The 72,089-nt window shown below is 37.1% G+C and overlaps 3 protein-coding genes across 5 annotated transcripts in view; 1 reads left to right on the top strand and 2 right to left on the bottom strand.

Annotated features, from left to right (window-relative positions):
* Positions 1-16,524: 16,524 nt before the first annotated feature.
* LOC577789 lies at positions 16,525-42,004 on the bottom strand. 3 transcript variants are annotated; one of them, XM_777998.5, is made up of 2 exons: positions 41,770-42,004; positions 16,525-23,601 (listed from the first exon to the last, which is right to left on the bottom strand). In XM_777998.5, the coding sequence occupies exons 1-2, from the start codon at positions 41,778-41,780 to the stop codon at positions 22,572-22,574; spliced, it is 1,041 nt and encodes a 346-aa protein (XP_783091.2). In that variant the 5' UTR covers positions 41,781-42,004; the 3' UTR covers positions 16,525-22,571. The 3 variants fall into 3 exon arrangements, with proteins under 3 accessions (XP_783091.2, XP_030855525.1, XP_011669684.1); XM_030999665.1 differs by lacking the exon at positions 41,770-42,004 and adding an exon at positions 27,557-28,288; XM_011671382.2 differs by lacking the exon at positions 41,770-42,004 and adding an exon at positions 25,305-25,765.
* A 5,173-nt stretch (positions 42,005-47,177) lies between these two features.
* On the bottom strand, positions 47,178-65,952 carry LOC762998 (KICSTOR complex protein kaptin). The gene is made up of 12 exons (XM_030999541.1): positions 65,636-65,952; positions 57,014-57,233; positions 56,466-56,551; positions 55,976-56,063; positions 55,237-55,291; positions 54,600-54,675; positions 54,041-54,111; positions 52,294-52,400; positions 51,229-51,448; positions 49,826-49,961; positions 48,552-48,839; positions 47,178-47,704 (listed from the first exon to the last, which is right to left on the bottom strand). Exons 2-12 carry the CDS (start codon positions 57,228-57,230, stop codon positions 47,633-47,635), a joined length of 1,416 nt encoding a protein of 471 aa, XP_030855401.1. The 5' UTR covers positions 57,231-57,233; positions 65,636-65,952; the 3' UTR covers positions 47,178-47,632.
* A 12-nt stretch (positions 65,953-65,964) lies between these two features.
* LOC593624 (RNA-binding protein pno1) overlaps positions 65,965-72,089 on the top strand; it is a 6,447-nt gene continuing 322 nt past the window's right edge. Inside the window, exons 1-5 of the mRNA XM_793095.5 lie at positions 65,965-66,195; positions 68,314-68,463; positions 69,453-69,536; positions 70,222-70,471; positions 71,120-72,089. The exon at positions 71,120-72,089 is cut by the window's right edge and continues 322 nt beyond it. Coding sequence (XP_798188.5) covers positions 65,992-66,195; positions 68,314-68,463; positions 69,453-69,536; positions 70,222-70,471; positions 71,120-71,187 — 756 coding nt within the window. The 5' untranslated portion in view covers positions 65,965-65,991 and the 3' untranslated portion in view covers positions 71,188-72,089. The remainder of the gene's footprint in view (positions 66,196-68,313; positions 68,464-69,452; positions 69,537-70,221; positions 70,472-71,119) is intronic.

The following is a 72,089-nucleotide window of genomic DNA, read 5'->3' as shown; positions in this document are numbered from 1 at the left end:
GTTTTGGGCAAGGGGAAATTCCAAAATCTGTTTCAAGTGTTATTTCCTTCAGTGACATTCCGGTGAAGGCTTCGAATAAATGAGTCATGTTTAGTAGTAGTAGGCTTGAGGGGAAACTGATATGCCATATTCCATGCTTTCATATACTGGAGGATGTGCTTCTAATAGTCTGGCAAGGGCAGATCTGTGACACCCTATAGTATAGATGAAGCTCCGTGGCCTGCACTTTTCTTTTTGCACCCCTGCTCCCCCCCCCCCCCCCAATAAAAAGAAAGATTTGTGGAGTAAAGCTTTTCATTTTATTGTATCTCTAATAGTGTACAGCACTATATTGAATGTAAACAGCTAGTCTATCCAGTTCCCAAGATTATTGGTAACGTTCAAATTCTCCCCATATAATTATATATCACTTTTCTTAAAGTAAATTTATAAGGACATACTGGTACTTGTACTTGTGTCATGAGGGTGTGGTATTATGCATAAGTAATTAAAAGATTGTCTCCTATAGTGGCATAAATGTCTCAAATCAATTTGGGAAATGACAAGAATAATAAAATATGTTGAGTTAAATTGTAACTAGAGTGTAGCTTCTGACTGCCGTGCTCATACCAAAGGAAAGTGTTATTGTGTAATTGCCTCTTTCACCTAGATACTTCCGACTTCAGTTGTGAAATATTGATTCCGAGCCAATGCTTTTGTTGATAGAGTACATTGGGGGTGGGGTGGGGGAGCAGGAGGGGGGTATTAAAGGGGTGTGTTTCCCTGGATCTGCCGGCAGACTAATACAGACAAGGACACTTTCATTCATGGATCAATCAAAACCCAGTGCTCTTCTATGTTATTATTTCTACTTCGGAATAGGGCAGAATTTCCAGTCAAAAGGATTAATAGGAAATAAGGATCATGTTACTATGGCAAAATACTACAATATTTGGTAAATTTCCACTTTGTGGTTTCAGATTGGAAAGAAAAATGATTTCTGTTTGTGAATGTTTACTTGCGGTTAATATGTGTCATGTGACTATACAATGCCGGTTCCATTTGCTTTACAATACATTTTCAATCTGTATTTACTTCATTACACTGTAATCATGATACATATTAATAGAAATTCATTTGTGTTTAGTTGCATTTTACATATAGTTCTATAAAGCATTCTTTTATTTCATTTTCTTCTGCATATTATTTTTTGTTGATATTGGTTTTTATATTACTGTAAATGCTAGTCCCAACCATTCATTGCTTGTGGCTTGTCGTAACAGTAGCTTCTTTCATTCTTTTCCAAAATCACCAAAGTATAGATAATATTCATATTCAGCTGTATTGTTTTGTTTATGATTCTTTTGTTCTGTACTCACAAGTGTAAGTGTCATGATATATTTTTGTTATTGTCATGAACACCATGCTATTCCTTGAAAAAAAAATCATTTATTATATCCCATGCATACCAAGTGCAAACAAAATATGTAAAAAGAAATTTATGTTGAGCAGATGATAAAGAATATTATATGTACATACATGGTTATTTATGATTTAGACATAAGATATAATCTAGAGATATGCTTGATATACATGATTCATTCTGGTTCAAATTGACTCATTGTAAATGACATGTGACTAGAATAAAGCTGAAGATATCTAGTATCATGCATAGTGTCATGTGTGTTTGTGTACAGTCGAATGTCCTGTGTGATATTGGCCTTTTCTTGAATGTTTCAAAGGTTTAAGCGCTTCCTTTTTAAGCAGAAAGGTTTGCTGCATATGTTTTAATCAGGTAACCAACATGTCGGGCCTACACGGCGAATGACGACCAACTAATCAAAATATACCTGTTTGCATCGAATTTGATTTGTGTTCCTGCAAATTAAACTTTGAATGTAATCAGTTTTATACTTCGAAAATATGTTCAAAATGAATCATGTTCACAACTTATCCACACGAAAAATCACAAGAAACAACAACAACAAAGTTGCGAAAGTGACGATGAGCATCTAATCCGAGATATTTAGGAATTACTGTATTTTGATGAAATATTGAGGGAGGGCGTGGGTGCATGTAAAAGAACGCGTAGGCGTTTGGTTTGAAATAATGATAGAAATAATAACAAGGAACAGTAAAATGGCACTCGACAAAATGAGATACCACGCATGCCGTTATTATGTATGAATAAAATAAAAAGAAGAGAGAGAAGGAAAGAAAGAGAATATTGAGCAAAAGACAATTTAACCAAAAGAAGAGAGAAAGAGGAGGTGGGTGAACAGAACTCAATTAATAAAGAGAGAGAGAGAGAAATGAAAAATAGGTGGAGGATTGGAAGGATCAGTATTATGTGGGAGGACAGATAGACGTGTTGTGTAACTCACGCAAATGTAACAAATTTCCGCTCACCCTTTAGTTGTTTGCGTGGGTATAAACCGGTCTACGATTTAAAAATACTCGTATACCCATTATTCTCCTGAATCATAATACATATTGAACAGATCATTCTGCGTGGTGCGTTATCAAGAAATGGGGATTCCCCGTTTTAATGCCTACATTGTGGGAGCAAACGTCAGTTATTACAGGTTGTTCTAATTTGATTTCAGAAATAACGTGTTATACAGACAAATAGACATCGTCACTTTCTAAAAATAATAGCCTAAGTGACATATTGAACTTTATTTTTGCCTAAGTCATCTCTTTATGAGGCTATCCACTACATAGTCATGCTGCTTATACCCAGTTAGTATAATGGCTTAAGTCAAGTGTGTGAAGAAAATATTATATTATTTAGTAAACCCAAAGTAAATCAGTTATCTAACCCTCTTATTTCTTGTGTTTCAATTAAAAAATAATGAGCAAAAATATCATTTATTCTATGTTTGGTTGGGTTTTCTTTGTTTTTCTTAAATGTTGAAAATATTACTTCGGTCATTATGTTAAGAAGGTAGCAATAATTATGATCCTTCCTTCCTCTTCAATCCTTGGATTAATTCCGTAACAAACGATGTTCTGATTCCTTCGAATTTTAAACTTAAATGGCAAGATATCGATTATTCTAAGCTGATCGGAATTTTCTTTTCTTCCTAAACGAATTTATAGCTATTAAAAATTAAATTTAGATCCTTGTTCTTGATATAAACTATTGCTTTATCTTATTCTTTGTGCAACTGCATAGGATTTAGGATCTTTATCTTCAGTCCCGCTTTTATATGAGATGGAAGAGAGGACACCCCCATTCCATCCATCCTATAACTGAGAAAGTATACCGTTCGTGGTCACAGTCATTCTAAATAAAGGAATTGTGGAATCTCTTTAACACACCTAGCCTGGGATTAAAATATCCCCTATTATCTTGCAGCTATACTCTAAAATATATACGTATTAACATGTTTTTAAGAAAATTGCATGATTTGAAAAAAATTATGATGATAATGGCGATGATAGTCAGTGATGATACTTCTTGGTAGTAATGTAGGCAAGATTTGGGTCGCATGAATAAGACAAAAATGAAAACAATGCTACACAAAACAGTTAACATAATGACCATGAAACAACCGTGCTCAACCTAATTGCTCTCCTGTGGAATCTCACTTTGTCTCTATTTATTGTCTTTATTAATCAATGCTATTTGATTTGAACCGTTTATCTTTAGGAATGTTTCGTTATGCTTTATTTTCACCTGTATATTTTTTTCTGATGACAGACGCTTTATTCTGATTTTGATGATCCTGTAGCGTGTCAGCATTATATTATTTGATCAATCAATTCGATTTGATTTGATTCGATTTGACTTGATTTGATTTGATATGATTTGATTTGATTTGATTTGGATTGATTTTATATTATTTTATATAAATTTATTTGATTTTATTTGATTTTGATAACTTGTCTCGAATTGAGTTGACTTGATTTGATTTGATTAATATCATCAAATAGATTATCGAGGGGATCTGTGAATAAATTGTCTACCGTTAGGACATTGAGAATTTTAGTCGAAATGGCTTTTATCGCTGCATTAGCATGGATTCGATTGATTTGGGCCCTTTTCATGTCATGACAGACGATACGAGTAAAATAATCATGTCGGAAGTGAATTAAAATATCAAATAAATATCGAACCGTATCTGTATCAATACATGATGCATTGAATTGTCTTCCTGAAAAATAACCTTGAAACGTGTTGTTAGATTTACATTCTCCTTTTCTCTGTGTGAAACCTACCATGGAATAAGTCAATATGAAGACCATTTTAGTTTCTCCGAGACAAACATGTTTACCGTTTTTATATGACTTTGAGGAAGGAATTCGATTTGTATAAACCGTTAAGGAAAGTTCATGAAATTAATTAGGCTATTTAAATTGTTTTATGCATCAGTTATTTAATACAGAATTAATTGATTGGAATGACGGTGGAATCAGTGAATAATGACAAAAGAAACGGAATCAAAGTTTGAAAACGAGCAGCTTCCATTTAGTGGTTGTTGTTAATTTCATTTTAAATACGAATGATGGATGAGCCGTGTCTACTTCCGAGTTCCGGTTACTAAACATACAATGTATTTACATCAGTTATATCCATGCTAATGATATGTAAAAAGTATAAGTATGAAGGAAGAGGATTTTGTCTAAAATAATGTTTATTTCTATTTTTAACACAATGTTTTTAGACATATTGCAAGGTAAATATTATAACCGCATGGTAAAAAAAAAGTTCCCATCAAAACATGCATAGTTGAGACTGTTGAGTAGAATATCGTTAACACAAGTCAATTGTAGTGCAGTATAATGCGGCTTCTCTCTTCATTTTTTCTCCATATCCAGGCAAACGGGTTGAAGGGCGGGCTATTTTTTTACGGTTGAGACAAAAATATGTTCTTTCTTTAATTGTCAAATATCGTTCCCCTTTCAGTTGTCAACTTTGTTATAGCTTAGTGTTTAATTATTTTCCACTGGCTAAGAACGGGTCCAAACATTGAGCGGAGGGGCCAGGAAGGGGGGGGGGGGGGCGTGGTCCGCGTGCCGTTCCATTTCGTCCTCTCGCCCCTTCTCTCTCTCTCTCTCTCTCTCTCTCTCTCTCTCTCTCTCTCTCTTCTCTCTTTCCCTCTCTCTCTCACCCTCTTTTTCTATATTCTTTTTCTCCCCCTCTTTCAATTTTTAATGAGGTTCGATGGGAGGGTTACCCCCCCCCCCCCCTTAGTACCAGTGCCTTCTATGCAAGTAACTTTGATCATTGGTTTACTTGCATATCCGCGTAATTACTGTCAGGTATATAGAGGACATTCATTATTTTCTAAGACATAACCAAATCATTATCTCCTTCATCTTTCTGACCATATTTTTCTCAAGACTTAAGCCGCGCCTTATACCTTATTCTTCCCTCTCTTTCGACTTTCGTCACATTCTCCACCCCTCCTTCACCCCTCCCTTCACCAAAGGAAATACATTCATCACCATGTAACCATTCCCATGATCTTGGTGAGATTGTTTCATGCATAATAACAGTGTTAATAATGTAGGTGAATTGTCATATGCTCATGACTTTTTCGAGAGCTAAAAATAGGAGTCAAGCAAGCGGAAAAGCCCGTCACAGTTTCCTGTCTGTACTCAGTGTACGTGTTGAGGTGAAGTTAATCTGCTTTCAAGGCTTACTTCATTTATTGTCATATCTACATCAAAGTGAGTTTGAAATATACAGACTACACCATTTTATTACGGACCAGGCAGGTGGTAGTGAGGTAGAGTAGTCAAAACGAACCAGCTTGTATTATTTTTTTAACAAAATTAATTGGAGAAGAAAAGAAGTCGTTTAGTCTGGGAACGAGGTCAGATAATATAGCATGAAACCTTTTCCAAAGTAACATGTGATAATTATCATGCAGAGGTGTATTATTTCAAATTAAGAAATGTTGCATTAATTTCATCATGGGGCTTTTGTCTTGCATTGAAAGCTTCTCCGTTTTATCTTCCAGGAAAGTTACACCTAAGTTAATGAGGAGGTTAATGTTCGAATGTCATCTGTATCATCGGAGTTTGATAGAATCCCTGCAACGCCCTTTATTAAACCTAAACCTCCACATCATGCGGACCTGCGTTCCTTTCCACCAACGGACAACGTAAATGACGTGTTTTACGTGATCGTTCAGAATTAGAATACTGATGACCGTACCGAGAAGTCCCTGATTTTACTCACGAACAAAAGTAAAAGAAAATGATGATGATGATGATGATGATGATGATGATGATGATGATGATGATGATGATGATGATAATTATTATTATTTTTAGTTTTTTTTTTGTTATTATTATTTATTATTTATTATTATTATTACCATTAGAAGTAGTAATATTAATTGTAGTATTATTAGTATTATTATTATTTGTATTGCTATTATTATTATTGTTGTTGTTAATATACTTATCGTTATTATTATTGTTATTATAATTACCATTATTGTTATCATTATTATTATCATCATTATCCTCCACTTACTTCTTGTTCTTTTTGTTCTTGTTCTTGTTGTTCTTCTTCTTCTGCTTCTTTTTTCTTCTTCTCCTCTTTCTCCTTCTCTCCTCCACTCCTTCGTCATATCTGCTGAGATTCAGAAGGGCGTTATCTCTGTCAAAATGTATTATGTTAATGGCCTTCTCACTCTAAGCAGACGATAATTATCTCCTATAGATGTATCATGATTGCGCATAACAGACCATACGTCGAGCAGTCAGTAGTTATCATGTCTCATTAGAATATCACAAAGGGGTGGATGAGAAGGAGTAACAAGATCTGGTTCCATTCTTTAAAGATGTCGTGTTCATATTCATGACGTCACTTTACAAAAAAGAGGCGTGGATCCATCTTCAAGGCTGAAGGGGAGGGGACTGGCTGCACGTCATATTTTTAACCCATTTTCGGGGTTTAAGGGGGAGGGGACTGGGGGCATCCATGGGCATGGATCCATCTTGTGGAGTGAAGGGGGCCGAGGGCACTTTAATCGAAACAATATTTTGATTCATGAAACAAGTATTTGTTTTAAAAAATTGGGGGTAGTAACTGTCTCCCGCCTTCTAGTAACTATGATAACGCACACCCCTCCCAATCTCGATGTTCATACTACGAACACTGTAACTGTCATTTGTAAAAGAGTTCCACGCATAGCAAACGAAGATACATTTAATAAGGTAGAGCAAACTCGCATTCGATTAGACGTCAATACACTGTCACCAGGCCTGACTGTCACATCGCCAAAGTACCTGCAAATATTCTCGCTTCTCCACTTTGACATAAAAAATAAAACAAATTATGTGCGACGTCCATAAATATGATTGTATGTGGTGTTGGAAGAGAAGGTTGGTGTCTCTTGTATATATCATGATTATACGTGTAATAAAACTACTTTGACGATTACAATGAGAAAAATCGTGTTTTCCCCTTTTTTTCCCGGTTGTTCATGAAATTTCTGTGCATTTGTAGAAAACGAAGAACAATGAAAAGAATGCAGTGATTATAATATTTCATCCACTAGTTTTACAAATTAATTACAAATTCATGACTCTTACAGTGATTCTTAACCTATAGCTCGAGAATAATGACTGCTATTATTGCCTTGAGAAATAGGTTTACCTATGACAATAACGATTATTTTAATGGATCCCAAGATTTACAATCATAATTTTATAGGCCTCTTTCATAATGGAATTACAGTTACACGTTTGATTCAATGCCAAACCATTTTTTAATCACAATTTTTCCCAGTCAGCCTAGTTTGGTTTCAAATTGCACCATAAAAACGGTATAGCTTCCGTGTAATGGTAAATCTCTCTCTTATAGTGCGGGTTATACGACAGGGAGCCGGGTTAGAAGAATATTACCAGCATGATCAGAGTGTGTAGATTATTATAGCAAAGATTTGGAAAAAGTCATCAATGAAGGAATAGGTATACTTAATGTCCAATTATTAGCGCTTCTAGTTCATGGTGCTAGCTTTTTGCAAAAGTGATCGAAAAATGTGTGAATTATGTGTATTGTTCATAAACATCACGGGCTTAGCTTTTCACAATGCTGATTAATAAATTATTGATGGAATAACTCAATGCATAATCGTCGCTGTAAACTTATAGAAAATTAGATGTAACCTGTGAGAATCATACTGCGCAGATACTCCGGACCGAGGTTTCAGATTCATTCTTCTTATTGTTATTGTTATTTCATTTTCATTTTTCACTTCTCTTTTTCAAAATAGGCTAGTGACAAGAGTCTCTATCCCATGCAATGAGAGGAAATCGGTTCTTTGGAAGCAGTCCAACTCCCAGGCCTCAAACAAGATCTTAGATTCCCTGATCAAGAAAATACGAAGTATGGTAAAAGATGGGGGTGATGGGTTATCAACCCCCTTTCCAACGCCCATTGACAGAAAGGGGTAGATGTGGGGGGGGGGGTACCCACTATTTCTAGGTCAACTCATATTTACAAGCATGCACGTATTGGCACGCCGGGTTTGTGCGCTCTTTACAGAAATGCAAATCCACCACTGCCACAATTTGCCCCCCCCCCCATATCTGTTCTTATTACTTCCCATACTTATGGCATATTACACTATCTGAAGAAGGGTTCTACTATTCTTTGTTGAACTCGAAAGAACAAAATAGAGATAAGCAATAAGACTGTAAAAATGGCTAGAAGAAGAACAACAACAACAACACGACAACAACACGACAACAATACGACAAGAAGAACAACAAGACGAACGAGAACATGAGGAGGAGGAGGAGGAGAGGAAGGAGAGGATGAATAAGATGAAAGAGTGGGAGGAGATTTAAGAGGGCGAGGGAGGGAAGTAGGAGAGAAGGAGAAGCAGCATAAGAATAATAGTCTTGAAAGTAGCTCCAACTATAACAATAAAGAGTAGATATTATTCTTTGATATTTGAGTCTTGGAACAAACATGTAACCACGAATAAATGCTTTAGTTCCTGTTCAAGTGCGATTACGTCAATTTTCCTCCTACGTAAACGTCATTGACGTAATGGCAAATCAGAGAGAGAGAGAGAGAGTGCGCGCGTGTGTGTGTGTGGATCAATAGTATAAGACAAAGAGCAAGTTCAAAGACAGAAATATCATGTAAATGTTCGAAACCTTCATGAATACTATCTATGTAAGGAGAAAACTGAGAAAGATGACCTCTGTGAAATAGAGATACATGCATTCACAATTCTCAATTTTCACGTCATCGGTCATTTTCTTGGTTGAATAGGGAATCGCCATGCTGGTGCGAGTTTTTCACGTCAAACTGTCTCTCTTATTAATATGATAATTATTATATACCGTACATGATGCTCATGATCGCATATCGCAGCCTGCAATCATAGTCTCAGTATTCAGTCCTGTTGTCATCAACGTGTTATCCCTATAGTCTTGTGCTATCTAGAATCAGAGGCGTCGATCCACAATGTGGGTGAAGTGAAGGATACATGACTTTCTTACAGGGTTGGGGCACACGTCCCAAGTCCCAGCTATCTGTGACTTTTGTATTTATTTTTCTAATACAAAGGCATCACATTTCCCAAGCGCCGTTTGGTTATTTTTATTTTATTTATGTATTTGCCTGTGCCTAATCCGGATGGATCCGCTATTGGAGTGTGAAAGGAAGGATACACGTGTATTCCAAGCGTCTTATCCGGCAACCATCGAGTTTAACGGCCCCCAAAATGCACCACAAGATCAACACCCAAAGATCAAACGTGATAAATTCTAAATAATGTGAGAATGTGTATTTCTACAACATTTTTACTGGTCGACTAAACACATTTTTTTTTTTTTTAATTAAAAAATAAATAAATTTGACAGTACTATATCCAAACGCAGACCTGCGCAGACACTACATAAAATTGTTGAGTATCAATCCGGTATACATTTGTAATATCTGATAATATAATTTGGTAAATTCAATTTCAATGTTTGGAGGAAAGATATGGGTATTCCTATCCTATACCTGATGTTGATATTCATGTACTGTGTACACCGCCCTTTGACTAGAGACTGAGTGAGAGAGTTTACCCCGATGTGCATTGCGCAAGTTCGTATAATTCGAAAAGGAAATAAAAGGTTCCTACAAATTATGTGAAAAGGTCATAAATGTTTTGTAGCACAACCTGAAAAGATAGCATAAATGAAAATGCTCGTAAAGAAATGAATCTGAATAAAAAAAACAAAAGCTAACTGTGTACTCGTCATGTAAACGTAATATATATAAACGAGCGAGGCGAGGAGGGGGGGGGGGGTGAGCGTTAGGCAAACTCTGAAATTAATGATACAATAATTCGGCAACTGACACCTCATACTCGGAAAACCTTCACCCCATATATACAGGCACTAAATGTCCTTTGGCAAGACATTGATCTACATTTGCCACACTCAACCCAGGTGATGTAAATGGGTACCTGGCAAGAATTAATTCTTTGAAATGCTAGAGCGCCGCAATGGCAGCACAGCTAAAGCAGGGGTAATAATCTCCAAGTTTGGAAGCGCTTAGTGATTCTAATAAGCGCTATATAAAAACTAAGTATTAGTATTATTGTTATCATTATTAGTCTAATAATATACCTCGTTTATTACATTTTGTTAAAAAGAAGGATCATTCAAAATATTCGCTCATTCGCTTCACTCGCTCAAAAAAAAAAAGCCTTGAGATTAAGATTTGGACACATTATGCACGTAACATATCCTCTTATATTGCATGCCAATTGAACGCAAGTAGTTGGCATAGTTTTCAAAATACCCAACCTCCACCCCCCCCCCCCCAAAAAAAAAACCTCTCTCTCTCTCTCCCCCTCTCTCCCACTCTCTCTCTCTCTCTCTCTCTCTCTCTCTTTTCTCTTTCACTTCCATTCCCTTCTTTTCTCGCTTCGATTAAAGTCATTGTGATATGATCCATGCCTTATAGACAGAACTGATTAACGGGGGGGGGGGGTAGGCGGAACTATCCTCAGACGGGTTAGCTTATATGGATAGTCCCGCGTACTGTAGACTGATTAAAAATTGTGTTTATGTCTTTCCTATCCCTTCAAGACATCTTGTCAGTTCCATGTATTCATTTTGTTAGAATACTGTATTTAATTGACATTGATAATGTTGATAGAAAACTACCCCCCCCCCCCCCCCGGAACAGCCGCCCCCGCTGAACCACCCTCTATAGGAAAGAAATAATTACGCCCAGAGTGATTCTCCCCTCGTTAAAACTACCACCACCTAGGGTAAAGTTTTCCGGAATATAGTTGTCCAACGTACAGTCATAGAAGTCAATATTCGCAGCTCTTTTCTTCGGTAAACTTACGGAACCATAAACATGACAGTTGAACACATCAGATAACAAAACAATTAGCAGAGAAGTATCATGTTTTTTAATATTTAATGAATATCAAGGTTGATAATCTCAAAATCACGGTTGGGTTCATAAAAGACTGAAAACGTGCAAGTTTATAGCGGAAGCTAATCACGTTGCTTTCATAGAACTGGGATTATGTTACGAACAGGAAATCAACTCAACGTCGATTCGCTGTGTTGACATTGATAAAGCGTTAATTAATCACTTACTCATTCTAAATATAGTTCTTTTATCTCATGGTTGAAACTATTTTGAGAACAGACAAGGACAAGATTAATCTTACCATGTTTGGAATCGCTGCTGTGACATCTTGTCGAACTAAAATGACACCTGCAAGGCAGGGAAACCTCAAACAATCACAATGACTTGCGGGTGTAAAAATCACTCTCCTAGCCTCCAAGCAACTAAGAATGAGGGAGAGAGATAGAGAGATAGAGAGAGGGTGAGGCAAAGAGGGAGACAGGGAGAGGGAGTGAGAGAGAGAGGGAGAGTGAGGGAGAGAGAGAGAGGGTGAGAGAGAGCTAAACAGAGAGAAAGCTCAAGAGAGAGAGAGAGATAAAGAGAGAGAGATAAAGAGAGAGAGAGAGAGAGAGAGAGAGAGAGAGAGAGAGAGAGATGAAGAGATTTGCATTTATTTCTTTTTATATGCTCCTCCAATCTCCTTTTTTTTTGCCTTTGCTCACATGCCGTCAGCCCCCTACTTCCCCTAAAAGTTACAGTCTCAAAACCTAAATCAACACATTTTTGACTAATTTCCAATCTACTTTCTCACTGTCAAAATGTATTTATTGCAGAAACGAAAGATGACCATGAAATTAATTAGAAAAATATATACAATGCACAACATGAGTGTAGAAATATTTTTTGTATCCGGTTATAACTGACGCACAAAGTTGTTATTTTGAAACCTTTCCGGTAACCTTTCTCTTCCGTAAACATGTTGAACGTGGAATACAGGGGAAAGTCCCGGTGTCATAGATAAAAGGAATATAGAAAAGATACTCTTTTGCAAATCAGGATGCCAATCCCTTGAAGTGTGTACAAAATATTATATTACATAGACCTATACTTAGATTCTGTTTTGCGCCTTGTTTGATTTGCGTTGAAAGACAATATTTGAATCATATCAATGTTCTCCATTAATGCAATATTACTAGTCTAATACAGATTAGTATTTTTTCTATATTGCTACAGTGAATTTTTTTTTATATTGCTACAGTGAATTAATATACATGGGGAATAAAGTTAGCTGAAAGGTATTTTTTTAAGAATCCCCTGCAGGCGTAACATTCTGGTTAGGCTACTGTATATATCCCTAGGTTTAAAGGTAAAGACCAGTTATGGTCATGCGATTGCATTGTGAAAGAAACGTTGTGGAATCGATCAGAAAAGGTTGATTATCTAGCATCTAGCATCTGCAAGGTTCTGGAATCATCAAAATGATAAGAAATTTGGCCCATTCTTCGTAAAGTTACAAGCACTATACACAGAAAGATGTATATGGGACTACCCTATATCTCTCACAGACCATGAGAGAAACAAATTTACCAAATATATGAATTAGTAGGCGGTTTCCCAGCAAATTTGTTATCATCATGTATTAGTCAAAACATATTCTTTCACATGATTGGTAATGAGAGCTTCCATTTCATTTTTTGAAATTGGGGCGTTTCCAATACTGGTCTTAACCTTTAATAGAAAACAAGACAACTCAACAACGAATGAAATACAAACATCCTGAAGCAATTTGAAGTTTTAAAAATGCCTTATGCTTCGTATATTAGTTAAACTCGGAGGTTTAATGCCATGATTTTGAAGATTTTGATATAAGACCAAAGTTGGCCCACCTTTCATTTAATTTCATGTTTGGCACCCGAACCGTGTACATTATGCCGTTACTTCGCAACATAATACTTTATATAAATGTAGAAGGGGGAAATGCGTATAAAGGATCCTTAATGAAAATAATAAACCTCTTAATCCACAATGACATTATAACGAAATTCAGATGTACACATACTTGCATGAATCAAGTATCGCAAATACGCATCTTGTCACTATAAATAAATGTTGAGATAAGTTTGTAAGGACTTGCAAATCCCTGATAGGGGCTTTAACCCCCAAACCTAACCTAAAACCACATTGTGACCCTAACGCTAACCCTAAACCTATAACCCTTCATCTTTCACGGAACAGAAAGTCGCCGGGGCAATTGGGTCACATAATATATATTTCAACAAAGAAACTAATATTTGAAGGTAGATATGTGTACCAGGTGTAGAGCTGACAGGAAAGTATGAGGAGGGGTCTTTGTGCCTAGCTAGGCCTGACTCATTCACCCTATGTCTAACGGATGTTCGCATATCACCAAGCAAGTAAATATGCTAGTCATTCTCACGTGTATCATCATCGAGCTAGACCCTCGCCTAAGACCTTTTCAGTTTTCACTCTTGCTTCAACACCGTTGATAAGGTTTAGAAATCATCCGAACAAACTTTAAGTTACATGTATTTTATTTAGTGAAGAAGGGAAGACGGTGCGATATGGAAAACTGTTTTCCTTCAAACATTTAAATGGCAAACTTTGTCGAAAATACAGCACAAGAAAAATACCAAAACTCAAAACGAAACCCACTAAAGATTCCAGTCTTGTCCAATCTTGCTCCATATTTCTTTTAATTTTTTTTTTTGTCGGGGGGGGGGGGGGGGGAGGCGAGATGGGACGATGTTTTTTGTCTGGGAATATTCACTGCATGATACACATCAAATGCGAAGATACACTGTTGCCCAAAAAGCTTTAATAATTTGTACCTCTTTTCATAAAGTGATTTTAACAATATTCTTGATGGATAAAGTTTATATTTTCTCAGATCTTTATTGATCACTCTCTATGGCTCTTTAGATTGGTCAAGACAGTTCAGAGAAGATATAAAATTGATCTATCGAGACTAAATAATATGTTTACACTTTCTTCATGAAAAGAAGTGTGAAATATTATCGCGATGTAATATCTTTTGATTTAGTATATTTGCTCACATCAACACTATTCACTTCATCTGATTACGTAATCACTCACGAAGTTTCCACTTTTCTATTTTTCATCGATTCAAATCTGTCGATATGCAACCAAACTCCCAGTTTACTATGCTATCTTTTCACCTTGTATTATCATGTTTTTTTTCATTCATTATCCTATAGGTTTTGATATTTGTGCATGCTTATGTTATTTCAATGATGTTATTTGTCAACGAATGAAGGCTAGAGGCACGTGATATCAAAACAGTTCATGTCCCATCCTGCCTCATCACATTTTCATTCAAAGGAACTTTAAATTAAACGACCAAGAGTATATCAGGGGCGAGCTGCACCATCATGCCCTACCGTGTATTCCCATCTAATCATGCTAATCGGGAAATATCATGAACATGGTATGGGTGCTTTTCTAAATATTTCTTTCGTAAATTAATTTTGTGAAGCTTAATTGGGGAGAATTTTACCAAGTTTTTCTTTAAATATAGAAATGGTGTGTACTTTCAATGTGAAAGCGAACTTTCGACAGAATGATGATGGCACTTTTGATCTTGAATATTTGAAGGGCATTTCAACCTTCAACTGGGGCACTGTTTATAGGCTTGTGAAAAGTGGGTTAACCCTTAAACATGTCCAAGGCGAGGGTGCCCTATATTATAAGAAATATATGAAAATACAGAGGAAGTGCCTCTGTAGACAGAGAGAGAGAGAGAGAGAGAGAGAGAGAGAGAGAGAGAGAGAGAGATAGGGAGGGAGAGAGAGAGAGAGAGAGAGAGAGAGGGGGAGGGAGGAGGGAGGGAGGGAGGGAGGGCGTGACACCGACAGTTAACCTTGTGTGGGAAATCGCAAAAATGGGTTTCAATTTTTTTGCAAGGTTGAAAAATCCGAGAAAATTTGGGGGAACTTCTCTGGTAACAACCCCCCTCTCCAAATGAATCATTATTATACAAACCCTCGTCTCATATTCTCTACATTTTCTCTGTCTCTCATTTTCCTTTTTGTCTCTCTATCTCTGTGTGTCGCCCAATTCGATCTCTGTCTGTCTATCTGCCCGCTTGTATCTGTCTGTCTGTCTGTCTGTCTGTGTATGGGTCTCCAATTCCCTCTGTTGTTTTTGTGCATGCCACTATACAGTATTTGTATTTCAGGGATCATACATTCCTGTCTGTAGTATTATTGTGACGAATACCCGTCAAAATGACCTTGACCCGAGCCAGCTTTACCAAATTGCGATATCCGCCAATGATAGTCAGTTTATCTCTGCTACATCAGGGGAAGTGAGAAGGGGCACATCAATCCGAATGGTGTACATCCTTTCCCTTCCCCTCTCAAACCATATCACAATCAAATGTAACACAGACATGCATCTAATAACGTTTTTTTAGCGTATACTGATTAGAGAAGAAGAGAGGCAAGAACTAAGAACAAGTATAGAAAAGAAGATATTGAGGACGAAGGAGAAAAATCTGGGAAGAATGGAAAGTGGGGTGAAATCCAAATATAAGTTCATTCCTGTTTATCTGCAAGGCTGTATACAACTCATATTTTGTTATTCAAACATCTAAATATATTTCATAGAGTTTTGAATATTGTTTAAAACAATTTTCTCAGACCTGCTAAGCTCCACCCTAAAAAAAGATCCAGATCTCATTCATCTTGTGACATCATCATTAGTGAGCTAACAAGAGACAGTGGTAAGTAGCTTCACCAGAGCTTATCGCCTGTTTACAATAAACCATACAATACCAACATAAGAGTTGCTATGTCAGACGTGCTGTAGCATCACCAGAAATAAAGGTAATGTGGAGGTATGAAAGAATGCAATGTGCTGAGCTGTGGGAAGTTACATACCCTTGTCTCTTGTTAGCTCACCAATGATTAAAGGTTTCTGACTTTCTGTGTCAACTCTTTAATCATCATCATCATCATACTCAGCATTAAATCAAACTCTCTACCACTTTTACAACTCCTTGCAACTCATTTATTCCTAACTATCTTTCCCAGAATAAAGGTCTCTACAATCCAACAACTTTCACCACAGCTCTGAAGTATGTAATTAATGCAACTTTCACCACTCATACAACTCCATTTCTTAGCAAGATACAAACCAATATATTCAGGCATAAAAAACAAGGATTATCTTTTTACAGAATTCATCACACTTTTAATACATAAGTATTCAAAAAATTACAAAATTTGGACTGAAAGAATGATCCATAGCTTGAGATGAGAAAAAGAAAAAAAGAACCATTTGTGGATACATTATCTAGCTATACATTCTTTCTGTATTGTGGTTATTGACAAGAGAACCACATGAGTTAATATAGCCTGGTCTGGAGACAACCTAATGTATTCTTGTTAGAACAAGAAGCTAACCCTTTTTCGTTATAAAAAGTAATGCTGATATAAAAACGTTCTTCATTATAAATGCTTTACTCTTGAGTTTTGCGTTCCAGTAATGAAATGAAGAAACTCTATAAATCTTTCTTATCCCCCAAGATAATTATTTTAAATTGATTTGCCTTCTGACAACATAATAAAGAAGTACAAAACAAAAATGTCTTACAGTTTTAGCAGAGTATGTATTTGCTGACTCCATACCAGACCATTATTACATCAACATTCAAAATAAATTAGATACAAATATAACTACTGTATAGAGATGATAGAGAACAGAATGAAATAGAGAAATCTTTGAATTTACAGAATGTACAAACATAATATATACAAACATCTCAAGAAAACATATGACCAAGGCTTCTCTCTATTTCCAATCTGTAGAAATGAATAATAAATTAATGTGGCTGTGAGAAACAATGGCATCACCAAGCACACTTGATCACATCTTACTTCAATTGAGTTTAAATTAAATAAATAGAAATATCTTATTGATCAACAATATGACAAAATCAACATTCAAATTAGCACAATTACGTACACCTTAATATACTGGGGAATGCATCTCTTTTTGGTGATTTTTAAATTTCTTTTCGGATGACTAAAAAACAAAATGGTGGATATTATAATTTTGTTCATCTCATGGCAAGTTGCATCTTAATTGAACAGAGGTAAATCATGCAAGCAGCAATATCTGGAGAATAAAAGAAATTCATCTTTGTTCTAATCCTAGCTTTCATTACATAAGGTTGCATTTGAACCATTTACCTTGCATTTAGATGGAATTTGCATATTTTCAAAAATTCAGGATATAAATGGAATAATAAAAACATTCTTTTTTAAATTTTTATTGTTGGGAATTAATTGGTGTTATAAACTAGTTGTAAGGCAAGAGTTGTTCAAAAATTAGCTAACAAAATGGATTTTGAATGACGTCTTTCTTTGGGATACAAAGTATGGATTACATGACAAATGGTTCGCAGCATATTGAAATGTGTACAAAAAAGGCAATTCAGCAAATGCAGGCATCTTTTGACTCATTTGCTCTCTTATGGAAATGGCACTGACCACATGTAAACGGGGATATGTTTATTATTATTCTGTCCGCTTAAAAAAAAGTCTTCATATCAAAAAGGCCTACACTTTAGGCAAGTAATACATAGTCTGTCACGTGTGGTCTCATAGTCTCTTGCCATTCACAAGTATTTCAGGTTAAAGGAAAATACTGACTCACGATTAGGAAGGATAAGTATCAAAATACATTCACTTGGCTGAAGTTTCTTTGACTCACAAAGCACAACTCTCTCTCTTCTTCTATTTAAACACGGTATGAAGTACATGTAACAATGACATATATGGTACGTGCACACATTCTAAGAGTGTACCAATATAATTCAGTTACAATAAGCACCATCTTTGTGCCATATTAGACCTTACTTTGCACATCTTAGTACTTTGCAGTCCTACCAATGCAAAGTGGTGTTGGCATTTACACACATACTTTGCAGCAAATTGAGAATCATTTCTTAATTCAAAGCAATAAAAAAGGGACTAGATCTAATAATAAAAACCTTTTGTTGACATTAACTACAATTTGAATGTACCTCGACTACCTTCAAATGAGAAACGTAGTATTGCATTAAAAAGAAAACAAGTATTCACTAATAATTACAGCACATTTGAAATACAGTTCTTTCCTCCACCTTGGGAGAAACTAATCTTCATCAATAAAAAAAAAAACTGGACTTCCAAAATACATTTCTGGGCAAGTCCACGTTATTTTGTCCAATACGTCACAGACCACATCTAAGATTAAAGTATATGATCATTGTCTTAAGATATAGCCCAAGCAGAACTTTGATCAGATCAAATGTATGAAGAATAAAGACATATTTGATGTCAATTCATGTTCAGAAATCTTGAGCAGTTGGTGACGTATGCTGTAAGGGACACCAAATGACCAATACATTGGAAGAGGTACTAGACTTTGGATGGGTTACATTCACATGCGAGTTTGGGACACTCTAAGACAGACATCACGTCTAACAAGACAGATCAGACAGTTAAAGTACGATACCAAACACATCACATGATTATCAGGAAGAGAAAATAAACAGTACCATAAAACTCACAAAATGACAAATTATCAACATTCATCAATTGATTAACATTAAATTAAAAAGGTAGAATTGCAGCAGAGAATTTGGAGATGTACCACTACAATGACACAAAATTGGAAGGGAGTAATTAATTTAGAAGCTGAAACTGACATTTCAATAAGTTATTTTACACTAGCCTTAAATTATTTGACATACAGTCTGAGAAGTCCAGAACTGGAAAGAGTTGATTGAGAGCCATTATACTATTATGGACATATAAATGCTGATTTTCTTTACTCAGAAAATGCTTAGTTTTTACACACAAAATGGGCAAGGTTTCAATCTTAAAAACATGTTTTCTTTCATCTCAATTCAAAGGAAGCACAAATACTGGATAAAAGACTGGATACTGTATTTTTTTAACATTGCTGCAAATGAAATCTTGCAGTAGCACTCTTAGCACAATGTTTCTTCCAGTGGTGGTACTTGTGAATGTTGTCTTACTAATAATATCATCTACTTGTAAATACATGCAGTCATACAGGACCTAGAACTTTAACTCAACAGTAATTGCACTTGACATTATACTGACACTCCTGCAAGTCTGCTGTACTTCAGAATCGGGTCCAAACTACAATTTATTTCAGAATTTTGACACAGATATTTTAAAACTAAATTTGGTAATGCTCTAAACGTTAACTTAGAATGTGAAGTGTAAGGGTATCTCATCAGATTCTCTAAGTTCTGAAGAGCTCTGAACTAAGGCAGGTAATTATAAGGTTTCAGCCACAATACTGCCGAGTATACCAATACCTGCATTCAACCTGTAATTACACTTTGATCTAAGTATTACAGATGGAACTGCTTTTCAATTTGTTTGAATTCTAGATGCATTGGAACAAAATAGACGAAGACCACATTCACAATTGGAATAAATATAAAATAAGACTCTATCATAGAGTCAGCTGTATTTCTTTTTCTTTTTCTTTTTCTTGTAAATGTCATATCATTTTTGTATAAAAATGAACTTCTACAGTAAGACTGGTTATCCTACAAAGAGATGATGTATCATAAATTACCTAATTAAATACTTCATTTACTCTCATAAAACATCTGATATAAAATCTTGGCTCTCGTATTCAAAGAAGCCCAAATATGTTTTTCATAGAAAATCTTCTGTAACATTATTACTGTACATAAATATACAACAATGTGAGCACCGATTCCAGTTGTCAGACCAAACATCTTTACGTCCTATCCAATTAAGATTGACCTAATCTGCCATACGTTACATAAGCTTTACATCAATTTATACGCTGAATCCCCAAATCTATCTAAAATTCCTAGTTATTGTCAGAGGATTTTTATAATATAATTTCACACACACATGTCTGTTAAGCTGAGACACAAGTCTCTACCTCTGAATACAAAGATCTTATTCATTGAATACATTTCCTCTGAAATAGATCAGGTTCATATCCTATCTCATATATATTAATGCCTAAATAAAGCCCAGGTAAAAAGTAAATGGCTCAACTTGGGCTATGCTATATCAAATCAGGAATTAAAAAAATAAAAAACCTTTTCCCCCTCTCTTTCCCTGTCCAATGTAAATTAAGAAAGAAAAAAAAAAACAAGGATGCAAAATGGATCCCAGGTAGTTTGCTCACTCGGGTCTCTGTTACATACAGGGTTACCATTTGGCTGAACTTGATTAGTCTGAAAGACCCAGGGAAGCTTGACTTCCATGTTCTATTCAATATAATGCACAAGTGTTGAAGCTATCATACAAGTGCATTATAATCCCTGAACTTGGAAATATATAAATATTGTCACTGAGCTTTCTTGAAATTAGGTGTGCATCCATAAAAAGCCAGACATGGTCTATGCTGCAAGTAAGTTAAGCTGCCAGTAAGTTTGCTGTCAAAACTATTTTCAAGCTTTAAAAATCCAAACTACAACACAGTGGCCCCAAAGTGGGGTTAGACATGCTACAGGTTGCTCTGGAAATAGGTCATATGACTTCCTCAAATGGTTGCTTGGCTAGGCCTCTTGTTAGTTAGACTGTACCAGGCATATCACATGGATAGAAGTACTTGCACTACTACAAGAGGCCATGACAGGCAACATTTATTTACAATCACAATCCCTAGTCACAAGGTCAATAATGTGCTCTCATTTCTTTTTCACCTTTGCATGTGACAATCTATTAATCAAATTTTTTGTTTGAATTACTTGTGGATTGGATCATCCATGTATTGTATATGAAACACCTTACTAGGTAAACGCTGATGAATAGGAATTGTCTTAGCTCCATTTTAGATATACATTCTACAACATTATTTGTTAAGGGGCCACAAAGGCAGGTACATCTAGGCGTATAAATCTTCAGATCTACTGTAAGAGAATGTACTTATCACTACAATGAGACTAATTAAGATATGATTTTCAGGTTGTCTTCAGATAACGGTGATTGGACAGACGACCATGCACATGAATGGCTCCTGTTATACAACACAGGATGTACTCCATTAGCCTGCTACTTAACTAGAGATTTTACTATGCCTCAGCGTTTAACATAGACTGAAGCCAAGCAAAGCTCCTGTATCATAACGCCCATTATGTAGAGCAACCGCCATGAGCAAGGAGAGAGAGAGAGAGAGAGACAGGGAGAGCCAGCTCGCAGGAGCGTGGAACCCTAGAGATCTTTCATGAATTATTGATGAATTTGCCGAAGATAGCTCGGTAGGCTTTACATCCGTACAGACAAATTCTTGAGCACAGAACAGGAAGACATTTTGTAGAGGAGAACTTATGACCTGCTTACAAATTTCCTAGCTTGCTACAAGTGCAGAAATACAGTGGATGTGTGAAAAAATCAGATCAATTTAGAATCCAAACACCTTGAAAAAAAATGATATCTTCTCTTTAATACTGATTTTGATTTTGGAAAATAAAATATATTAGAGAAGATCCATTTTGTATTTGTTTGAACTAGACATAATGCTTGGGCGAAACACTGTATTTTGTACAAAGGCTAAATAAAATTACAGAAAATTGAATATTTCTTGTCAACATTTTCTCTCTTCACTGAACCCAAAACCCAAAAGGGAGAGAATTGAAAGGAATCATCTACGTTGAGGGCGAGGCAAAACAAATTGGCCTTGTTGAATCATGGAAGAGACAAAGAAGGTGAGTTTAGAGAAAGACTCAATGTCCTTGACTAGGTTGGACTAGTTACCTTCTAGGCTTCTATTATGAATGCTTTCAATGCCATTCATTCTGCGTGCGTGTGTGTGATACCAAACAAAGAACTTCCAAAAGCCAAAGTATATGCACAGATAACAGGGTCTACTTCATAAAAATTTACCTCAAACTCCACATTATTATATCTAATAAACTTTCTATTTCATGTATTCCTAATTCGCTTTTCTTTCTTTACAAATATATCTATTACAGGAAGACAGCTTCTGTCACATAAATATCTAATTAACACTTTAAAAAACCTGAGTTGCATTCCATTCTGTCATGTCTTGTCTTTGTTCCAGCTGCTCTATTTATAACTTCCCCTTTTCTCTGACAACTGAAATAAGTGCTCACTTTTATATTACTTCTATTCTTACAATATTTTTCAGTAAAAAAGTTCTGCATAACTTATATAAAATATATAAAAATACTCTGGTGAATTCACATGCCGACATCGACCAGTATGTGCATAATTTGATCCAGTTCATCTACATGCATGAGGTCACTGCGGCAGCTACCACCCTGAGCCCCAGTGGTTGAGGAGACGACGTCTAACCCTGCAACCATGTCCCCCTGGAAAGACCTGATCCAGTCCTCTGAGTTGGAGGATGGTGATGGGGGCTTGGGGTTAGGGTTGGGTGTATGGGTTGGAATGAATGGAGGGGCTAGATCAAAGTCATACAGAGAGACATCAATGTCTCCAAAGATCTCATCACCAAACTCCATGATGTCTGTACTGGCAGCATTCAGAGTAGGAGTCGCAGTCATGTCCAAGCAAGAGTTGATTTCCTGTTTGATATTATCTCTTGAGATAGGTAAGAGTTTGTCTGTCAGTCTTGTCAACATATTTGTGTGTTGAAGAGCTGTATCTAGGTGGCTTGGCATAGTGGTTTTATTGGCAATGGATGGGAGGCAATTGTTATTTTCATGGCTTGTAACTGTTTTCGCTGTTTCTACACTGTCTGCTTGCAGTCTACTGTCGCTCAACGACAAAGAACTTTTGTCTGCCAGAGGTTGCGCACACCTCTGCACAGCAGGGCACGTGTTCTCGCTACTGGCTACTCGACTTCTCTCATTTAAACATCCTCTAGAGTCTGCTGGACTAGGACTAGAATTATTACTGGTTTCATGGCTGGATGGAATGCTCTCCTTGTTGGGTGCGTCTATGCAGGGTGGTTGGTTAGAGATCAGCATAGACACTCTTGAGCAGTCATAGTGGCGACCCTCTGCTCGTAGCTCACGCTCAATGTGCCGCAGCGTGTTGCATATGAGCACGGAGCGGCGTAAAGGTGGTTCAATCTGCTGGCGTGTCATCTGTAGTTTGCAAGCAGAGAGGTTGAGCACACACTGACGCTGCAAGGTGTAGGAGCAAACCTGTGAACAGGTTGCCAAGCGATGGCTCCCTTCCAAACCATCCTCACCATCATCCCGCTTCCTCTTGGTGCCGGTCCCTACCAGCCCAGGCATTGATCTGAAATGACAAGATAACAAGATATACTTTCAGTCATCACACATGTCTTGTTAGCAAAACAAAAAAATTGCAACATTAACAAAAAAGAGGAAAAAAAGAAAAAAAAATCAATAAATTTCTGCAAGTAGTTCTGAAAGGAATCTATTTTCTGTTCGGTTCCATGTCCATTCAATTGACTTCCACACAGATGAAACTTAATTTTTTTTTAAAGCAATAAAGACGTTATGACTATGATCTCCAGAGAATTATCATCACATACAACACTATGTCATTTACTGTAGCGATTTTTTGAAGAAGAAAAAAAGAAGAAGAATGTACATAATAAATCTCTATAGTAATGCATACTCATATCTCATCACAGTGACTTCTCATCTAACTGTATAACAACCAGAACTTCTGCTTTACTAAATCTGTTAAGTACACAGCAGACCTGTCCAAAGTACAACGATTTGCTCTGAGTGCAGAGTGAACTACATATCTCACTGCAGCAGGTCAAGGACTGAATGCCAGTAGTATATATACCGTAAATGCCAGTTTGCCTCCTACACGTACATAATTATGTAGGTCAGTGTCAACATTATGACCATGTACTCAATGGTCAACGCTGTCTGGAAAACTGTTCTTGACTTTTAATTTCTTGAATCCTCTCACTTTGTGTGCCCATACTGTTTTCCTAGCTACAATACAGGTTGACATGTACATGTATAAAGTTACTCATCTTTCATGCCCAAATGTCACTGCAGTTGTGCAATATAGACGTATAGACATATCCACATTGCAAATTGGTATTTCAACACAATGATGTATCATGTAAATCTATACCTGTATATTTATATTTGTAACTCTACAGTGGACAAATAGGCCTACCATACATGTATGTCTTCAAAACATAAACTTGAGACAAATTCTCAATACCATTCCATGCAAAAGTGATGCAACATGTATGTACATTACTACATTTAACAATGAGATGTATTTTGCTTTTTATTACTCACTTTCTATTGTGTGATATATTTCTACAATTCACAATCCCCCGCCATTCTTTAACCGAAGTCTGCTTAAGTACTTGACAGCAAGCCAAGTAGGTAATTTAATGTTTTTACCCCAGAAATTTGTATAACTTTTCTCCAATCACATCATAGTTTGCTCCCTCTTTAAAATGCTTATAGAGATAGATTAAAAAGTACAGACAGCATACCATTACACTAATGATTTCTAGCCCATTATCTTCACTACGTAGCATGCATTACAAACTGTTGAAGTTCTTTTTGTTGATGTGCAAATATATAAGATCTTCATACGGCTTCTGTCTAAGACTGATCATAACAGGAACACTTCGTCATCAAGGAAAATAATGTATCAAAAGATTCTTTCAAAACAATATGTGGGCTTCCTTCTGAAATTATGTCCTTGTACACAACGGAAGCAAACACATTGGTAAAGGCAAACATGAAGACATGCAATTACAGGAAATAGAAATTTATGTCTTTTATATACAGTTTTCCTAGATTCAACTGAGTATTTATCTTGCCAAAGCTCAGTTTATGGTAAGTCAAAGTCATGTCTGATGACTTGACTAAAACCAGAATCACTTCATCGAACTATCAAATCAGAATTAAAATCATATTTGACTAGTCATTGGTGATTGGCCTATAAGTTTAAATAGGAACAGATTCAAATGAAAGATAGGGCTTGACACTTACAATTAGTGAAGTAATACAAACATTGAGAAATAAACCGGAGAGCTGTTCATCAGGAAACACGACAGGTAAATGACATCACGAAGAAAGTATGAAAGTATAGATACTATCCACAGAACAGCAATTACAAGAAATTATTCCACTCCTATGAGGCACAAACATGACAAATAACATTGCCCAACGATATCCTTGGCTCTCTATGTGAGACTGCCGCACAGGAGAGAGAGAAAGAGCGAGTTACACTCATGACGACTCACTTGCAAATGTTCTACTATTCTGCCTTCGCCCTGAACTATATAGACGAGTAAAGCTGTTGCTCCTGCTCATGCGCTGGCTGGCTGTAGGTAGAACTCCCACACAATTCACCGTAAAAAAGAGACAACTACGTACAATGGAAATATCTAGTCTTTCAATGCAGACCCTTTGATTCCATTAGTCAACGTGAAAAAAATGAACAAACTACAGAACAAAGGCACACACCTCTTTTTCTTGTCATTTTGCTGTTCCTAAGGAATGATGATACTTGATTTTACATGGCTTTTGGGAACACTCATACCCATACCACATGCAAACGTAAGAATTGACATAACAGGAAAAAAAGAGGTTCTGGTGAACATATCTTGATGATTCAACCAGAGTCTGCAATCTCCAAGAATAGTTGCAAGCATATGAAACAGAGCAAAGACGTGCAAGTGCCCACACACTGTCTATCTCATACACTCTCACACCATACACACACATTTACGTGTACGAGTTAGGGCGCAGAACTGACGTAGAAAGGATTATGTAGTATGATGGAAATATGAATATATACTTTGGCTGGGACTTCTTGTTTTTGGCGTGTGCCAGGCATGTGACGATCTAGTCATCAGCTCAGGAACTAAGAGCGTCATACAGCCGTCCACACTTATGAAGATAGTAGTCTCACTGAGCTCACAAGGGTTACCATATATCATCACAACATAGTCATTAAGTCAAGACTCTATTCTTAGGAAAGTAAAACGTTACCTTCTTCAAATTTAGCCATCACAACAATTTCTTCAAATTCAAATTCATCAATATTCAGTATGAATATTCTCTTGGGGTTAGTGATGAAAATAAATCAGTTTCACTCTAAATTACAGGCCTTTGTTCTATGCTCACGGACAAAAATCCATCATACCCATGACATTGAAAGTTAAACTAGATTTTATTTTTAAAATACTTTTCAAATGAGAGTGAAATAAAATTGCTTGGAAAATGTAAAAAAAATTCTTGAATATTGATTCAAAGTGTCAATGAATTCAGAAAATAAGGATAAAAACAATCAAATGAACAACAGACTCCTATTTGTGCCCAGCTTGAACTTTTAACATGCTCTTTCAAGCAGTTTCATCCAGGCCTGGTTTCATCAGTCAATTTCAAAATCCTGAAAAAGAAAAAAATGTTGAAGGTCTGATCTAACTTTTCAAGATATCTTTTGCATTATCAGCCAGGAATTGATTGCACCACAGTACAAATCAAGATTACTTTAATTAGTTTTGTTCTGTTGCAGCGTTTCATTAAAAAAAATTCTAAGTTTAAGTGATAAACAATTAAATTACTTTACATTTTAGTGACAAGACTTGCTTGTCTGTTTTCCATGTACAACATATACTATGCAGACAAGGTCAAGATGAAGCCCATATGTGCTTTCCTATGTGACTGCAATAGGTCTGTCTAGATCGCGCTATTTTAGCATCAGGGAACATACAACTGGTGCACACAGAATTAAGGGAAAACCCCCTTCCAAACAAACTTCCAACAACTTGAATGGTGCAATTTACCAGTCACACTGTGGCCTATAGGTCGCCATAACCCCAATCAAAGAACAATGCAGAAACTCCAAAACAAGTCATCTATGACTCATGTTAATTCATATAGCATACATACCATGACGAACATTAGTCAGATGGACCGACTCTCTACTGTCTCTACTATATGTGGGTTGTCAGTTGGCTATCACAGTGCATGGTATAAGTAATGACTTGTTGGCAGGACGGACATGTCGACATTGAGAAACAATGAGCTTGTCAAGATTAATCAAATTTGCAGAGTTAACATTAACAAAAGTACCAGCTCAAGTTTCCAGGCAGGAAAGTTACAACATGGATATGCAATTCACTTACATATCACTCTATAGAAAATATAAGTTTTTAACTATAGACCTAAAAGGAAATACAATTAAAACAAAAAGTGAAGAGTAAAAACTTTTCACAACAAATGCCCAAACATACCAGTTTTGTAGTAACCACTTGATAAAAAAACAATGCAAAGTTGAGCCAAAAATGACTTTGTATCCTTCCAAAAATTTAATGTAAATCCTGAGTTTTATGACAGAGAGTATTCCCTGCTACAAATGTGACGTCCGGTAGACACAAGAGTTGGAACGGCAAATGAAATCAGAAGTTAGCCTGAACAAAAGCAAGTTCATCCTACTCACAGGGAAATTATACGGACACTTGCGCAAAGGGAGAGAAGGAGAGAGGGAAAAGTACCCGATGAGTGAACAAGAGAGAACATGCAGGTAGAATAATCGGGGAAGTTGATTCCTGTTTGGACATATACACGGTGAGCTTGTAATGATCATGAAAGAGCATACAAGCCCGAGCTGCCATTATATTCACCAGTGCAGAGTTGTGTAAACATAGAATGAAACTATTATCAGTGAATTACACCACTCGTTGCATACACACTCGCGAGTAAGCGTGCGCACCAGCCAATTGTGGAACAAGGTAATGAACAGATAGGGAACTATTGCTTCATGTAGGGGAATTTTTGTTTGGAGCCCCGGGAAATTGAAGAATAGTCATGGGTTTGTATCAAGGAATATGAGCTCACAGGGGGTAGTTTTCCTTACTCTCAATTGGGGCTCAAGTCACCAATATTTCTAAAGCAAGGGACTGTACAGATTAATTCTGAAGAACATATTTCCACAACATACTAATATTTTTAGATTTTATCATCCCCCAAAGAAATCCCAAACTTTACCTGCATTAAACTTTATACAGTATTAGTTTAATAAACACTTGCATACACGGGTCATAAGAAGAGACATTGTTGTTATGAAGGCAGTAGGTACAGAAAGACTGGACTACATGGAGGGGATATACAGTAATTCAGAATTGCATGAAATCAGCACAATCCTGATGCTGACTTTCATACATATTATGCAATCTCATTCTCAAGCCATTAATACAAGGTACTTTTTTTACAATTATCTAACTTAAGTTCTTGGGTGTTTTTTTCCTTCAAGGTATGCATTATGAATGGTACAGTGTATATAGTAAAGAGTTTTGATAATGTTACAACAAACATTGTACATTTTCTCATTACAATCAAATAATTCAAGTTCATTCTCCGGCAATTCATTTTAATAATTTTTCTGCTTGTCGGAATGAAATTTTATAGGTTAAAAGCTATATTTTTGGAAAATTAATTGTCAGTGTAATGCAATGAAAATATGTTGTCAAATCCATTTCTCTTTTCCCAAAACGACTGTTACACAACTTCTGATATACATGTATTACAAGATGGGATCTTGTAATGGCAAAACATAAGTAGATCAACTTGACTCATATTCCGAGTATTATTATGATGTCTATTGTCTTGTCTTGTGTATCAAAGTGAATGGGTAAATTATTTGAGATTCTTACAAACTATCCTGCTTGCCTGCAGCCATTAAGTGAGTGATAAAACTATTACAATTGAACAGTCCATGATAATACAATGAAACTGTCCTTGTTTTGTACAAGTTTACATGCTTGAATAAATGTGTTAGTTCATTCTATGAACCACCAAGATAAATAATGTATCAGTGATACATTTTTTAAAGTACATGCATGTGATTTCGCACTGCCAAAGTTCCACACAAATGAAATAATTGAGAATACATGTAGCTAGTACAGGGAAAAGGCCTACATTTTGTTACTCATTTCAAAGTGAGAGATCAAAAAACAGGCAAGTTACTAACTATTCAATTGTTGTACTTCTTGTCTGTACATGCAGCTGCTTTCCATAACAAATTGTAGGATATTTCATAGCTTTTCAGAGATATTGAACATGTGTAATTTATTTCATTTCATTGTTCAAAACTTGAAACTTTTGTAAATTACATGTATACCATAAACAAGTTTGAATTTAGTCTTTTTTCCCTCCCATTTTACCTGTGTTGTCTATCAAGTGTAATGATAAAAAAGGATATACATGAACTGCTCTTTTAGAGATTCTTTACTTAATTGCTGTTTGACAAATTAGAATAGTAAGTCTTCTAATTAAGCATGTGAAGCTTAGAAAAGTAACCTCAAGGTTGGAGGCAATCACAATAGGCCTGTCTTCATCAGCTCGAGTTTGCCAAATAACCTGCTATTTTCAGACTTGCGATATTATCCCGAAGCTCGAAATTGTGTCCTTACCAGACCGATATGCCCATCACAAACTACACTGTAGCTCAGAGGGCGCAAATTAGCCCACTATTTCCCAAATTGCGGGATATTTTGGAAACAAAACTAAGATTTCTCTGGATATTTTCTCAACCAAATATCCTGCTAATTGCAACTGCGTGCTGATAATAATTTGCGACGAGATAGTTGAAATAGCGGGTTATTTGCTGATGACGACAGGCCTACTGTCTTTTCTTGATAAATCCTCATAAAATGTTATCTTACACAAAGGCACACATACAATTTAGGCTGTCATCAATAATATCAATAACACTCTTGTCATACTTTATACCAATAAACAATATACCAACTCTTTGACGAAACATGTTTGTTTTGTAAAAGAGAGTTATAATATATTGCGCACTTTTTTGTGAATGTGAATTTAGTAAACAGATATGGAATGAGACAACACAATGGATATATTGAACGTTCACTTTTTCAGATTATGTTTACAAGAGGAAATACAATTCTTGGTTTAGAAGAAAAGAGAAATAATGTCTGGATGCAAGGTCGATTTTCTCAGAAAAGCTGAGCAACATGTTTCCTGTATTCTTTGAATGAAGAAACAAAAAGTTGTTCAATATTACGAGGATGAAAGATATATATTTATAATTTATCTGGTACATAGACATGTAGATGATTTGTTAAGTGGCAGTCACTTCAGTCTTTGTTTGTTTGGGAAAATGTGAGAGAATCACCTCATATCAACCAAATGAGTCAAACTTGTAACGTTATGATTGTTTCTTACTTTCATTATTATTTTGACTTTATCCAATAAATTTGCCTGTAGAGGGCTAAATATTTTCATTAAAATAAAAACTCTTTGAATAATGCCCAATGACACACAGAAATATTAAAACATATTTACATGATTGAAAATAAAGTACGAGATGAAATCAAGTATGTGAACATGAGCCCTTACACTATTACAATCACATACCATCTCACGTAGCAACACAGGGTCTATGTGATGTCACATACCATTCTAACCATGCACAGGAATGTCAATGCTAGTTTGACAAGGACACAATTGGAATCACGGTTCACCAACGTGTAGGCCTATAGATCTTACACACATATAAATCAGTTTACAATTTTTGTAGGCCTATTTTGGCTTTCTCTCTCTTTGCTCACTTATTAATAATAACTCTCTCTCACACATTTTGATGTGATTGGCCAAGCCCAATTTGTCAGGCATGAGCCAATGTCTTTTTCAATCTCCTGTACCCCCCCCCCCTCTCTCTCTCTCTCTCTCTCTCTCTTTCTCTCTTTCTCTTTCTAAGTAACTATTTGTAACTTGTAGTAACATCTCTGTATTAATGTAGATTAGAATATCTATGCCGATGATTATGTAGACCAACATTTTTGTATGGGTGTCTCTCCAATGCTAGCAATAATATTCAAACTGTTTTGTCTGGTTGTTTGCTTTGTTTTGTTTTGTTTGAGACCTTACATTATAGCACATACATGTAGGCCTGTTTGAAAATGTTATTCAAAAAAAAAAAATTACAGTATAAAAAAAAAAGGAAAAAGGAAATAATCTATATTTTATCAATCTTCTTCAAATGCATGCACATAAAACATGTGCGTTTTATACCATTAAATATGTTTTTCTCTTCAGGCCTATATATTGTAAATCTGTTTATGTTGTAACTGATAGGATTCTGTGAGAAGTAGTGCAGTTCATATTCATGTTTGTATTGACATATTCCAGATGAAAATAAGGGCAACAGGCCTAACACTACACTGCAGCTAGCTGGGAGCCAAGTTGACCTCAAATATGCTAATTAGAGTTGGCCAGTGTGTACACATGTATGCAAATGAGCAACCATCTCCCCTATCCCAAGCACACAGTACACAGCGCCTATTACGCATCTCCGTACACTTGTACACACGCACACACAGAGTATACACAACTGAGCTATCAGGGTTGCATGCATTGTAAGCGTGTAGGTGGTAAAATATGTTGCTGTGCAGATAACAAGTATATTCCAGGCACTTGTGTTCTCTTATGTAGATTTAGAGCTCAAACATAATAACGTGATCTAAAAACATCCAACAGAAATACCAACATAAAATCTATGTAGTTTACCCAATTTTGTGGCAACTAGTCACAATACCATTAATTCGACCATTAATTCAGTATTTTGCAACAATTTAATAAAATTGCCTGCAATTTCCACATACTGAAAAAGATTTCCTTTTCATAAGAAGCATAGACTTTGTGTAAGTCTATATCATTGCCCCCCTCCAAATGTATATTGTATTCATTTGGCCAGCATTCTCGAAACCCAGCTTATAGTTTATATTTATTCCATTACTGAAGTCTGAAGCTAGAGCACATCGTATCTACTTTGTGTGGTTTGTTTTCAAGGTTGCGTACAAAATAATGCCTAATAATAAGGCCAAATAACAGAATAATGTGTTTCTTGTCCAGACTTTGAAAAAAAGGAGGAGGCAGGGCATTACTATTTCCTTTTTTTTTTCAAGATGGCTGCAATACTTATTATAGTTGGCAAACCTATTTATTCACATATATTGTGCTATGTGAGTATACTGATGCAATGTATGACAAAACAAATGGTTTAGAACAAAACGTATATAGCACCAACGTGTTTTTTTGGAGGGGTGGGGGCTTTTTTTATTCTGATTAGTAAAGAGTAACAAAAATGGAGGCAGCGGCCCAAAAGGAGGCCAGCGGGGACAAGAAACACTTCATTTTTGAGATTTGGTCTATCAAATCTACTACAGTACTATGCTTTTTTTAATTTTTGATTTTTAATTTTGGCACCCCTGTCATAAAGCTAAAAGCACAATCATGAGGAGATATCTCAATCCATTTGACAAGTGCGGCCGGACACAGTTCAGATTACATAGAATCCACTTCTGGGCCCCGTTGCATAAAACTTATCATTGATGGTAACTTTGCCATCAATGGCAACTACCATGGTAACAGGGCTCAACAGCCAATTAAAATCAAGGTTTCCATGGTAGTCATCATTGATGGCAAAGTTACCATCAATAGTAAGTTTGTGCTACGGGGCCCTGGTCTGGACTCAACCCTCTTCGCACAGTCCAATCATGGACCGAAGTGACAGTGTTACTATTCACATTGGCTTTGAGGTCCACACACTCCTCTGCCACCCCTTAAAGGGATCGTTTAACAATGTTAAATCTGAGATACACGGCCCTACGTGTTATCAGTGTCTGTGATATGGTGTAATATTGAAGCCCTAAAAAAATTGCGCTTCAAAATGATCAAGAAGTGCCTCAAAAAAGTAAAAATCTTTGAGTGACCGGTTTTACCATACTCGTTTTTCCCAATAGACTGAAGTGTTATGAAAACCGTCAGGCGAACGGTTTTCAAAATTTGTAATTCCAATCATAAATATCTTGATAATCAGACAGGCGATCAGCTTGTAAAAGTCATGGGGTTCCTGACTGACCTAAAGGTTTATAATTATCATTGCATCATGAACTAAATCCAGAATTTTGTTTCAGAATCTGAGACAAAGTTACCGGATCCCACGCACATTACATGTAGATGGATTCGGGCCAACTCCGACCCGGGGACAACTTGGCCCGCTGCAAAAACGGTCATGTTTGGTCATTTTACCCTAACCCTAACTCTAACCCTAACCCCAAACCTGCAAAAACTGACAGGCCGAGTTGTCACCAGGTCCGAGTAAGCCCGACTCTGTGTACATGTATGAGTTCACCGATTTATGGAGTGCCAAACGTCAACCTCTTCCTTCTCTAGAAATCAGTGTGATTTTATAACTAGTTGAAAATACAAAACTTTGTCATTTTTACAGTGAAGTTAATTATGAATTCATGAATTATAAACATATACATGATGGCCAATAATATACACCCTGTATACAGGAGGAAGCTAAAACTATATATATGGAAGTGTCTACTTTTCTACTTCATGGCAGCTGTATACCTGTAAATATGCCTCTTAGTCTATTTCATATCAGAGCAAATAGCAACACTGATTTCCACAGGAAACACATTCTTGATGTTTTTCATCTTTCAAAAACGAATGACAGCATAAGACAAGACTAAAATGATTCCCATGAACCCCTTCTGTCTCACTAAGTTTTGTAATCAAGATTAATTAAAGTCAATTTCATTTGCATTTAATCTAAATCTTTACTTCAATGATGTTGAATCAGGAATGAAATATCTTCTGTGAGATTAATCTTTATAAAAAAATCATGTAAGTACATGTGTACCAGTATGCCTACGGTACCTATTATTTAACATGTAAACCTGCATGTACTACTGTACAAAAATATAGTGTTTATTTTTCTCAGTTTTCATGCAACTCTGTAGGCCTATCCCTGAACTTGTAATCATCATGACCTTTACAAACATGGAAGAGATGAACCTGTGTGTTTGCAAAGGTTTACAAGGCCCCTGTATTGTGAAGGTAGAAGTGGCTGGGATCGGGGATAAAGCTGAATAACTTGGCATGTGTAGATAGTTTCCTACATCTACTTCCTCAAAAAGGAAACTGCAGAGGGACTGCAGAGTACTTTTGAGTCCAAGCCAGGACAGACAGTCAACTCAAATTGCCTCTCTCTTACTAGTCTTACTGCTGAATCACACACTATAAACATTGCATTACTAATACATGCGATACAACAGCTACATTTCAACTCACAAAGTTGTAGACCGCCTGTAGTCTACATTAGCCTTTATCCTACCTGTTCGATTAGGAATAGAGTATTGCAGTTCAGTTTTTAAGAAGTAAATTGTTTACCATGAACTCACACCTTAAAAGTTTAACAGGGGGCCTAAAGGCTACAGAGTAGCCTCAAAATTGCACATAAACCATCTAAATGTAGAGTACAATGAAAGTATAAAATCTTAATAATCATATTTGTTTGAAAATTAAGATGAACTATTATATATATCGTGAGGGACAAAGAGAGAGAGAGAGAGAGAGAGAGAGAGAGAGAGAGAGGAAGGAAAGAGAGAGAGAGAGAGAGAGGAAGGAAAGAGAGAGAGGGGGAAGCGAGAGAGAGAGAGACTCAGACGGATAGAGGCAGGAGAGACAAAGAGAGAGAGAGAGACAGAGAAAAGAGAGAGACAGAGAGAGAGAGAGAGAGACAGACAGACAGACAGACAGAGAGATTCATCCAATGAGAGATGATAAAAGTTTGTAAGCTGAGTCATAGGAACTGGAATGGTGACTCACCCTTGCTTATCCTGAAAGCCCCAGGAAAATAAAAACTATCTGAACAAAAACTTGTTGCATTCCCCTACTCTTTGCCATTCCACTACAAGGACTAAACAAGGAAACAAAAGCACTTGCTAACGTCATACGTACTTACTGTACATGTGATATGAATGACATAATTGATAATTAATAGAAGAGGAAAACAATGCCCTTTTCTTCGGAGATCATAATCAAAATTTAAGTACATCACAAGGCTCAAGACAAATTCCCTTTTAGCAAATGTCTTTTTAAAGAAGATTATAACTTAAATTCTCAAGTACTTTCTAAAATAATAGAAAACTCCTTTGTCCATATATTTCCTATTGTGATTTCTAGAATATTTCTATGTATGTTTTACTTTGTTTTGCCCAAAGTAAAGTGATTAATATTTGAATACTTTGCATGACAAATTAACTTATGACGATCCTGCTCCTTTTATTGGTTAAAAGACTTGGGCCTGCTTTTTCAATAAACTTCCAAATGTTATATGATACAACTGGTTCATCAAAATGTTGGTTGAAAACAAACAAGTAGTGCAATGTACGTCAGTGTTAGAATAGATCCATAACATGGTAATATTCATCATAGAGCTCCGGTGACATTGCTTTGTCTCTGAGTAGTAGACTAAGCATAGTCTATAAACATAAACCTTATGCACTTTTTAGTAATATGGTTGCACATTAGAACTTATCAGCCACGAAGGACAGGTAGCTAAAGTTTAATATGACAGAGAGTAACATGCTAGAACTTTAAGTTCACAATACGTTATTCTGTCCATAGAAGTGGAGGGGGGAACAAAAGTAAAAAAATTCATGAACTGATGTCTGAATCATAAGACTACTGTCAGAATGCGCACGCCGCCACCGCCTGTGCACTTTGTAAGGGAGTGGGATGGTGGGGAAGTTGTAGGGAAAGAAGTGAGCTCAATCCTCACTCCACCCAGGACAGAATTCACTGCCACGCCCTACATTCCTATATTAGAAACAATTGTCTCAAACATGACAATGTGTCATGGAATGATTGTCATAATTACTCATTAAAACACTCGCAGCTCTCTGTTCGTTAATAAAATCAATCCATTTACCCCACAAATACATTGTACACCGTAAATCAAAGTTCTAAAAAATGCAAGCAAAATTCCAATTTGGAGTTATCAGAAAAGTTAACTTTGACTCTTGCAAAGTTTCCCTGGGGTTCCATCATACTTCTAATAGACCTGTACCGGTACACAGGTAAACCCATGGTACAGTCAAGAATAAGGAGAGAAATGTATAGAGGATCACAGCGCTCTTCCATTCATGCACCTGCAATCCAACACAACACTTATCTCATTGTAGTCCTACAAAATCTCTATTGAGAGGCGAAAGAATGAGCCCATCAATAGAACCCTTTTCTTGAAAGACTGGTTATAAAGCAATAATCCAAACCCCTACTACCAGCTAATACACGGGACAAACAACAATGCTTTGCCAGTGCAACACCCCTACATATTCCCCCATTGTCTGCCGCTGTACAGTTACACTGCTTGCTTCTCGCTCGTGGGCTCATACACAATAGGCACAGCCTTGGCTACTGGATGATACAGGGATAAATAAGCAAGCTAGCTAGCAAGCAAGCAGGCTGGCTGGTAGGCACAGTGCCATCATTCAACACCCAACGTAGATCAGTTGAAGGGTCAGGGTCCTTGGAGGAAAGGGAGAGGAATGAGAAAGAAATAGTTTGAGGTGGAGTACAAAGAGTACATACCATTTACAGGAACCCCAGGAAGAGCTAGTAAACAACCTTGTTGCTAATGCGCAACGCATTCCCTCATGCATTTTACCACAGATTTATATATCTGTTATTACAGTACTATTCATTTTACTGCTTTAGATCGACTTAAGAAATTGTTTACCATTTAGCACTTAAAATTTAAAAATATATTCCCCAAAAAAAACAATACAGACAAAAATATTATCAGTCACCAGGCAGAGTGAAAAAGAAATACTTTGAGGTGGGGTACAGTGATTAACCCAATGGAACAAAAAGAGTACCGGTAGGCTACTTCACTACATGGTGTATCATGCTTCCCTCTACATTTCCTGTTGTCAAAGTTTTTGACAAGTTTGCTTTGCCTAAAGTTCGCAAGCTTCCAGAGAAATAAATGTAGTTCCTTGTTTCTAATAGTCCATTTCCTTCTGAAGGTCTAAATGAATCCAAACTATTGACTATGATGTGCCAATAGTACACCTTTATTAAGAGGCCAGGGTCTGTTGCATAAAACTTACCATTGATGGTAACTTTGCCATCAATGGCAACTAGTTAACTACCATGGTAACAGGGCTCAGCAGCCAATCAAAATCAAGGTTTCCATTTCCATGGAAGTTACCATTGATGGCAAAGTTACCATCAGTGGTAAGTCTTGTGCAACTGGGCCCTGGACTAGAATTGTTGGGTATTGAAAAATTGCAGAAGGAACTTATATCCTTGGACAAACCGAATAGAAGAGCACATGGGAGATTGAAAAGGAAGGTCTCGAAACAGCTTTTTAAATATTTCAAGGTACTATTCAATAGTTGTTTGGTGTATAATAGCCTTTATAGGCTTGTTCTTTTGTCTAAATAATAAATAAGAATGTTTGTCTCTTTCTTTGTATTACTTTGGTTGATGGATGGTAAACAAATATAAATAAAAAGGTTATCATAAAAACATAAAGCTACATGTACCTGTATGTAGACCAAATAGCAAATTTCTTTTCTCTAACATGTACCATTTTTTATTGAAAAATTTGCTTAAATGGCTTTTTCAAATAAATATTTACAATCTAATGAGGTTGGAGATAATTAAAATAAAACCTTTCCCATGCATACGATAACATACAAAGGAATTTTCTTACCGGTAATTACGTTTGTGTCGATGCTAAATGGTGTAGATGGCTAGATGCATATTACTCTTGGGGTTTTTAGGCTTCCCAATTATATATTAATATAACCATGAAGAATCATCAATGAATTTGAACTTTCAGTCAGCTACTGTTTGATATACTTGTAAAATAATACATATGCTCAAATTTGCACATTCATATTATATTCATATTCATATTTATTTCATTTCCAACAGAAAAGTAAACAAAGATATTACATTTTTTTCCCTCATACATAAATCATTTTTTCAGGAAACTATACAAATAAACTTTGCACATAATACAATTATTACAAGAAATTCTTAATTTCTGAGGAAATGGGGGGATCCACTAAAAAGCAGTGCTTGTAGTTTGTGGATCCCCCAGGATCCACAGTACACTGACTAGTAGAGAATACTAGGCATGCCTAAGGAAGCTGAAACCCTCAACAGGCAACATTCACAATTTCACAGTGTACCGCACATGTTTGATGTTTGCATCCTTCTTCTTTTTATAATTTACTATTATTAATAACCTGCAAGAATATCTCACTTCCAATGAAACACTCTTAGCAAATGACACTCTGAAATGCAAGACAAGCAAAGCGGCAAAAGATTTGAGACAACTTCAGAAGGGCCTAGATCATTGGCACTAATGGCAGATGAGTTCAAATTTAAGACATAAATGCTTTTCCATCATAGGAACTTACAGGAGATCACCTGTACAGGCAGCTAGTAAATTACCTACAGTGTACGTACATGGCTGAACTACTGTCCACAACCTGTCCTTCAAAAGAGAATGTGCAGGAAGAGAATGTGTTGTTGACAGCTACAATCAAGCCAACATCATCCTTGTCTTCTTGCAGAGAAACTTGGGATCAACTACATCCTAACCATAGAAAGTGCTTATCTTGCCACAGTGAGACTGCTTGCTGAGTGTACTGTAACTGTACATGTCTGGGAGACTGGAACCCACAGAAAGAAAAACTTACAAAGTAGAGATGGTCCATTGGAAAGCTGCAATCTGGCAGCAGATGTGTGTCTTGTGTGAACAATATCCTCCAAGAACAAAAAAAAAAAAAACATAGCACATGGCAAGTCTGCAACCCTACTAACTAGGAATCATCTGCCTTTTCTTCTTCAAAATGCACAACACCCAGGTAACAACTTCACATTCTTCCACCTTTTTCAGCGCAGCCTGTTTGGTGCTACAACTGCAGTACGGCCAAGCAAAAGTCTTGAGGTTACATTGGGTCGCACTCTTAACACAGCAATGTACAAATTGCAATCAAATTTCATATATGAAGTTATGTACATACTTCTTAAACACAGCTATTCTTAATGTCCAAGAGGATTGCAAGAGGCATACCAAAACTACAAGATGGAATATATCTACAGTACAGACACTGCCATAAAAAAATGGTTTATGAAGGTTGTTACCAAGGTTTCAGAGAATAACAATTCATTGATAAGAATACAATCATGAACTGGTCTACAGGTATCTGATGTTACTTCAGTCTATGCAGGATGATGGCGACACTGTCCAATGCCCACCCACCCATACCAGTAATACCCAGACTTATAAATATTGTAACAATGCAAGTGTTGAAAGTGATTCAATCAAAATTATTAAAGATCTGATATAAGATATCACATCTAGAGTATTTTCATTAAAACATTACACCTCAGCACTTGAGGGAGTCATATGTTTAAGCAGCTTTTCAGTGTCATGCCTCCTCTCAGGATCTCAGCAATACTGGTACATCATTACAATCACTGGCCTCTTCATTCTCCAGCAAGAAACAATGATATCTGGTTATGTGCTGCCCTCTAGTCCATGAGAGGAAAACTGAATGTGTTTATTGTCATTTGCAGCAGTAAAGGCTAAGCAAGAGACAGCATGATAGTATAGTTTTCACCATGAGGTCAAGCTTACAAGGCATCAGGGAGAACTCAGCATCGTGCAGCATTGAGATTTCAATAGTTGCAATGCCGATTACATGACAGGTTTTGCGGCATTTCACCCCGTTTTAACTTTATGCCCAACATCAAGGTAAGTTCAAAGTAAAAATAAAATTGTCAATAATTGCTTTTTGAAGCAATCTTGACCTTGTTCAGGCTTGGTGTATACCGGTACATGTATATATCAGTTGTATTTAATGCTGAAAAATTAATTGAGTTTTTGCAATTAACGCAGCTAAGCTCAGCTCTCTTGAGATACCTTAGCTAAAATCTTTCGCTAAGGCCAAAGTGCCTCTAGATTTCTACTACGTTACTAGTGCGGAGTTAGCCCCAGAAAGCTTCTATCAATGCTTGTTCTAATAGACTATGTAGAGCGTAGTGAGGTCTGAAGGGAGGTAGCGTTGTTACAGTGAGAACGGGCTTGCTGGTCTCATCGCGAGCAGCAAATTCACGAAACTGGACAGATCTATAAGCTGTAGATCTAGCCATGCAAGTCCTACACATATCTTCCCTTTTTCGTTCATAGCCTCTTATTTGGTTAGGTAGGGTCGGATCCTCTCTTTAGAGACAGAAGCCGACCATAGGGTCTGCTGTGCAAACTTTGGTGGCTCAATCAAGCCACCAAACTTTGCCTCAAATACTCAATTTTGGCGGATTCATATCTGATGCATTTATTCTTGAAAATTAGGCCTAGGCTAAAATACATAGGTTCCACTTACTAGATTGACTGTATGATGCGTTTCAAGCCCCACAGCACTACTTGCCCCCTCTACATAGCAAACAATGCCTAATCAGTGATCATTGGTCCCCCATGGTCCCCTTTTAATTGAGAGCTGATTTGATAAGATAACCACTTGTCAGTGACCATGCAGGGAGGTCTAATCACTCCTGGCCAAACACATTGAATACGAAGTGGCTGATCGGCAAGTTTGACAGTAGACTCACGATTTGAATTGTCAAAGAATTTTGTCTAACATCAGTAAGTTGAAAAGATTGTATTTTACCGCTATATAGTAGGCGTCATCAAATGTCACTAAAAATAAAGTACTGATTTTGAGTGAACTCAGTTAAAGCCCCACTGTACTACTTATAGCTACTAACTTGCGCCCTCTATATAGCAAACGATGCCTAACCGGTGCCCGTTGGTGCCTGTTGGTCCCCCATGATCTCTTTTTCTTATGACTTATGTTGATTGAGAGCTTATTTGATGAGATAACCACCTGTCAGTGACCTTGCAGGGAGGTCTAATCCCCCTGGCCAAACTAGTGCAGACAGGCTTTAACTTTGTACTGTGGTGTTTGAAATGTTGAGAATCATTAGGTAGTCTAAACTCTAAACAGTTTTTAATACACAAAAAGTATACTGAGTAATGCTGCTAAGTGTGCTCGAATTGAGTATTTTGGGCAAAGTTTGGTGGCTCGATTGAGCCATCAAATTTTGCACAGCAGACCCTATGGTCAGGTTTTGTCTCAAGATACAAAAGAGTATTTTACTTTTACTTGCACTGTACACTCGGCACTTGACAAACACAAGGTACGATAATACGCCAACGGCGGACTGTACTATACTGGAAGAAGAAGAAGAAGAAGTAAATTCTGTAACTTACCTGGCATAACAAAAAGCCAAAAGTCAGGCCTTACTTAAATAATACTTTAGTTTAGAACTCATGAATATGCACTAAATTTCACTAGAGGTCTAGAGGTCTAGGCGTAAGGCCCCTACATCAAATCAAGTACACTTTCTCAATCTTCCGTCGTTGCTGTAAACTAAAAGCATCAGGATAGACTAGACACCATACAAGTTACAACACAATGACACACATGCACATAATATATGACACAATCGTTCTTCCCAGCTAGCTAGCCAGCCAAGCCCCAGCGAGCGCGAGCCAGGCCAGCGCCAGGCCCAGAAATAACCAGCTCGAGTGTTGTCTACCTACCGTCCTGGCATTCTTGTCCTCCAACAACGCCTTGAAATCCAAGCTTCTTCAAAACCTTTTTCTTCGTCTTAAACGGAATCTTCTTGCATACAGCATTTCGTTGGGTCATTGCTTGGAAGCACTGATTAAAACTTCAGTTTTACTGCAATTGGATTGTCTTTATCTGATTTGGTGAATGCTCCTCGGCTCAATTCAACACTATAGTTGTCGGTGCTCGACTCTTTCGTAACGCTACGTTCGTTTTCTATATAGCTAGCAGCGACGTACACACACATACCGTACACACACATACACAATACTGTATGCATGATAGCGGCATCGGGCGGGCGGCCCGCGACGGGACGATTTCTTCGCAAGCGGTTGTCTAACAACAGCAAATCATATCCATGCACAATCTGTATGCAAAACCTTGGCACGCGTCGGGATCGTTGAGCCAGCTTTGGTAATGAATATGCATGACAGACGACCTTCGACACGGGCAAAGTTCTAGCCGAAAAAGAAGTTTATCCAGGGAGGGAGCCGTTATCTTCATATTTGTACATTCCTTCGGATTCTGCTTATGCTATACTAGAGTACGATAGCTAGACTTAGATCTACACAAATTCTTTTTGATATGGTATTTTGTTACATGAAAATAATGTTTCTCTATCTCTCACATTTTTATATTATATACCACATTACATGATCTTACTAATGTCATACTCATAGGACCTATATATCATGATGTCCAATAAAATATACAAGGTAACATTATAATGAAGAAGGACAAGTTTAATCCTCATGCCTACTTCCAAGGTATCATATCCAAGGTATGGTATGATAATAATGATAACAATAATTAATAATAAATTAATTATAATGAAAATTGTACAAAAAAGATTATAATGAAAATAATTATTCTAGATGTTTAATAATGATAATCATGACAACTATATAAAAAAAATATAATAAATGATTATTAAAAAATATATTAATGAATTAATCATGAAAATGATGTAAAAAAAATAATCATATTAAAAAATAATGATAATAAAAGAATCTTCAAAAATGATAAATATGATTTATCGAAGTGCATGCATAGAATTAAAAGTTTGATATTGAAGAAAAAGGGCTCTCTCTCTGTGTTGTATGTGTTGCATAGGCGCCGGAAGTGGGGTGGCAGGGGGCAAAACACATTTTTGCCCCCCCCCCTCCCCCCCCCAAAAAAAAAAAGCAGTAAAGGAGTAAAGATGGTTTGTGTTTTTAACCCCAAAGAACTAAACAATAATAAAAACCTGAATAAAATCACATAAAATTCCATTCAAAGAAAAGAAAAGTTAACAGGAATTAAATTTCCTAAATAATTATTAGCGATACGTGCACATCGTGGAAATATTGTGAGAGGATGGGTAAGCGTGTGTGTTTTTTGTTATAGAGGTGAGAAGACATGAGCCCCTGAACGCTGGCGTACTGATGGGGGAGGGAAAATTTCTTATTTGATACCAGTGATTTACAAATGTTGCTGAAATGGCACGATTTTCCAGTATTTTTTCTCAATTTTTGTGTAGGACTAAGTCATACCTTTTTAATGCGTTTGTTGGAAAATTAGAAATTCCCAAATTTACAGACGGGCGAAATATATGGTTATTTAGAAGCCTTCATGTCAGAGCCTGCAGAACGGCTGGGCTCTGAGGCTCGAGCTCACCCCCCCTCACTTTTTGCCGGGGCTCAGGCTCTGGACCCCACGCCAATTTACGCTCTACCTCATCATTAATACTCCACTTTTAAGGTAGGTAGGCCTACTTGAAAATGTGAAAAACTTTTCTTGTCAGAGGATTGTTAGACTTGTGTCAGAGAATCATGGATCCACCACCATCGTCATTATCATCATCATCATCATCGCATCCCCATCATCATTATCGTCATCCCCATCATTATATCATCATCACATCTTGTAATGTATCTTATTAGTATATATATATATATATATATATATCTAGACTACCGTAGTTTTAAGTTGCATTGTAAATCAATGATTTTCATGTTAAATCTGTGTTTATTTTGTGCATGAAAAAATAAGTTGAATAACAATGAACATTGACAAGTTTAATAATAACCCATATCACAAATATACCCCTATGCGCTATGATGGATAGAAGGAAAGAAAATGAGAATAGAGAAGAGTGATATATGCTCAGCATGATTAATTATCTCTGTTCACTTTGATGTGTATTCCATATGTATTGTTATTTGTAGGTTTATTTGCATTTTTAGTTTTGTATAAGATGTAATTGTATATCAGTCTATTTTGTGTGTATAGCGCTTAGAGACTTCGGTGGTAAGCGCTTTATAAGTAACGTTTTTATTATTATTATTATACTTCCCTAAGAAATCAGTTAACATTCAAATTGTCTTTAAAAAGAAGAAAAAGGTACACATGTACACTTGTCAAAGATTCATACCCTTATTACTTGAATTGTAAACGAGTGTCCACCTCGCAGTCATCGTATACACATTATGAACACATTAATGTTTTTTCAAATCAAATCAAATTAATAATAATGTTATACAGTTTTGCTAACTTCCAATGTTACTGTATCCATATGACTGTATAAACAGACAGTTTTCTGCATTTTGATATGTATTATTGGTTTCTTAATGTGTATGTTGTTATTATTAAGTTTGTATTTAATGTACGTTCTCTATTAATGTGTTCTATCACATCCTTCTTACTTTGATTACTATGTCTTTTAAATTTGTCTAGAAATCAATAATAATGTTCCCCAATTTTGATAAATTCCAATCATATCAATGATAATGTTCCACAATTTTGATAACTTCCAATCATATTTATAATAGTTTTCCATAATTTGGATAACTTCAAATCAAATCAAATTAATAATAATGTTATACAGTTTTGCTAACTTCCAATATTATCGTATAAATATGACTGTATAAACAGACAGTTTTCTGCATTAAAAATGCATAGTTTGAACAGCTCTTATTTCAATCCTTTTTGATAATAATCCTAACAGTATTTGATCTACATGTATATTATTGTTAGTTTTAGTTACACATTCATTTATAAATTATGTTGACCTTATCTTTATATTTGTTTTATGTATGCACCAGCCAATGTGGATAGCCTCTAGACAGAATTTTTAAATTCTTTTAGGTGATCCTCAGACATTGGCTGGTGCTAAATATCATTATGTTTATGTTATATCATTTGTCAACCTTGTCATATTTTGTATGTTATCATCTTGCCTGGAAATAAAATAAATAAAAATAAAATAAAAATGAACACCATGAACAACAGTTTATTACATGAGGGTAACAGCTCTTACAGCATGATGGACAACTCATATTACTTCCAAGCCAATTTTGTTGGGAAATGCAAATTCCATTACCAGATCCTAATATTAGCTTTAATGTATAGACTATCTTTTTTATGTTTAGGATTTAAACTTTCGATCTTGATACAAAATTATTATCTCTGAAATTTTCAGCTACAGGCTTTGTCAATGATGTGACCCAGCCTGACACAACAGTCAATAGTTTTCTTTTCATATATAAAGTAAGGTGGATTAATATGATGAGACTAACTATATTCATGAAAAACCACTTATATTCAGAATCAGTTAGATATAATACAAACACATACAGATAAATTAAAAAAAATAGTCATTTAATATCATTACTTTCATGTACATATTTTACATATTGTCTAGTTTTTACTTGATCAAATCAGTTTGAAAAAAAAGAAAAGAATAATCGTTGACAGTTTCTCTACCAAAGCCCAATGTTCAATCATGAAATTTATTATTCGTCCTTCATAAAGTGACAGAATTGTAGATTTAGACAGAAAAGCATTAATTGTGAATTTCAACCTGCATCTTATGGTTACACTGATTGCCTCCTATGATCAGATAACAATCATTCTGCAGGTAGTATTATGCACAACCACTCATAATGGCTACATGTATTACATACGTTGAACCTTGGTTGAACATAAACATACCGTTTCCTATTGTCAAGGACATGTATAAGAACATCAGTGAACACTGATTTAACACTCACTGTATACATAACATACACATATTTTGTTTTTCTTTAGCCAGCCATAAATATACTGATTACATTTTGTACATGTATGCACAGATTAGCACCCCCCAAAAAAGAACATGGCATATAGCCATTCAATTTATACTATTGTTGTGAGGTAGGTTTAGGATAGAGGGTTTAATTGGATTTTTCTTTTCAAGATGTAAATAAATCAGGCTGCTGTAAGCTTATGCCAGGACATCAAGCAACATCAAAAAAGCATCTTATTTCATTCACCCACAATCTCATATAATTTTTTTTATTTCAATCATTATACAATCCATTACCTAGATGTTTTTGTCTTGTAAGTCTATGCTTTATTACAAAATTTACTAACAAAATTGCTTTAAAAAATCTTTAAAAATCCAAACCCCCCCCCCCCCCCCCCCCAGTTTTCTGATGTTCATATAGAGCCCCCATAATATTACTTCTTCACAGTGCATGAAGATCTCAATATGACATTTTATGATTTCATTCTTTTAAACAGTTTATGATAATCAGATGAACCATCTTTATCAAAGTCACTTAGCCTTTCATGATAAGCCTCCAAATTTGGAATCTATATCCTAAACAAATGAATGGAATTGTGATTTTTGTTTAAAAGTATTTAATTATAAAATAAAACCAAGAGCTAAATTTGTTACATACCGGTAGTACATATATAAACTCTATCACACACAGATAATGTGAGATATATTTGTGCAAAACCAAAAATTGAAATACATATCTCAGAATAGAAAAGTTATACTAATAAAAATACGTCTTACCCCAGTATGAGGGTGAAAGTGAGACTATTAAAATATATATACCGGTACATGTATTTGACGAAGTTCATACCAGAAAAACTTTAATTTTTTTCTCTTACTACTGTAAAACCATGAACATTCACAACATAAAATTTTTGCAAATTGGCCATTTTTGCAACATGAAATATGCATAATTTTTTTCTTGAACTGGAAAGTTCTGGTTTGACATTAGCTGTTGCTTTCCTCCCTTCTTCCTTCTCACATCGTACGACTAAGAAGTGACATGTATTATATCCCAGTTACAATCTATGGCATATGATATGACTAATTGGTATAAACACATTCCATATCAAAGTCAGCCCCAAACTATGCTTTCAAACCGGTCTTGTCAAGACTAAGGTACAGGTACATGGCTCATACGTTTCACTCAATCTCGCAAAACCTTTGATGCATTAAAGGGATAAGGTAACTTTGTCTCAGATTCTTTAGGTCATACATGAATCCAATGACTTTTACAAGCCAATCGCCTGTCTGATTATCAAGATATCTATGATAGGAATAAGAAATTTCAGAATTTGTTTTCCTTACAGTTTTTATAACACTACAGTCTATTGGGAAATGTGTATGGTAAAACCGGTCACTCCAAGATTTGTTACTTATTTGAGGCACTCCATGATCATTTTGAAGCACTATTTTTTTTAGGGCTTCAATATTACACCATATCACAGACACTGATAACATGTAGGACCATGCATCTCAGATTTAACATTGTTAAACGATGCCTTTAAAGACAGTGGAGAGTTCCTGTAGATCACTTGCCAATGATCATCTGATCTTGTTTCATGATACTGTCCACTCAAATTTCATCTCTCCAATATGATATAAGAACTGGTATTGATTGCTCTCGGCTTGAAGTCTTTCTTCCTTCGATTAGAGCAAAGCTTCGTCTCAGCGAATAATTGATATTTCAGTACAGAGGCCTATAAATTCCATGCATGTGCACTATTCAGAGTGTTCATTGCTGGAATATTCAATCACGTTGGGTCATCTCCATCCAGTTGTTTCAAACTATCTAGACATCTTTGAGCAGCCTTGTCTAGATTATGCTGTGGAAGAAGAAGGGATAGGACAAAAAGTTTATACAATGGAAATTCAATATAAAGAGCTCTAAAATAACAAAATACATTCAAACCTGTCTATAGCGACCGCCCAAAGGAAATACAAAAAGTGGCCTTTGTAGACATGTTCTTTGAGTACATGTTTCAATGAGAAACCATTTACAAGGGAAACAACAAATGTGGTCTTTGTAGACAGGTGGTCGCTGAAGCAGATTTGACTGTACCTGATATAAAAAGGTAATTTTTATGTTCCTAGCTCTTCATATTCTTTGGGTTTTTTCAGTTTACCCTGATATATCATGATACGTGATGTAACAAGGTGATTTTCATAATGCCAATGTCCACGTCATAACGACATTGTGTTCTTACATTTTACTCATAATTGGTATTCTAACAATTCAGTTAAACCCAATCCTGGGTCAAAATCATTTTTAACAAGAGGAAAACTTTGACCTTAGAGTAACTTCTTTGTTAAAGCCGATTTTGAATAGTCTATAAGACCCTGAGCGTGTCAAATTTTCTTTAAACAATTTCCTAATCCCTATCCCTACCAAATTTCTGTTTTCAACATCACAGTAATATTATGAGCAATAAACCTATGTATACGCAGCTTAACATAAAAGCAGGCGATAACTATCGTGCCTGTCATTGATAAAGTTATATTTGTATAATTGTCATGAATTTCAAGACAGGTATTACCTCTGATCCAACACCACTGTGGATATTTGTATTCATACAATATGGCAGTCAAATGTTCCAATTAGAATCAAAATTAGTAATATATCCATTTTGATTCTACATGTAGACAGTGGAATTTCAAAGCTACCATACAAACCTGGAGAACATGTACTCCTCTGGTAGATAATACTATGACCTCTTTCAATCCATCTCCAGTAAGGTCAACATGATTTAATGCTAAAAGTGGATGGGCAAAGCTTCTTGACCAGAGTAACTCATAATGACCATGTCCTCCTCCTCCTCCTTCTCCCTCATCTTCTTTAGTAGATCCCTCATCTTCTTTAGTTGATATCTCTTCAGGAAGGCTGTTATCTGATACAACCTGATTCTCAGTGCTTGGTAGGTTTTCACTTTCAGGGGGGAAATACTTGTAAGCCAAGAGTGCCTATGCAAGTAGATAAAACATTTATTTACAAATGCTTATATGACTTTATAAATAAATAAACATATCAATTGTGACATAAGCACTTTCTGACTTGTTAACTAGGAGGACCTATAAATGATTTCAACCACATTCGTACTCTTGGATTGGAAGTACAGTGTAGCCTACTTGTAAGTTACCAAACCAATAATCAAATATGCTCTTGTTATAATTCTTATTCAACACATATGAAATTTGATTTTGAAAAGGATCTAACCAGTAGAATTTGAAGTCAAATTTCCTACTCCTCCAAAAGGGCTAGTAGGCTGTCAAGTTTTAGAAAATCTGTCTGTGCCACGTTAAATATCTCCTAAATCTTACTTTTATCCATTTCATATAGAGTGGTGAAGTGTGATGTCATCAAAAATCTATTTTGGGAATTTCTCAATTTTTTCTTTATTTTCCAAAAGAGCATCAAAGATAATGTCCAATTGTCGAAAACCAATTGAATATGTTAAGTATTGGCTGAGATATGTCCATCTGAATAAAAAGATTTCCTACAGGAACTCAGTGTTATATTGCTCTGGTTCATAACATTAGGAGCCAGAGCAATATAACACTGAGTTCCTATAGGACATATATTTATTCAGATGGCCATATCTTAGCCATTACTTAACATATTCAATTGGTTTTCGACATTTGGACTTTATTTTGATGCTCTTTCAGAAAATGAAGAAAAACTTGAAAAATTCTAAAAATAGATTTTTATGATATCACAGCTTCGGTATAGTTTCAGCAAAATCATTAAATGTTTAGTTCAATGTTACTGTGACCAAGACTGAAATTTAGTTGATCTAAGTAACCTTAACAATACTTTATGCACTGATAAAGTAAAATATTAGTATGCTTTTTAGAAGATCTTAGAAGATCACATCAAACATTATATTGGTCGGCAAATTTGACCACAAAAAAGTGTGGGCACTTGACCAGTGAAAACATGATGGACCTACCTGTCCATACGTGCCTATGAGAAGCTCATTCTGGCCATCCCAGTCTAAGTCTGCTACACATGTACACAATGCACAGTCAAACAAGTCACTTTGTGGAAGCACTGTCTGATTCTTAAATCCTTCCTTCAATACATTTCTGGACAAAGAGAGGGAATAAAAAGATGAGGAAAGTGAAGGAGAAGAAAATAATACAAGAGGGAAAAAGAGAAGAAAAAGACTTATACAAAATGATGAAAAATTTGTCATTCACACATACCTGAACTATCATCTAGATTACCTGATCAGGTAATACTGCTAATAAAATCTTTTCACCAGACTGCATTACTTGGTTCTAAACCACAAAAATACTGCATATTTAATGTGTGGCTTCAATTACAAATTGATCATTTGTACTTAAAAAAAGGAAGTACTGGTACATTGAAAAAGAAGTACGGGTACAAAAAATAAACATGACAATAATTTTTTTCTCAAATTTTCTCTTTTCTTATAGTGCAATATCCACAGTTATTATTTCTGCTTTTTCAATGACAACATACAAATCTCTCATGGCACTGCATCAAGACTGAACTTCATACATACAGAAAAAGAACAACAAATAATGTGGAGGTCACCAGTCAGATGCAATATTTTGGTTTCGATTTCCAATCATAAATATCTCGATAATCAAACAGGTGACCAGCTTGTAAAAGTCATGGGGTTCCTGACTGAGTGACCTAAAGGTTTATAATTATCATTGTAGCATGAGCTAAATCCAGGATTTTGTTTCAGGAGCTGAGACAAAGTCACCGGATCCCTTTAAAGTCTATCTGCACTAGTTTGGCCAGGAGGGATTAGACCTCCCTGCATGGTCACTGACAGGTGGTCATCTCATCAAATCAGCTCTCAATTAAAATAAGAAAAAGGGGATCATGGGGGACCAACAGTCATCGCTTTGGCATTGTTTGCTATATAGAGGGCGCAAGTAGCTATAAGTAGTGCAGTGGGGCTTTAAATGAAAAATAAGAAACTTCTATTTGTAATCACAGGAAATACACTCATTGTATTTGTCATGGCCTTAGCTAAGACAGCATGGAGTGGCTATCTAGTGGAATAGTATTAAAATATTATGATGGTTTTAATAATTCACTAGGTCTGTGGTTGTCAATTACACGATCTATTTTTGACTGCACTACCCCATACAACATGGAAACAGTACAAAATATATAGGTGACAGTACACAGCCTTGGGGTATTCTTGTGTTCATGGAAAGTGTGTGGGAGAGATAGTCAAGTACTCTAAACCTATGGGTTCTTGATTACAAAACATTAGCATTTGAATGCAGTTGTTTTTTTAGGTAAATGACATGAGTATGCAATATAAATGGATAATGAGGCTGTACAAGAAGCCATCACCGTAACACATACCTGTAAACAACAGCACCTTCTACAGCACTGGTGATAAGAAGATTAACGTCTTCATCTAAGATTGTATCATCAACAACATCTTCTTCCTCCTCCTCCTCCTTGATTCCATCTTCTCTCCTCTCAAGCCAAGATGATGCTGATTCCATGTGAGTAGACGATGTGAAGATTTGGGAACACGTGATGGCGCTATCATGGTTCATCTCCCACTGGTTCATAACCTCTGAAGAATGAATCATAAATATCTTGATTATCAATTTTATGAAGACTTGAGCCAAACTCTACAAGCATATGTATATAAAATCAGAATATATGCCTTCAGGAACAGTTACCATATGACCATTTAAGTAGAATGAAAGAATCTTCCTAAAGCAAACATTAATGGCCAATAGGGTTGTGCTGTACCCTTAATACATGTATCCAAATATTATAAAACAAAGGGAGTTTATCTTTTCAACCTTTTAACTGTTACCAGCAATGTTCAGTATCTTTAACATCCACATACAAAAGACAAGACTAGTGAACAGATTGTTTGCTGATCATGGATAACAATATACTAACAGCTACATTCATATTGGGCAAGTATCAGTCCCAGGGGATGCTCAAGGTGCCTACAAAGTAATATTATTACCCTGGCTTAAGTCCAGGGGGGTTTTTCACAAAGACTAAGATCGACTATAAGTTGGACTTAGCTATGACAGGCCATTCATGCCATCGATTGCTCTCACCATTATGATCTTTAGATAATATTTTTTCCTTCCATAATGATTTATCAAAAAATGTAAATTCTGTGATTTGTGACCACGATTTGTACGTCCCTTGAGAGACCAATGCCAGTAAATGGTGAGAGCAAACGGTGGCATGAACTGCCTGCCATAGTCAAGTCCAACTTAAAGTCAATCTTAGTCTTTGGGAGATACCCCCAAGTGTCCTGAGGTGCTAAAAGCATTCAGGGAATAAATTCCTACCAGGAAAATTCTTTCTGTTAATACATGTTATTATATTAAAGACTTATTTTATTAGAGGATATAAATAAAACTGGAGGAAAAAAGAAGACATTAGACATACCATTGTTTCTTGTGTTGACTAACACAAGTCTGACATAACCGCTACGACAACCAACAACGCTCAACCGTCTGCAGCCTTTAAGATTCCAACTGTCCAACCATAATGCACTGTAACACATATAAATCAATTCAAAATCAAATATTGCTGGATCTGAACACTAACGTAGACCCAAAGCCCATTTCTAATTTAATATCCAGCACAATCACTTGTTATCATGTACATCTCTGTTTGGGATAGCATGTCTTCAATACCTTCGGCAAGAAGCTTGATGCCCCTTGATCATTTTTGCAATGTTACCAACCATAAAATAATGAATGAGCTTCTATGCTTTTTCCAACTTTCAGGTAAAGTTGGTTAACCATGCTCTAAATGAATGCCAGGGGAGTGTTTCACAAAGACTAAGATTGACTTCAGTTGGACTTGAACTATTCAGGCAGTTCATGCCACTAGTTCCAGTAACCATTCCTGGCATTGGTTTCTCAAGGGACGTACAAACCGTGGTCACAAATCTACAGAATTTACATTTTTTGATAGATAATTATTGAAGGAAAAAATGTTATCTAAAGATCATAATTTCTAAGGTTTTTCCATCTTATTTTACATCGGGTTTAAGTCAAAGTCTTAAATAACTTGAGTTTATATCAAAACTATCAAAATGTAAATTCTGTAGATTTGTGACGTCCCTTGAGAGACCAAAGGTGAGATCAACCAGTGGCAGGAATGGCCTGCCATTGTTCAAGTCCAACATAAGTCGATCTTCGTCTTTATGAAACACCCCCCTGGTGATACTTCTTATTTCTAAATACATGTATATGCTATTCCTGTCTTTCCTATGATTAGGCCAAAAAAAAAAATTGTTTGGTTGTCCTCGATTGCTATTCTGGAGAGGGGCGGGCGGGCAGATATTATTATTTTTTTCTTTTTTTTTTTCTTTAAATAATTTTTTTCCATAAAAAAAAAATTCATTGGGATTGTCAAGCATTTAACCAAACAAAGTCTATAAAACACTTTAATATGGTAAAAGACTAGTTTAATGTACAATGAATATCAAGACCAACACAGAAAGTATTTTGGGCTTTGAAATACAACACCTTTTAAATCTCCATTGTACTACTTATTGCTACTTGCGCCCTCTATGTAGCAAACAATGCCTAATCGGTGACCATTGGTCCCCCATTATCCTCTTTATCTTATATTAACTGAGAGCTGATTCGATGAGATAACCACCTGTCCAGTGACCTTGCAGGGTGGTCTAATCCCTCCTGTAAACTAGTACAGATGGGCTTTAAAATGAGTTTAAGAATGCTCAGAACCTGATTTGAATGAACGACATTTTGACATAGAAAAATAAAAATGGCAAGTTCAATAAATACCTAATTGCGTACTGAAGAGACCAAACTGGCAACGGGATGCATTTTGATCCTTGCAAATGCATAAAATGGTATGTTTGGCATTTACGATTGCTCCCCCCAAAAAAATTGAATAACAAAAAAAAAAAAAAAATATTAAAAAAAAAAAAAAAAATACGAGCGGCCCGAAAATGACGAGCGGGCGGTCGAGGACAACCAAATGATTTTTTTTTTGTTTTGCCTTAGTACAAGTGTACAACTTCATTCCACCAACTGATCAATACTTGAGCTAATTCATAAGAATGAATGAATGTTCAATTACTAAATATCCAGTTATCATTTATGCATCTGTTAATCAGAATGTGAAGAATAAATCAAGCTTGACTAAGTGGACTTACACACATGGTAAATCATTGAATTCAGGAAAGATACTCCCCACAGGATGCTCAGAGAAACGACCAACCTGTTCCTGTACAGAAAAATGAAACAAAAAAAAGTTGAACATTTTGATGAATGAACTTATTAATCTGATTGCCCTACAAAAATACAGTTGTTAAGTTATATATTTGCCATCCTTCATCACAAAGTATAAGCATTACTCTAACACAGTAATTACAATCAAAGACTATTTCATTCATCTCAATATTAATAAACTCTTTAAATATGATACAGCCCATTCATGATCGAAGTGCCAACATTCTACTAATTTACTGCCTGCAAGATGGGTCAGAGTAGAAACAGGGGTTTGATAATGTGATCTCATCTGGTGCCTGTCAAGGCTGTCATACATCAGAAATTAAATGTGTCACATGTAACAGCTTTTCATATAACACAGTGAAATTGCTCTGAGATGTGTGTTGCATCATACATGCTTCAGCCAAGTGTTCACTATAGTCTGGTAGCCTATCCACTGGTCTTACTTCAAAAGTCATGCTTCACAGATCATTATTGTCATACCTCTCTGTATAGATGGACTTGATTGTCAGATCCAGTCAGAAGGAAGACTATCTCTTGTTCCCCATCTTCAAGAATTCTATGATCAAAAAAAATTTGGGAAAAAAAAAATTGATTTATGATTGATCTCTATAACAATAGTGAGATGAAAATTGGTAAAACATTGAATCAACATAAATTTGTTTCATAAATGTGTTAACCATGCAGTGGTACACTTATCATCAAGGAGAAGTCTCCAAGGAATCTCAAGAAAATGCTTAACAGTCAACTGCTGCATGTTTTGCTTGCTGGAAATGCTCCAACACTGCATTTGTACCAATCTTGTGACCTTAAATATGCGCCAATGAGTAAAGTAAATTATTCTGAGATGCCTAGCTCTTTCAGATTTCCTGTAGTTGGCCAAGTTCTATCAAACATTATAAACAAGTCAAAGAAAAATAATAAGAGAGTTGTTAATGTTGGGTTGTAGTCCTTCTTTACCACTGAGAAGGACAGTGGATGATATATTGGTGGTGAGTAGCAAACACCTCAAAAGATAAACCTCTAGATAGTTTAACATTCAGGTGTGGATAATGACACCCATTAACAATGTTTGGTTGCTTTGTAAAACAAGTCAAATCTACTCAGTCAGGGTTCTTACTTGGTGTGGCCGAGATAGTATGGGGTGAAATCCAGCTCTATGTTGGTCCACATCTCTGTATGTACATGGAGATAAAAAATAATGAGAAAGTACAGGCAAAATGAGTTCTAGATATGTATAAAGCCACCACTCAAAGGAGTAAAGAGAAGACATTATGGGCATGTGGTCTTAACTTATACTTGTTCTTTCAGTACAATTTACAATGAAAAACTCTATTCACAAAAGACAAAAAATGTAGTCTTTATAAACAAGCACATTTCTTTCATTTTTGTTTACAGCAGGTTTGACTGGTGTATAAAATAGAATGTATAGTTATTTAAAGATAAAGTTGAGTTCTGATCATGCGATTGCATTGTGAAAGAAATGGTGTGGAATGGATCAGAAAACAGTTGATCATGTAGCATGTAAGTATTGGTGTGTACTGCAAGGTTCTGGAGTCATCAAAATCATAATAAATTTGGCCCAGTCTGCGTAAAGTAACAAGCACTGTACACAGAAAGATGTATATGGGACTACACAAATGGTGCCGGGGTTACTTACCGGTACCTTGATTTCCTTATCTTTCTATGCTCATTACTCAGTAAGTATACATTTTCTACCAAAATTGTTTAGCAAATGACATTTATTTGTAATCTTGAACATTCAGTGTAAGTTTCGTTTGATTCTGTGAGAATTTATTTTCTTTTTTTTTTACCAGAACTCAAGTTTATCTTTAATCTCTTTAAGTGAAGGTACTTACGAGCTATACTGTCAAGTCCATACTCTGATACTTTATCCCATGGTGCATAGAGATTAAGTATATGAGATGGGTGATCAGTCTCTGCATCCTATAAAAAAAAAATATTAACAACAATTATATCATAGACATGATCGAAAATAAATTCACTAACTCAGTAAAGCAAAGTTACAAGATATTTCATTTATATAATAGCAGAGTACATGATTAAAGATAGGGGGGGGGGGGGGTTCCTTTATAATTTTTTTAAAAACAGAAATTTGAGCCAAAATGTGATAAGTGTTGTCTCCGTTAAGTGTCATCAAAGTAACAAAAAGAGAACACATGAGAGAGATCTTAATTAAAATCAAACATTGTTATCACATCAGAAACACTAAACAAAGACAGCTTAAATTCAAATAAATTACATATGGTTAAATTTTGTTTGATCTATAAAAGTTGGAACAAATTATTCTTAGATCAGATATGAAATGAGATATGATGTTGACTATACCTTAGTGAATGTGATACCAATGATGTATCCTCCACCATCCTCAATGATATGCTGAGAGGAATCTATCGAGATGATCTCCGCATCATCTGATGAGGAAACAGTAAACAAGTAATACATCACCATAACAATTCTCTCATACCAACAAATTTACTTAGGACTGTTAGACAAAAACTATCAGATACTGTCAACGTTTTAAGGATCTATTCTAAAACCTAGACCAATCACATAGTTAGGTACATCTACTCTGATTGTACTTGATGTATGATTAATAACCTTATCTTGTATCTATCAGACTATCAGCCCTTGAAGCATAATATTCAAAATGTTTCTTATTCAATCAGAAATTTTATTCCAAATCCATTGCTAATTTGCTGTTCGCTAATCTAAAGCATTATTGCTAGTCACAGCTTTAGTCATATAAGTTACCCTTTTTCCTATGAAAATGAGGGAATGGAAAGTGAATAATTACCTGTCATTATTATGCTACATACAACTTTATCCAACTAATACTAAGAGAAGATAAAAGTGAGATAAACAAATATTCTGACCTGGGATGCCAGCAAAGTGGATTTCTTTGGCCACAGGTTGAAGCTCTGTCTTCCCCCGCTCTGCCATGTACTCTAGCGAGACCACTTTATCTTTGAGGGGTGCAACCAGCGCCTTACCGACCCCTCCAGGGTAGGCTAAGGATGTCAGACCGTAAACATTGCTCTGACATGGTATGGAGGTGAAATGGGCCTCATGAAATCCATGTCTCTCAGCCATTATCTGAAACAAATCAACAACATCAGTGACAGATAATATACTAGGATAACTTGTAGGATATTTGTGTTGTAATATGGAATGTTGAGGTAATTATGCCATAATGTATTATAGTGTATTGGTGCATTAGTGTATAAGGAATTGTAGGTGGAGCAGTCTACAATGTAAGCTACCCCCCCTTCCTCATCAGACAATAGCCTTACTTTCCCGCCTTTTTGGGGGTACCTGTATTGCCCAATGTACTGATACCCTATAGGCATGATTGGGGATCCTATTGTAAGTTTTAGTGGATGAGTGATTTTCTTTTGTTCGGGGTCTGTGCACCCAGAGCTGCTATAGCAGGGAGAGAGACATTGTAGATTGGAGAGAGAGGAGAGAAGCACTAATTTGTGCCTGCTAATGGAGATTGTTATTTACTTCTGGCAGATCACAATTCATGGCTGCATGTGGTGAAATCTCCTTATTTTGATGAACTACACTTTCTACAATAAGGTGGAAGCTTTGTTTATGATCAGGGGTCGGACGACAGCATATAGCGTTAGTGTTGCTTCGTCGTTATAGTATTGGCCGGGGCTGTGTTTTCTTTGGTGAATAAATGCAAGACTAAAGTTTACGTTGGACTCCCTAGCTGTTGCCTTCATTTCTGAATCTCAACAATGGTGTCAGAAGTGGGATGACTGACGGCGAGGGACAACTGGACTGAGATCATCTGCACGGATACTGACCAACCTCCAACTTCTTGCGGCCGTGACGTCGTTGGCTGGCGATATTTGGTGTCAGCAACGTCCGGAGGCAAAAGTGAACATTGGACAGACAGTGAACATTCAACAGCCTCGGTCAGATACATTGTGACCATTAATGAATTTGAAGAACATGTTCATGTAATGATACACATGATTGATGATTTGTTCGTTTAAGTTTGCTTGTTGTGAAATATTATTGTTCCTGTTGAATTTCATAATTAACACATTTAAGTGCAGGAAAATGGCCCCTACATCTACGACAACAACTGTGACAACAACAACAACAACTACCACGTCGACAGCATCATCCACACGACCTACTATGACACCAAGGGAGCAACCTTCAGACATGGACATGCTGTCACAGTTCTTTCGTCGTTCCATTGGGCTACAGAGCATTCTCCAGAGCAACTTGCCCAAGTTTAGGGGAATACCACAACACGCAAACGACATTGCACTATCGGAATGGCTTGAGGAGTTCTATGAGATCACTGCTCAACACAACATGGAAATGGGCAGTAAGGCCAGACTTCTTGTAGATCACCTTGCAGGACCGGCAAGGGAGGAAATTATGTGCCTTAGTGAATCCCGAAGACGTGATTTTGATGAAGTTGTAGCATGTCTTAAACTATGTTTTGGCTACGAGGAAAATACACAGTCGTTGAGCAGCAAGTTCCATAACCGCGTACAGAGAGAAGGGGAATCGCTTTGTGACTTCAGCCGGGCCTTGATACGCCTATACATAAAGCTGGAGAAGGCAGCAATCACTCAAGCCCAAGGTGAAGCTTTGGCACAATTAAAAGACAAAGCTTTGAGTGACCAATTTGTAAATGGCGCACGTGAGGCTTGGGTCAGGAGGGAGTTGAGACGCATCCAATTAACTCATGGGCCCAGTGGGTTCAATAGGATGAGAGCAGAGGCACTCCAGCTTTTCCAGGAGTCTCCAACAGCTCAGCGTACCAGAATCAGAGAAGCGGACGTCGAGGTCGGACGGGTGGTCACATCAGATTCTGCACATCTTCTGCAACAGATGGTAGACCAACAGACAACTATTATGACTGAACTAGAACAGCTGAGAGGGGAGGTTACACGATTGAAAAATGCCAAACCTCAGAGATGGAGGGTGAGTAGTGGATGTTTTCATTGTGGTCAGAAGGGACACTTTATAAGGGAGTGTCCCAACATGACACATATGCCTACCAACATATTCCCCGCTGCTGCTTCTAATTACAACTTCTCGGATGGACCCAGAAGCCAGAGGAATTACGACTTTCCTGCTTGGAGTCAGGAGTCGGGTACCAGGAACCAGGATAACTTCAATTTGCCTGCAACGCGTTATCAGGCTCCATCCCAGCCACATGCCATCCAGAGGAATTATGATTTTTCTGCTTGGAGTCAGGAGTCGGGTACCAGGAACCAGGATAACTTCAATTTGCCTGCAACACGTTATCAGGCTCCATCCCCGCCACATGCCACCCAACGTCACCTTCCTCACCAGGATGTCACCCCGCAGGCGGAAAACTAGCTTCCTCTGCTGTTGAGGGCAAAACAGCAGGGGACAATGAACAACAGGACAAGACAGAAGAGCCCATGGGACAAAGCTCCCATAAGCTACAAGCCGACACGCCTATAACAGACAAGAGGGAGATTGACACAGAAACGAGATTTGCACATTCCAGACAGACCACTTTGGAAGAAGCTGCGCTGACAATAGATGAAATAATGTGTGACAGCGAAACAGAATTGGTTTCAGAAAGTCCGACCGCAATAGCAGAAGTTGCCGGCGTGAAAATTGGTTGCGTCTTAGACACTGGAGCAGAGGCTTCGATAATACCCTCAGACGTATTTCACTCGCAGCTTCAGGAAGCAGCAGGAGATGTCAGCCCATTGAAAAAACTGGTAAAAATTGTTGGGGTGGGTCCAACAAAGGTTCCTGTAGAAGGCTTTATCCGCACTCGAGTTTTGCTGAACGGCAAAGAAGCTTCCGTGGGGTTCCTTATCGTGAACCGGGAGTCTTGTGGAGCTAGACAAAAAGACTTCCCAATTTTATTGGGATGTAATGCACTACGAGCTTTTTTTCCACCAGAGGAAACTCAAGAAGAATTCCAGTTAGTAAAGGACTGCTTGAAATTTAAAGGAGTGGACAATGCACAAATACGAGAGGTTGTCACGGGTGCCTTGGAGGTAGTGTTGCCAGCCAGGACCATACAACATGTAGAATGTGCGATGAAGTCCTCTCAAGGTGGTGAAGCTGCCAATGAGTCAAGTGTCTGGTTCATCCAGGATCTGACTAAGCTGGAGAGTTCTCAAGTTCATGTGATTGAAGGTTGTGCTACCGGGAATAGAGAGTTACGTTTACTCCTTATTAATGCTGGAAAAAATGAGTTCATCCTACCACCTCACTCAATTGTGGCATCTGCTGTGCAAGTAGAAGAACGAAGTGAAGTTCATCTTCAAAACAGAGAGGACCAACTTGAGGTGGATGTTTGTAATGTAATGATTGCCACAACAGAATCGGTTCAAGATGACAACGACAATGTTGGCCAGTTCGAACACAGAGGAGAAACCCAACCAACAAATGATATCACTACACAGGAAACGTTTACCTTCACTGATGGAACAGAAGTATTGCTTCCTCATGGCCTCAGCTTATGTGGGATGGACTATCATGAGGCATCTAGGATTGCTAAACTTCTAGCAGATCATGAAGCAGCTTTTTCCAGAGATGAGTTTGATTTGGGACAGTGTGATCTTATCCCTCATGAGATAAAGGTGACCTCTGACAAGACAATACGCCTGCCATATCGAAGAATTAACCCCAACGAGACATCAGAAGTTCGTGAACTTCTGCAAGACATGCTTGAACGAAAGATCATCAGGGGGTCTGCTAGCCCATATGCAAGCCCAGTCGTTTTAGTTAGAAAACGATCAGGAGCCCTACGCCTATGTATCGACTACCGACAATTGAACAAGATTACAGTGAAAGACTCTTTCCCGTTACCCAGAATTGATGAATCCCTGGAAGTCATGGATGGGGCTAGATACTTCTCTTCTCTGGATCTGTCTCATGGGTACTTTCAAATCACCATGCATCCTGACTCTGTGCCCTTGACCGCTTTTCGTGTTCCATGGGGACTCTTCGAATTTGAGAGAATGCCGCAAGGTCTTTGCAACAGTCCAAGCACCTTCCAGAGGGTGATGGAGGTGATCTTCAGTGATATGAACTTCACAAAACTAATTCTGTACCTCGATGATGTGTTGGTATTTTCTAGAACTTTTGAGGAACATTTGGAAAGACTTGGAGAAGTTTTTGCCCGGTTGACGAAGCATGGTCTAAAGTTGAAAGGAGAGAAATGTCACTTGTTCAGGGGAGAAGTTGCCCACTTAGGACACATCGTCAGCGAGAAGGGCGTGATGGTCGATCCAAGCAAGGTGGAGAGAATCAAGAGTTGGCCAACACCCCAGAATGGATCAGAGTTGAGGTCTTTCCTTGGCCTTGCGTCGTACTATCGGAGGTTTGTCCCTGACTTCACAAGACTGACAGCTCCTCTTCATGCACTAATCGGACAGAAGTCGCAAAAGAAGAGAAAGAGGAAGCCTGAGAAGACTATGCTGGATCCAAAGTTTGTGTGGACAGACAAAGCAGAAGAATCCTTTCAAAAACTGAAAGAAAGACTGTCCTCAACTCCAGTGCTAACCTATCCGAAGTTTGGAAAAGAGTTTGTTCTCGAGGTCGATGCTTCTCTCAAAGGACTAGGTGCCTGTCTATCACAGGCAGATGAAAACGGTCACCTTCACCCGATCTCATTCGCAAGCCGCAGTCTACGTGGAGCTGAAAATAACTACCCGGACTTCTCCAGCTTCAAGATTGAACTGTTAGCACTGAAATGGGCGGTGGTAGAGAAGTTCAAAGGATATCTGATAGGTTCAAAGTGTACCGTCTACACAGACAACAACCCGTTGGCCCATCTTCAAACCGCCCAACTGGGGGCAACTGAACAACGATGGGTAGCCCAGCTAGCACCCTTTCAGCTAGACATCAGATTTCGCCCTGGCAAGCTCAATAAATGTGCTGATGCTCTCAGCCGCTGTCCTGGCAATGATGAACAAGAGGTGAGAGAGATGATCGGTGCTCTGACAGTAACTACTGTCTTACCAGTGGAAGTTACAGTAAACAGTGATCAGGGGCCAGAAGAAGCACCTCGGGCAGCTCCTGAAGTATACCCATCATATTCCACAGAGAAACTTGAGATTCTGCAGCAGCAAGATGATGCACTGTCAGCTAGCAGACAATACATAAGAGATGGATGGAAGCCAGAGGATGAAATGAAAAGCGAGAACAGAGAGACAAAGTCCTGGATGAAAGAACGCATGTACCTCAAAGACTGTGGAGGGGTATTGTACAGACGACCACCAGATTCCAAACATCCACAGAGAAGACAGTTGTTAGTTCCCAAAGGCCTCCAAGAGAAGATGCTACAGATGGCTCATGACCAATGGGGCCATCAAGGGATAAACAGAACCATAGCAATCCTGCGAGAAAGATGTTTCTGGCCAGGAATGTGTAATGATGTGAGAGCACACATCAAGAAGTGCTTTGCCTGCATTGCAGCTAAGACGCCAACACCGACAATACGAACTCCAAGACGACACTTGCTGGCATTCAAGCCCCTAGAACTGATCGCAATCGATTTTCTGAAATTGGATAAGGGTCAAGGTGGATACGAGGATGTCTTGGTAATCACTGATGCATTCACCAAGTTTGCACGAGCAATCCCCTGCAAGAACCAGACTGCAGCAGTTGTTGCACGTGCCTTAATCGATGGTTGGATAGTCCACTACGGTGCTCCACTACGTATCCACTCCGATCAAGGACGAAATTTCGAGAGCTCTCTTGTCCGAGAATTATGCAAACTGTACGGAATTGAGAAGACACACACCACACCGTACTATCCACAAGGCAATGGACAAACGGAAAGGTTCAACCGAACGTTATGCAGCATGATTCGTTCCCTTGAGCCAGATCGTCGGAGAAAGTGGCCTGGGCTGATCCACCAGCTGGTTTTCCTATACAACTGCACCCCTCATGGAACAACAGGGCTATCGCCATACCGTCTCCTGTATGGGAGAGAGCCGCACACACCAATCGACCAGCTAATTGGGAATAGCGAAGCAGACTGGAATGAGGACTTTCTTACAGAGCATTCGAAGTCGCTACAACATGCTCATACGGTTGCTAAGCAAAACATGGAAGCGATCTTGAGAAGTGAAAAGATCAGACATGATGCTCTACCAATGAGTTCCACACTAAGCATTGGCACCCGGGTACTGATCAAGAAGTGCGCGTTTGAGGGTCGACACAAGCTTGACGACAAAGTGTTGAGAGATCCCTTCATAATCACGGCGGTAAATGACACGGGTGATGTTTACAAAATTCGACCAATGTTAGGAGGACCAACCAAAGTAGTGAACAGAAGGTTGCTGATTCCAGACCCACGTGAAGAGATGCCAGTTCATATTGTTCAGGAAAGCAGAAGTGACCATACCACGTCACAACACCCCTCGACTCGTTCTATAGAAGAGAACACCCCCTCTTTCACTTTCTTGTGGGATCGACCGATGAATATTCCAGGGGATCAGAACAACCTGCGAGTAGACATTCGTGACGATGAATATATTCCAGATGAGGGAAATGACCACGACGGAGCAAATGTTGAGAATGAAGAAAATGGTACGGATGACGTTCTCAATCTGAGCGGAGATATAGTACCTGATGAGATAGACAACTCTCAACTTGAGAACCCCAGTCCCGAGGTACCGCGTAGGAGGTCTAATCGAGTAACTAAAGGCCAGCATAGAAATCCACTGCGGCTTCCAATATCGGCGTTACAAGAGTAAAAAAAAAAAAAAGAAGAGAGTTTTGAATTTGAAGACAAGAATTAAATATTTACTTGTCAGATTAAGATGTGATGTGTTATTAATGCTATGCATAATGTTTTAAAGAACATTGTTTTGTATTTTCATATACTACTGAAAAACATTTTGGTCAAACATTATGACATTAATTGCGGGGAAGTGTATTATAGAAAGATTTTCATTGCTTATATTTTCATGTATCGCTAAAATCTCGGTCAAACAGTATGACATTAATTGCGGGGAAAGGTGACGATTTGGAATTTCGCTCGTAATAATGTATCATTTTTATCAAACATTATGACATTAATTGCGGGGAATATGTTGTAATATGGAATGTTGAGGTAATTATGCCATAATGTATTATAGTGTATTGGTGCATTAGTGTATAAGGAATTGTAGGTGGAGCAGTCTACAATGTAAGCTACCCCCCCCCCCCCCTTCCTCATCAGACAATAGCCTTACTTTCCCGCCTTTTTGGGGGTACCTGTATTGCCCAATGTACTGATACCCTATAGGCATGATTGGGGATCCTATTGTAAGTTTTAGTGGATGAGTGATTTTCTTTTGTTCGGGGTCTGTGCACCCAGAGCTGCTATAGCAGGGAGAGAGACATTGTAGATTGGAGAGAGAGGAGAGAAACACTAATTTGTGCCTGCTAATGGAGATTGTTATTTACTTCTGGCAGATCACAATTCATGGCTGCATGTGGTGAAATCTCCTTATTTTGATGAACTACACTTTCTACAATAAGGTGGAAGCTTTGTTTATGATCAGGGGTCGGACGACAGCATATAGCGTTAGTGTTGCTTCGTCGTTATAGTATTGGCCGGGGCTGTGTTTTCTTTGGTGAATAAATGCAAGACTAAAGTTTACGTTGGACTCCCTAGCTGTTGTCATTTCTGAATCTCAACATTTGCAAGAGAACTTGAGAAAAGGCCCTTCTTGAAAAGCCACCATATTCTGCTGAGCGAATGGGTTGGAGTACCCAAAAATATAGGGAGAAAAATATTTTAAAAATAGTACAAAACAATTCTAATAAAACAAGAGCACTGTGCAAGGACATACATGTATATGTTATTCCATGCATCAATCAAGTAAATAATATACATTTCTTTTAAGTTTTTAACCATAATTAGTTGTTGTGCAAGAAATGATGAAGTTCTTTAATTAGTTTATTTAGTGTATCGCTAGAATAGGAAACAATGTCCTGATTACAATATAACAACATATCTTCTTCAGCTATTGAGTTCCCATGTCAGATTGTACTGTGACAGTCTTGTGTATCAGGCCAATAGTATCGGTCCTACTGCTTGAACTTTTTCTTTATTGCACTTACAGCGGCATCATACAAGTCACTTATCCAGACATCAATAACTGAAGTGGAGTCTACAAGACCTAACGCTAAAGGGCCAAACATGAAAACATGCCCCTCTATTCACAAAATGTTGGGGTAATGTTTGTGAAATAAACCCCTCTCAGCTCATCTACAATAGTACAAATGGTCTGGTCCAATTTACCAGACACTTTATGAAAACCCATGACAAGTCAACAAAAGGTTGCGTGATATTCCGCTTTCGCTTCACGAAAAGTAGTGTAACGTGACCACCTGATGGAATGCGATGACCCAATGAATATAAGTACGCTAGTTGGGGTCTACATTAATAATTAGTTTTTCGACTCTTTATACTTATTCCAAATATTACAGGTAGACTAGAGGTTTAGTCTACGGTTTTTTTAAATCCCCTTCACCTTTATTTTTGTGACGTGACTTGAATTGAATAGATTGATAGATTCTAGACGACCTTCTCTCCAGCTCCTCCTATCCTCCTCCAGCTCCTCCTCCTCCTCTTCTTACTTAGCTCCTCCAGGGAGTCCAGCTCCTTGTCCTACAGAGTACTGATGTTGAGTGATGGCTTCTCCTTCTACTCCTTCAATGTTGAGGTGAGTCATTGGTTTCCTGTTCCTCGATCGCGCGAGCTCACTTTGACTTTGACTTCGACAGGGTAATTCTCTCGCTCGAGCTCCCCGTAAGCTCGGCGCAGATTACACGTAGCGGTACGTACGTACGTACACACAAACTCTGTGGCCTTTTCGATTACGCAATCATGGCAAGCACGTCGACGGAAGCCACGAGGATGGAAACTACCAACGAAATCATGGAAGATTCTCAGCAATCTGAAGAATTTCGTTCCGTGAAACCGAAAACTGCCAGGAAGAGAAAGATAACAGAGGAGAAAATGGTCACAGAAACACAGACAAAGACGGAGAAACGGCCTCATTTCCCCCCGTTGAAAGGAGCAAGATTACTTGTAAGTGATTACCATTGTCCCACCTGTAGAATATGATGTTAGCTATTTTTACAGATAGTTTTACAAGAAGTTAATCCCATATGGCATCCATGCAAAAGGGAATATTCTGACTTCTTGGTACTAGATCTAAATGGAAATAGTTTATACAGATTTTAATGCTGTCTGGTTGAAGAAAAAAAAATTAAATGAAACATTGCATTGGTAACACTAACCAGCAGTACAGTAGGGGCGCTAGTCCAAGAATGAGGATCGTTGGCAAAAGTGAGGATATCGGGTCTCGTTGTAAACGCGGACAAAGTGCGTTCTAACAAAATAAGGATCGTATGCATTTGCACTGCCTTTTTTTTCATCAGCGCTCTGCAGGTTTCAGGTTCCCGAACTGCGCTCTGGCATTGCGAAAAACCGATTCCGCGTAAGAAAATGACCCCAGTTCACCGTCTACTTTTGGTTGTCGTCTTCCCAAGGATTTGTCACTCATAACGTGAAAGTCTCTGTACAAAGTCAATGTAAACTGCATCACGAAAATCATTGCCAATGCACGGATCAGAAATATAAAACGTTTGCAAAATGCGGACGATCTTTATTTTGCGGACGCATTTGTCAGCGTTTATATGAAGACGAATCCTCGGACTAGCGCCCCTACTGCTAACACGCCCCAAACTTTTCCAAAGGCCTTTGTGCAAAGGCAAAGCCAATTATTTTAGTATTTTCACTAGTCAAACACATATAACTTTACTTGTGAGCCCTGTACAGTGAGTTTACATGCTCTGATTGGTCGATCTGCTCGAGCGGTTTTGACTTTAAGTGAGAGAGGGCCCACTGTAGAAGAGAGCGCAATAGTTCCGCCAATACAAGTTTGTACATTAAATATGACTGAAATGATAATTTCTAAAACTTAGGTAAGACTTAAACTTAAAATAACTTAACTTTTAAGGATGCTGAAAAAATCGTACAAAATCGAAGATTTGACTGGAATATCATGATTTTGGTATCAGATGAAACAGAAAATCGCGAGCTTTCTCCTCGCACTAATATCTTATAATGTTGAGCAAAAGGCAGCCAGCGATAGCCAATCAAAAGGGCCCATGTAGGCGCAAATTTAGGAAAATGAGGCTGAGACGGGATGAACGTAATGCGCATACGCTAGTGGTAAGCTTTAGTTATACGTGTCAAAGACAAAGTCAAACTCAGTTCAAACTCAAAAACAAAGACAAAACTAAGTCAAAAGTGATAGCTTTATGTGGCTGTGCAAATTCAAACAAACGCTTAGCCTAGAGCTTGACAAAACATAAAAGTCTGTCTGCTTGGAGGAGTTTTAAAAACATATGTTATTTTGTCTTTTGGCGCTCTCCTCCAAATCCAAGATGGATGGAATCCTCAGATCCTCCCGTCCACCACACAGTCGTGGTTTTCTCTGCCTGCCGTTATTCCCTGTTGCTTATATAATTTATGGTCGTGAACTGATACACAAAATACTATTATATACTAAACAATGGTTACTTGCCAGATTTACTCAGTTTTTACTAGCCTTAAAGGCAGGCTTTACTACTTCTCATTAGCTCAGCTCTCATTTAACATAAGAAAAAGAGCATCATGGGGGACCAACAGGCACCGATTGGGGAAGTTTTCTATATAGAGGGAGCAAGTAGCTACAAGTAGGACAGTGTGCCTTTAATGGCTAGGTGATGATATGAAATAAGATATTTATATCACCTAGCCTTAATTGGCACCCATACCCCTGCATGAAGATCGAGTGATGTAAAAAAAAAATGAAATGCTTTCATTATCTACCATTTGTTGTTTCTGATGTAATGAGCTGAAATGTGATTTACATTACAAAAATGCTGACCTCTTACAAGAGTTTTCGATATTGGTTCTGCCGGGATCGCAATTACATGGGGTGTACATGAAAATAGATTTGTCTGTGTTTCCAATTTGATACTTACTTTGCAATAAAAGCAATTACTCTGTGCATCTGCCTTATCACACTAAACGAATTGCTATAATAAGTATTAAGACTTGCTTATCATTTAGAGCTCTTTTCTTGTTTGTTACATTGCCTATGAAATAAACTGCAACATCTTTCCATTAATTATTCCATATTTTATTTCTATCCAGGATGGCAACACAGATATGAGAAAGATCGCTGTTCCTGCCAATAGATACACACCGCTAAAAGAGAGTTGGATGAAGATATTTACACCCGTCGTCGAGCATCTCAAACTTCAGATCAGATTCAATCTCAAAACCAGACATGTAGAACTGAGGGTAAGTTGCATTCTATTATCACAACTACGGTACTGTATTGAATTTTTTTTGATTTTTTTTTTGATTTTTTGATTTTTTTGATTTGATTTTTTTTTTGCCACTACCATACCACTCGGCAGTTTCCCAGGTCTCTCGCCAAAAAGGCATGCAATTTTACTTTGAGTTGCAGTTGAAGGTGCCGATTTAATAAGAATATTAACAGTAAACAATGCAGTTTTAAAAACCAAAGATGGCAGAATAATCCATTTTCCTCCAAGTCCAAACAGAAATCTGGACATTTGGTCCCAGTTTCTGAAAGGTGAGTTTGACAGTGCTTGAGTTGGGAAACATTTTTACCGACGGTACCATGCCAGCGGTCGCTGCTCTCCCTGGCACGGGTAAGCGTGGGCCTGGACATTTTTTTTTTTTTTTTAATTTTTTTAATTTTTTGTTTTGTTTTTGCGGCCGAATATTCGGGTACGAGAAATCGTACCCGAGTAGTTGTCAACCGTGCTGGTGCTCGAGCATTCGACTACCCGTCGCAGCCTTACCTTGTAACTGCAAGGAGAAGGTGCCATAGTGCTATACCAAATACATTGCAAATTGAGTCGATCAGATTTGATCATGTATTGTTCTGCACATCATATTATGTATTTTTGTAACATGCACAGTAAACTTGCATGGGCATTCCTTCTTCCATACAATAGAGCGTAAAGTGTATTGGTTGTTCCCTATATGAACCCTCTATAAGAGGTTTATATCACATGTAAATGTAAGTGTATAATTACATGTTACTCTACTCATAGACATTTTTATCTTGAACACATCCTTAGTTTATCTGAATCTGTATATCTAAATATTCTCTGCAATGGTTCACTTTTACCCAAACTTGACTGATTTGAGGTGAGCAGAATATAAGTCAGCAGTGACAGACATCTGTAATTTTGTAATACATAATACTTAAACTTGTATGTTTTTTTTTCATCCCATGTTTTCTGTTTGTATTTCAGTCGTCGGAACAAACACAAGAAATAAGTGCTCTTCAAAAAGGACATGACTTTGTAAAAGCTTTTCTACTCGGCTTTGAAGTAGAGGTAAGAAGGGGATATCTATGCTTATATCTTAAGAAAATGTTTATTAGTGGGAGAGTGAAAACCTAAATTATTATAAAAACATAATACAGGGCTTGATGCTGTAACATATCCCCATCTATCTAAAAGTAGATTTCATTAGTCTGAATAGTATTATATTTGATTGATGTGTTCTTTGGAAATGAAAAAAAAAAATGCTTCGCAGTTCTTCTGGGACTCTTATTGATTTAATACAATGTTTATAAGTGATATTTTGCTTGTATAGAATAGACTGAATTGATCAAGTTTATGGAGACAAAAAGACCAAATGATTGAATGATAGCTCAAAGTGTGATAATGATTCAACTCTTACGAATGGGGATACATGTGTATTGCACAACTTTGTGCTCACAATAGACTCTCTGTTAAATTGCCAGTTCTGCATTTATAATTTGATACAACTGAGGTAATAGTGCCACCTTCACAGCAGATTCCTTTTCTCAGCATATAAAAAAAATCTGATACAGTAAGTCCCTTGGTATCATGTACACTTGTCATAAAGCTGAAGGATGTACAAGTGTTGTATATTGTGAGGCAAAAATAAAAAGAGCAATGTCATGTTTTCTCAAGAACCTATTCTGCACTGCCGTTCTATGTCTCAAATCATTTGTGTAAACATTGTTCTCCTTTTTTCTGTACTTTCTTTTAGGATGCTCTGGCACTACTCAGACTTGATGAACTCTTCTTAGAATCTTTTGAGGTGACGGATGTAAAGCCATTGAAAGGAGATCATTTATCAAGAGCTATTGGGAGAATAGCAGGCAAGGGAGGAAAGACAAAGTTCACCATTGAGAACGTTACCAAGACTAGAATTGTGCTAGCAGACACCAAGATCCACATCTTAGGCTCCTTCCAGAATATTAAGATTGCAAGAACAGCTATATGCAATCTTATTCTTGGTAAATACCTGTTTTCATTGGAGTATGATATAGATGATTCAATATTAGGATTATATGTCAAAGATTACTGGTTATTTATTGGTAGGCAGAGACAATTTTAAGTTGGGAGTCATGTTCGGGGCAATTAATGTACATTTATTTGGTGGTTTGTGTATCATTTCAAGTTTGCATGATAGGTTTTCAACTTGAGTATAATCACTGCCTTTTGTCCAGTCATGGCATAGGAAGCCAGCAAGGATAAGGGAGATAAGGGCCACTAGCCCGACTAGATAGACGATATTCGACAGAGTTGACGAGGGTGTCCCTTTCTGTCTGTGTGTCTGTCTGGTTCTCTCTCTATCTTTCAATGTCTTTCTTTGTATGTATTTGATTAGAAGGTACTTCCACCCTCCTTAAGCATGCCACTGAAAGCCATTTCATGATATTGCTTGAAATGATCCTGCAAATGCTTATCATTTTAAATAGTTATTTAAATGCAAAATTATAAATTTATCAAACTCTTATAATATGGGGTATTGTTTATCATACTGTTTGATACTTTGTTCAAGTACTTTTCCTTGGAGATGGAGAAATATCTTTTTGTGCCATATGTCGTTTAGTTTTGAAATTCAAAAAAATTTTGTTTTTCTTCTCATTGTTCCATTGCAGGAAGTCCTCCTTCTAAAGTGTATGGAAATATGCGTGCTGTGGCAAGTAGATCAGCAGAGAGATTCTGATGCATCATCTTAACAAAGACATTTATACTGGAATCAAAAAGACATTTTAGAATGGACTTCATTTCGAGGAAAGAAATGGATGAAGCTAGATGGGATCTTCACACTTTACACCATCTCTGAGGCTCGTATAATTGTCATGTGACAGTGATTTGAAGGTCAAAGGTCAGACAAGAGTCGTCTTTTAGGTCTGTGGACATAATCGTAGGAGCACCATGCGTCACTATCTGGGTATAACCTTAACTTTCAGCTGCCACGAAATAATGAAATATGTAATATGACAATTGTGCGCTTTTGCCTTTATACCTCCAAGATCTCGGCCACGAAGAGACAAATAGCGACAAAGGGTTGCATGCACCTCCATGATATATGAAGAACAGGGCCCAGTCTTATAAAAAGTTGCGATTAATCACAGCTATGTACATAAGAAATAGGAGACTGTAAACTTGCGATGGATTGGAAGACTTGCGATTGATTCAGATCAATCTCAACTCTCTATGAGATGGAGCCCCGGTCTGCATTATTAGTTATGTTAGAGATTGGTAACTTCATCAATAATATATAAATGTTCATTTTTTAAATAATGAACAAAGAAAACGTAATGTTGTGCAAAATGTTCTTGAAATAACTTGAATCAAGAAATCTAATTCAATTAAAGTTCTTTTAATTTTATTAATTTATTTGATTTTTAGATTAGATTAGAGGCTTGTATCTGAATAAGTATTTTGATGAAATGGGTAAAAGTTGATAATGAATTAGAAAATAACTGATTTTAGAAAGAAAATAACAAAATACAGTTTTCATTTGTTTTCAGGCCGACCCGAGGTCACAACAAAATCTTTAAGCCTGATGTTCATGAAAAATGACTTTAAAACTGTGAAAGTCTTGAAAGAAAAGGTTATGCA

This window comes from Strongylocentrotus purpuratus, unplaced genomic scaffold, assembly GCF_000002235.5.
Source record: "Strongylocentrotus purpuratus isolate Spur 01 unplaced genomic scaffold, Spur_5.0 spur5_scaffold_5, whole genome shotgun sequence".
In the NCBI taxonomy this organism is placed as follows: domain Eukaryota; kingdom Metazoa; phylum Echinodermata; class Echinoidea; order Camarodonta; family Strongylocentrotidae; genus Strongylocentrotus; species Strongylocentrotus purpuratus.
The sequence above is the reverse complement of the archived record's forward strand: the minus strand, read 5'-3'. Positions and strand labels throughout refer to the sequence as shown.

Excerpts from the sequence above, each read along its gene's own strand:
- LOC762998 (XM_030999541.1), bottom strand. The coding sequence starts at position 57,230 with ATGGCTGAGAGACATGGATTTCATGAGGCCCATTTCACCTCCATACCA. Across the intron at positions 54,676-55,236 it reads TACTATCTCGGCCACACCAA|AATTCTTGAAGATGGGGAAC; the intron begins GTAAGAACCCTG and ends TTTTGATCATAG. Across the intron at positions 49,962-51,228 it reads GAAGGTGCTGTTGTTTACAG|AAATGTATTGAAGGAAGGAT; the intron begins GTATGTGTTACG and ends CTCTTTGTCCAG.